The following is a 70770-nucleotide window of genomic DNA, read 5'->3' on the forward strand; positions in this document are numbered from 1 at the left end:
GGTGCAGTTTGGAGAAATCATAAAAGCCCAGGGCCTCAGGAGAAATTGGGTGACTGGATGCACCATGGACCTGGCAAAGGCATGTACCCAACTGCTTCAGACGTATCTTCCCAAGTCCCCAGCTCCTCATCTGCCATCCCTCCCTGTCCCCTGAGAGCCTAAGAGGAGGGTTACCCTTTGTCATGTAAGATGTATCTTGTTGGGGGATTTGCTCACAGCCTTGACAAAAGTTATGCAGTCCCTGGAGCAGGGTAGAGAATCACCTTTTGGTCTCTTTGCTGTTACTGGTCCATTCCTTACTGTGATATCACAAAAAGCCTTTGTGAGAAGTTATTGAAATCTTTTCCTATAAGGCCCTGCAGCCGACTGCGGTTTGTCTTGATGCTGCAGAGGAACTCTTGTTGGATAGAGAGCACCGGACTTATACACTTGACCTGATAAACTGGAATCTCCTAATGTCTTGGACCTTGACATTGGGAGATTTCCTCTTTGTTGGCTGGATTTTGTGTTCAGTTGTTCTTTTTGATACATACACTCAATGCTTTTCGTTGAGGCACAGATTTCTGCTTATGTGTTCATTTCATTTAATTGTTCCATTTAAATTTTTTGCCATGTTTTACTTTGGTTTCATTTTTCTTATTTTAAACGATATCTGTATGAAATAAAAAATCCTTTGTAACACTTCTATAGATATAAACAGTGACCTGGGATCATTTTCATCTCCTCTGTGACATTACAGCTGTCCCTTGTGTGTGCCCCAAAGTCCCCCATTTCAATTAAAGTTCGAGCTACTGATCCATAGCTCTAGTCACCATTTCTCTGGAACTGGGAGGGGGGAGGGCATTGCAGTGCGAAGCTCATGTCTATTTCTTCTTCAGAGAATGACAAAAGTTGATGTTTTGTGGCCAAGTGTGGACCTCTTCACTTGATCTCCTTACATGCTTGATAGTTTCCCCATAGAATTGTCATAGGATTCCCTGTTGAACTCTCTGTGAACAGGAAACATCCTAGCTGTCATGTATTGTTTGAACTTGTGTGAAGAAGCAAGGAATCTGATAACAGATGTACAAGTGGATATTCCTCAAGAACATCGGAGTATACTCAAGCCTGTGTGTGTGTGTGTGTCTTGTGGTTGTTGTTGTTATGGGCTAAGCCTCAGGGTTATACTGGTTTTCAAGACTGTTTGCAATGATCTTTCCTAGTATCTTTTTGAAGCTTCCTGACGAACACTGGTCTCCGCTATATGGAAAGACCCATCATGCACTCTGTTGGTCCTGGGATGTCCTTCATAGCAGAAGTTGTGTTTCTCTTTCCATATCATACCTAAATTGATTATATTGTATGTTTTGTAACATCCAGACTTGATCCTCATGCCCAGGGTGGAGTATCTGGAAGGCAGCAAGTGCTATGTAGATTTGATAACATCTTATCAATGTGAGTGTCTCTTTTATGACTCAAGAAATCTCTTGCTTACAGGGATATCAACTCTGCAGTCAGTTCCCATCACACACGCAGGGCTCCCTAGGTCCTGCTTGTCCTTTCATTCCTCATGTCTTGTCTCACATTTCAAGAATTTGAATCTTCTCTCTGGGTGATGCAGGTCAAGGGTTTCTCAGACTTCATCCTTTCAAATCACCAGATCTTTGCTTTGATCTTTGTTTCTTTGGCCTTTGATTCTGACTCTAAGAGACCACTTATTTCATCTCTGAGGTTTCTCATGCTTTCTCATAACTGCTTTGGGGTTTGGGTTGGCGTTTATTTTCTTTTTAACCTCTGACCCCAATATGTATCATAAGGAGGTTTGAGATAGCTAATTTTTTGATGATTTTCATGATGTAGACATTGAGAGCCATAAACTTCTCTTCTAGACCTGGTTTTGTCTTTTACCTTCTAGAATCTTGTGGTGGTCCCAGCCCCCACCTGTCAGGGTGGGGGCCATGGAGGAGGAGAAAACGGAAAACCTGCGGCATAAGAGCTGGCCGGGTTTTTCGGCCCCACAGATTTATTCTGAGGAGATGGAGAGTATGTCATCATACAAGACTGTCCTTGACAGTGAGTTAGAGGAGGACTACTTCTCCTGTGTAGAGGATTTAGACATGGAGGATGACAGCGAAGAGGCTGAGATCCAGGAGAAGGGCAGCATCACCATCCAGTCAGGCCTCCATCCGCTCTGTGCCCTGCACCAGAGGGAAGACCATCAAGAAACCATGGGCCCTAGCCCAAGCCAAAGCAAAGTAATTGAAGACACCATTGGTGCTCCCCTCAGCCAGGGATTAGTCCCTGAGGTCAGCATGGGCACTGGCCCCAGCAGGGATACTGACTCCAAGACAGGCCATGGCCTAGACATTGATGAAACCGGTTATTGTGCCCCTGAGAGCCAGACTACAGTGCCTAATGTCAGCACAGGCACTGGCCCCAGCACGGAGAGTGAGGGCACCATAGGCCATGGCCCAAGCCGAGGCCTAGACATTGATGAAACCGGTTATTGTGCCCCTGAGAGCCAGACTACAGTGCCTAATGTCAGCACAGGCACTGGCCCCAGCACGGAGAGTGAGGGCACCATAGGCCATGGCCCAAGCCGAGGCCTAGACATTGATGAAACCGGTTATTGTGCCCCTGAGAGCCAGACTACAGTGCCTAATGTCAGCACAGGCACTGGCCCCAGCAGGGAGAGTAAGGGCACCATAGGCCATGGCCCAAGCCGAGGCCTAGACATTGATGAAACCGGTTATTGTGCCCCTGAGAGCCAGACTACAGTGCCTAATGTCAGCACAGGCACTGGCCCCAGCACGGAGAGTGAGGGCACCATAGGCCATGGCCCAAGCCGAGGCCTAGACATTGATGAAACCGGTTATTGTGCCCCTGAGAGCCAGACTACAGTGCCTAATGTCAGCACAGGCACTGGCCCCAGCACGGAGAGTGAGGGCACCATAGGCCATGGCCCAAGCCGAGGCCTAGACATTGATGAAACCGGTTATTGTGCCCCTGAGAGCCAGACTACAGTGCCTAATGTCAGCACAGGCACTGGCCCCAGCAGGGAGAGTGAGGGCACCATAGGCCATGGCCCAAGCCGAGGCCTAGACATTGATGAAACCGGTTATTGTGCCCCTGAGAGCCAGACTACAGTGCCTAATGTCAGCACAGGCACTGGCCCCAGCACGGAGAGTGAGGGCACCATAGGCCATGGCCCAAGCCGAGGCCTAGACATTGATGAAACTGGTTATTGTGCCCCTGAGAGCCAGACTACAGTGCCTAATGTCAGCACAGGCACTGGCCCCAGCAGGGAGAGTGAGGGCACCATAGGCCATGGCCCAAGCCGAGGCCTAGACATTGATGAAACCGGTTATTGTGCCCCTGAGAGCCAGACTACAGTGCCTAATGTCAGCACAGGCACTGGCCCCAGCACGGAGAGTGAGGGCACCATAGGCCATGGCCCAAGCCGAGGCCTAGACATTGATGAAACCGGTTATTGTGCCCCTGAGAGCCAGACTACAGTGCCTAATGTCAGCACAGGCACTGGCCCCAGCACGGAGAGTGAGGGCACCATAGGCCATGGCCCAAGCCGAGGCCTAGACATTGATGAAACCGGTTATTGTGCCCCTGAGAGCCAGACTACAGTGCCTAATGTCAGCACAGGCACTGGCCCCAGCAGGGAGAGTGAGGGCACCATAGGCCATGGCCCAAGCCGAGGCCTAGACATTGATGAAACCGGTTATTGTGCCCCTGAGAGCCAGACTACAGTGCCTAATGTCAGCACAGGCACTGGCCCCAGCACGGAGAGTGAGGGCACCATAGGCCATGGCCCAAGCCGAGGCCTAGACATTGATGAAACCGGTTATTGTGCCCCTGAGAGCCAGACTACAGTGCCTAATGTCAGCACAGGCACTGGCCCCAGCAGGGAGAGTGAGGGCACCATAGGCCATGGCCCAAGCCGAGGCCTAGACATTGATGAAACCGGTTATTGTGCTCCCGAGAGCCAGACTACAGTGCCTAATGTCAGCACGGGCACTGGCCCCAGCAGGGAGAGTGAGGGCACTGTAGGTGATGGTCCAAGCCAGGACACAGAATTTAATATAAGCTTTGGTGGTCCTGTGCCTCCCTGTCTGTACCCTGAAGTCATCATTATCCCTGGCCCCCCCTGGGAGAGTGAGGAGTCCCTGAACACTCCCCTGAGCCACAGGGAAGAATGTGAAGATACTGAGGGCATTCTGCCCAGCCCAAATGAAGACAACTTGCATGGTGAGGAAAACCAGAACCCAGACAGGAGGAGGAGATGGCGCCTCAAAGGGGTGAGGAGGCAAATCCGCCGTCTCTGCTGCTGTTTCTTCTGTTGCCTCCTCACCCCAACGGAAGAAGCCCCAACCCCCAGGTGAGGGACTGGGAGAGGTGGGAAATGGAGTCCCAGTGAGACCGGGTAGACAAGCCCAGTGACTTCTTGTGTAATTTCATCTTTGCTTTTGCCGTGGGTACACGGCACCATTTAGAGGACAAGAACCCTAATGTCTGTGACCCTAGAAGGAGCTTTCCCATTCTGCCCCTTTATATGGATTCTGGGAAAGTTGAGCCTGAAGCAGACAAGCAGAGGATGCAACCAGGGGCAGTGGAGGGAAGGATAGGGGTTTGGGCTTGGGGAAGGGAGATCAGGTTAGGCAAGAGGAATCATGTAGAGTGCTGTGGGACAAGAGGCTAGCCCAGTGGTGAGTCCTGCCTGTGTCAGAGTCACTAACAGAGTCCTTTGCTTGTATCTTCTTTCAAGGTCTGAAGAACAGGCCTGGGGCCATGGTTCTTAAACCATGGGTGTCGTTCGGCCTGGTGTGGCCTACCAGCCACAAGAGGGGGCCAGGCCAGAACATTATAGAGCTTTGTACCCGAAATCATCACGCCCTGTGGCACATGCTGTGACACATGAGGACAAGCTCTGTACCCCTCCTCTCCCTGCAGTGGGAGCTATTAGCTCCCATAAGGTAAGCTGATACTTGTCGTCCCAGCACTATGGCTGGACAGAAAAGTCAGACACAGGGCCACCCCATTTTAAAGAGCCAGCCTTCCAACTTCTGCAATCCACGTTATGCAACTTCATGTTCCACACAACATGGGGTCTTCACCAAGTCGTCCCCTAATTTTTGAAGATCCTTATCGATGAGCAGCTGTAAAGAAGTCCATGTACAGGGCAGAGAGGAGGAGAGAGGTGTGTGGGACAAGGCAAGAGAGAAGAAAATCAGTAAGGCAGAGAGGGGGACAGGGCATGACACTAGGGAAGGAGAGGAGTCTGCCCATAGGAAATTCCAGTTCCAGCCAGGCAGCTGAGAAGAAAGAGATGAGAATGTAGGGCAGGGACAGGGACCTTGGGCGGGCTGATCGGGAGAAACTTCCTGAAGAAGAGACATATGAGATGCAGGGCATGGGTTCCCAGGAGCGGAAGACCATGCCTCCCCAGGGGGTTCAAACCAACCCCTTCCCAGGGTCCTCCTCCTCTTTCTGCTCTAACAACCTCAGGCTGATCTGGAAGAATCTGTGTCCTTTTCTTCACTGCCTCCTGCCACCAGGGTCCACGCTGCCCTTCCCATGTTCCGGAAGTTCAGAAACTGTGGTAGTATTTTTATCCCAGTGAATGATTCTTTCACTTTGACTAAAATTACAGGACTTTTCTGGCTACTGTGAAAAGGTAACTAGGACTTGAGAGGGCTGTGGAACATCACCGCTGGACAAGGCCAGCATCCTTAGATGGCTTTGTGTCCAGTGATGACATCCGGGGTCTAGATTGGGGCAACAGTCACTGTCATGGAGCTACAAGGTGTCAGCCAGTGTTATTGTGTACATTCTTGCTGAGTGAGGTGTCTGCAGAATTCTCATGGTCACCATGCAGGTTGTGAAGAGCTCTCTGGGTCAGCAAGATCTTCCCAGCTGACAGGGAATCCAGGGTTCTTCTGAGGGGATTATTTGGATCAGTGGTTCTCAATATTCCTAATGCTGCAACCTTTTAATACAATTCCTCATGTTGTGGAGACCCCCCAAGAAACAGTTACCTTTGCTCCTGTTTCTGATCTTAGATGAGCCTGTGAAAGGCTCATTCGATCCCCAAAGAGGTTGAGACCCACAAGTTGAGAAGCGCTGAAGTGATGAATTAGTTTGAGTTCTCTGAGTGTCTTTTTATGGAGGATGAGTTTCTGAAGCCTGGTCTTGATGGAATCCACCAATGAATCGGGTTTTCTTATGACTGCTGAGAATGCTGGCATTGGTCTTTCTGAATATGGGTGTTGTGTCAGCTTAGCAAATAGCAGTCTACTCCCTCAGCCACCGCTGAGCACAGCTTGCACACACAAGTCTCTGTGGCAGCCTACAGTGCCGAACTCTACTGGTGTTGATGGTGCAGTGGGTCAGCAGGTCATCCTGAGGAGGGCTTGACACTTGTCTCCCTGTGTCATGAATCATTTGCCAGATACCCTGGGGCCTTTGAGATAAGAACTTGGTGCAGACAGATACCTATTCTAGCATTCACTTACTGAATTTGCCCATTCCTGCTGTTTCTACTCTATCGCCACTTAAGCGAAAAAGCATGTTACTTAGGGGTCCACAGTTGCAGATGGGGACAGCACATGACCATCCTGATGGGAATCTAGCAATAGGCAGACAGTCATGGCATTGGAGCTGGAGGTGATAGCTGACGCTGATTCTCAAGCAACACAGAGAGAGAGATTAGAGAGAGGGATATATATGTATACACACATAAACACAGACATATATATATATATATAAAGAGAGAGAGAGATAGATTAGAGAGAGGGATATATATGTATACACACATAAACACAGACATATATATATATATATATATATATAAAGTGAGAGAGAGAGAGAGAGAGAGAGAGAGAGAGAGAGAGAGAGAGAGAGAGAGAGAATTATTTGGAACGTGTTTGGTTCTAGAATCCTTAAAGCTCTGTGACCCCTACTGAAACTTCCTTCTTCCAGGCCACACCTCCTGTTCCATATCCAAACATGTTCATCCATGGGGGCCATTCTCATTCAAACTAAGCCACATACTAACCAGGATGGGGACAGGACACTCTTGGGTAGCATCGCCCTGAGTTCTGACTGTTGATGTCCCCACTCTTCAGTTCTCCTTGCACTCTCAGAAAGCAGATGACACCACTGTCTCTCTTGAAAGTTGCAAACCTGCACTTCCATAAAGATGTCTGGAAGACAGAAGAGACCCTTACACTCAGTTTTATCCACAACAAAGTTTCTTTTGTGGAGCCCCTCACCTAGAGGAGCCCTTTTTGCCTCTCTGCACCCAATTGGATGTTTGTGACCACCTCACATGGTCAGAATGGGCTAGATAGTCTCAGAAAAAGAATAACAGGCACACCCCTCAATCCTCATTGGGAGACACAACATACAAAACCATCAGTGGTCTGCCTTATGTGACAATGGAAGCCTGATCACAGTGGCAGCCTGTCAACCAACCCATGCCACAGCCTCTCTGCCAACTTGCTGAAAGAGGTGGGGCATTCAGTGTTGGTGTCTTCCTGCCGCTGACTACCAGACACAGTAGTCAATGTGAACATAAGTCCTGGACCAGTGCAGGGCACCATGGAGTTTAGGGAGTGCCCTGCCAATCAGCTCCTTGTGTTGGGAAAGCCATCTATGCAAGCAAAGGGCGATTTTCTCAGTTTTCTCATGAGACTTTGGAAAGCAGGGGATTAGTAAACTCTGTGTGACTCTGACATCATGATCTGTCTCCTGTCATGGGGAAGCTGAATGGGAGGCAGGTGGGCAGGTGGCCAGAGAATTCAGGCTGAGCACCATGGAAGGTTAGAATGGGACACACATGTCTGATCAGCTCTCCTTAAGCAAAGGCTGTCTAGCCAGGGACAATGTGAAAGAAATCTGTCCCTGACAGACAAGGTTACAGAATCCATTAGGGACACCATCCAGTAAAGCCAGGCCACTTCCTTTCAAAGACTTGAAGGCAGGGGCTGGAGAGATGGCTCAGCGGTTAAGAGCATTGCCTGCTCTTTCAAAGGTCCTGAGTTCAATTCCCAGCAACCACATGGTGGTTCACAATCATCTGTAATGGGGTCTGGTGCCCTCTTCTGGCCTTCAAGCATACACACAGAAAGAATATTGCATACATAATAAATAAAAATAAATTTAAAAAAAAAGGTAGCCTTAGGAGCTGGAGAGATGGCTCAGAGGTTAAGAGCACTGACTGCACTTCCAAAGGACCCGAGTTCAATTCCCAGCAACCACATGGTGGCTCACAACCATCTGTAATGAAATATGCTGCCCTCTTCTGGCCTGCAGGGACATTTGCAGGCAGACCACTGTATACTTAATAAATAAATCTGTTTTTTAAAAAAAAAAAAAAAAAAAAAAAAGACTTGAAGGCACCAGCCTCATCTGCCCTTCGGTCGTACCTCAGGAAAGCGCGTGGTCACTTCTCTGCCCCTTTCAGACAGCAAATCCACACTGCTCATCTTCACACAAGTCAAGAAACCATGTGGTTTGTTTTGTTTTGATTTTGGCCAAACTTCTTGATCCCCAGGCTGCTCACCATGGCAGGAAATGGATAATAACCTTTGGTCTTCCTTACCTTGCAGGCACTCGTGAACATATTCAACCATAAGCTTTTCTTGCTTCCCATACAGAGCTCCAACAGGGGATTGACTACACACAGGGTCAATTATTCATTTGTTCTGTTGACATTAGGCTCCTGAGAGCTATCATAAGATGAGAATGTAGCCATGAAATTGCCCTCCTAGTGACAGGAATAACTCACTCCACCAAGTGCTTGGTCTTTAAATGTGAGGGCGTGGGCTCAGAACCAGCTGCCACATAAAAGCCTTGAAGGCCAGTGTGAGCGTTTCATCCTACCTCTATGGAGGCGGAAGGGAGAAGCCCCCTTTTCATCGTTGGACAGGTGGTCTAGAGTTACCGACAAGTCACAGGTTCAGGGAGAGTGTCTCAGGAAGCAAGGTAAGTGTGACACTTGAGAGCCTTCCTACTCACACAGGAGTGGACACAGGCAGTGCTCCAGAAGACACATATGAACCCAGACGCACATAAAAGTTGGGAGGCATGAAAAAAAGGGAATAGAAAGAAACATGGGTAAAGGCTTCATCTTTCATAAATGATTGTTCTTATGTGCGGGATCTATTTCTCAACCTGCGATAACTGATTTTTGTCCACAGCATTCTAGCGAAAGGCTCCTGCATAACTGTGGTTTCAACTTCATTTTTGTCTCCTCAGACGACTCTGCTGAAAATCATGGGTCGCTTGAACCTATAAAGAACAGCGGGGTAACCTGTTGTAAGCTGCCTCTGTTGGATAACAGAATGGCAGCTCATAGCTTTGTGTGGCAGCATTTCTCACGATGCCACACTGGTATGGAACCCACTGCTGCTTTTCACTTGATGTTGGCGCATCAGGACTATGTTCTACTCTTAAGAACATATCCCAGGCCTAAAAGAGAAATTTCTCTGTTTATTATTTCATTATTCAATAAATAAATTCCTGTTTATTATTTACTTTATTAAATGTTGACTTGATTTTTATCCTGACCCGTGGGGCAGTATTATACAGGCCCTACATTGTATGGCAGCCAAACTTACAGACCAGCTCATACCTGGCCACAGGGAAGGTGGTCACATGACTTCCAGACAGGATGTTGCCATCCTCAAAAGATTAGGATATGCTAATATTGTTCTGATTCTTTCTTTGCCATTATGGAGATCACCTGGGAAGTGTTAATCCAGGCTACCTGACAGAGCAACCATACTTGCAGCAACTCGTGTGTCAGGATACCTATGTCTTATTGGTAACTGTTTCTGACACCCACAGACATGTCAAGTCTACAGCATGGCCACAGGGACACCCTATGCCGTTTTTTTGTTTTTGTTGTTGTTGTTGTTTTGGGGGAGACAGTATTTCTCTGTACCTTTAGAAACTCGCTCTGTAGAGCAGGCTGGCCTGCCTCTGCCTCCTGAGTACTGGATTAAAGGCATGCGCCACCACCACCACTCAGCAAACTGATGCTTTGATTGCATTGACATGAGCAGTCCAGGAAGGAGCTAGGAAGGCCTTCTGGGCTCGGGGTCACATGGTCACAGGGCTCTCATTTGTGGGAGCAAAACAAACACTTTCTGTGATGGGCAAATAAAAAGGAGACATCAAGGGATGTAGAGCTGCCAACCACAGAGGAAAACATTTTTAGGTCAATTAAACTGAAAGAGGCAGAGAACGTGCCTCAATTCAGATGCCCCTGCTCAGCTGTCCAGCCATCAGCATAGGTCTGCCTTAGGAAATTCAGAGACACAAATGACATCAGAACAGCTAGGGAAAACATGAAAACCAAAGCTAAGGAAGCACACTCAGGAGGCAGAGGCAGGAGGATCTCTGTGAGTTCAAGATCAGCCATGTTCACAAAGGGAGTTCCAGGACATCAGAGCTGTTACATAGAGAACCCTTTTCTTGAAGAATCAGAACTCCCCTCTCCCCGCCCCCCCCCCGAAAAAGCAAAGGAAGCTTGAGTCTGTACACAGCTTGGTAGGCAAGCATGAGGCCTGACTTCCATGTCCCTCTGTGACAAACAGGAATGGTGACATGTGCTTGGAATCACACCACTGGCAAGGCAGCCATCTGTTGATTACTGGGTCTCACTGTCGAGTGACCCGGTATCAAAAGAAAAAAAAACAAAAACAAAAAAACAAACAGTGACTGTGCCTGAGGAACAAACACTGAGGTTCCCCTGTGGCTTCCACATGCACATACACCAAATGAATGTATGTGTGCACACACACAAGTGCATGCATGCATGCGTATATGTGTAAGAAGAAACACAGAAACAGGAGAGAGAGAGAGAGAGAGAGAGAGAGAGAGAGAGAGAGAGAGGAGAGAGAGAGAGAGAATAAAAGATCAATTAAACTTTTGTGGACTGATTGGTGTGTCTCAAAGTATTTTGATTTTTGATTCTTTGAGACAGGGCTAGCGGCTCATTCTGCAGTTCAGTGAAGGCCCTATGTATCTCTAATGGTGACCTCAAACATTTGCTTGTTCTGCTCTACTACCAACTGAAGACATTACAGGTATTGGCCTCGCTCTTCATATGTCCAGTGCTACAAATCTGTACCAGATACTGAAGCATGCTGGAGCAACCTCTGTGACTAAGGTGATCCTGAAACCATTTTACAAATTTCATGGAGGGCTTGGAAACAGAGGTTTCTCTGGACTGAACCGTCCAGCAGCGGCTTTGAAATAAATCCTCATTATATTGTTATATTGAGTAGAGAATTTTGGCTTATAGTTCAGACTTATTACTAAATATCTCTTACATTTAAATTAACCTGTTTCTATTTATGTATTGCCATGTGGCTGTGGCTTTACCGGTTCCCTGTTGTCTTGTTTCTCAGGCAGCTGGCTCCAGTCTTTGGACTCCGCCCTTTTTTAATCCCTGTATCTCTGTTTGGCTTCCCCAAACTTGTACCTTTATTCTGCCTTGCTGTAGGCCAAATCAGCTTTATTACCAACCAATGAGAAGAATACATATTCAGAGTGTACAGAATGGTTATTCCATGGAAAGACCTGGCATCAGGAAATGGAAGAAGGATCTCTGGACTCAGAATTAGTGTGGATGCTCTCAACTCATGTTGTGTAGCTTGGGTCCCTCTTAGCAGATATTCACACTGAGAAAGGTGTCAGAAACTAAAGAAATGATATCACAGGATGAGAAGTGTCAGTAGACACCATGGTCACTTCCCAAAGCTCAGAGAGACTAGGGACATAGCCCCTGAGGGCCTCAGAAGAGACAGTCCCTGGTAGAAATGAGAAGGCTAGGGGATGGGCTAACTCTACACAGCCAAACCTCTAGGACATGATGACAGTTCTGACCAACAGGCAGAAAACTTCTTAATGTTCATCATCTTGGGTCATCATCTTTTGTCAGGACACAGGCAAAAGTCACAACACAGATAAACAGACACCACATAAGCTTTGTCCTGGGGAATGGGATATTGGTTCCACATTCTGAGGAACATCCGGTTTGTGAGAGCCACACAGAGTGACACTCATGGTGAACATGGGGACTAAGAAGCCACCAGAACTAGGGACTGTGTTGGGGGGATTCCGTGGTTGGCAGAGTACTTGTCAGACAACAGTGGGGACCTACGTTTGTGTCCCAGCACCCGCATATAATGTCGGTGGCACTAGCACACAGTGGTAATCCCTACTCTTGAGAGTACCCAAACCACACAAAGACACAACTAAGAAAGATAATTACAGACCAATCTTCCTCGTGAACATTAAGTCAAAAATACTCAATAAAGTACTGGTAAACCAAATCCAAGAACACATCAGAAAAATCATCTACCATGACCAAGTAGGCTTCATCTCATAGATGCAGGGATGGTACAACATACAAAAATGTGTCAGTGTAATCCATCATGAAAACAAACTGAAAGAAAAAAACCACATGATTATCTCATTAGATGCTGAAAAAGCCTCCAACAAAATACAACATCCCTTCGTGATAAAGGTCTTGGAGAGAGCAGGACTACAAGGAACATGGCTAAACATAATAAAGGCAACATACAGCAAGTCAACACCCAACCTCAAACTAAATGGAGAGAAACTCCCAGTGATTCCACTGAAATCAGGAACAAGACAAGGTTGTCTACTCTATCCATATCTATTCAATATAATTCTTGAGGTCCTAGCTACAGCAATAAGACAACAAAAGGAGACCAAGGGGATACAAGTCAGAAAAGAAGAAGTCAAACTCTCACTATATGTTGATGATATGATAGTTTACATAAGCGGCCCCAAAAATTCTACCAAGGAACTTCTAAAACTCATAAACACTTCAGTAATGTAGCAGGATTACAACTCAAAAAATCAGTAGCCCTTCTGTACATAGATGATAAATGGGCTGAGAAAGAAATCAGAGAAACATCACCCTTCACAATAGCCACAAATAACATAAAATATCTTGGAGTAATTCTAAGCAAATGAGTAGAAGACCTGTATGACAGGAAATTTAAATCTTTGAAGAAAGAAATTGAAGAAGACACCAGAAAGTGGAAAGATCTCCCATGCTCTTGGGTAGATAGAATCAACATAGTAAAAATGGCAATCTTACCAAAATCAAATGTAATGCCCACCAAAATCCCAGCAAAATTCTTCACAGACCTTGAAAGAACAATACTCAATTTCATATGAAAAAGCAGAAAACCCAGGATAGTCAAAGCAATCCTGTACAATAACGAAGCTTCTAGACACATCACAATCCCTGACTTCAAACTCAACTACAGAGCTACAGTATTGAAAACAGCCTGCTACTGGCACAAAAACAGACAAGAGGACCAATGGAACCAAATCGAAGACCTAGATATCAATCCACACACCTATGAACACCTGATTTTTGACAAAGAAGCAAAAATATCAAATGGAAAAAGGAAAGTATATTCAACAAATGGTGTTGGCATAATTGAATATCAACATGTAGAAGAATGCAAATAGATCCATAGCTATGCACAAAACTCAATTCCAAATGGATCAAAGACCTCAGCATAAAACCAAGAACACTGAACCTCATAGAAAAGAAAGTGGGAAGTACGCTTGAACGCAATGGCTCAAGAAATCACTTTCTAAATACAACTCCAGCAGCACAGACACTCAGCAAAACATTAAGTGGAACTTCCTGAAACTGGGAAAGTTCTGTAAAGCAGAGGACACAGCCAACATGACAAAATAGCAGCCTACTGAATAGGAAAAGATCTTCACTAACCCCACATCGGACAGAGGGTTGATCTCCAAAATATACAAAGAACTCAAAAAATTGGTCATCAAAAGAACAAATAATCCAATAAAAAAAATGGAGTACAGACCTAGACAAAGAACTCTCTACAGAGAAATAAAATGACTGAAAGACACTTAAGGAAATGCCCAACATCCTTAGCCATCAGAGAAATGCAAATCAAAACAACTCTGAGATTCCAATTTACATCTGTAAGAATGGCCAGGATCAAAACCACTGATGAGAACTTATGCTGGAGAGGATGTGGGGTAAAGGGAACACTCCTTCGTTGCTGGTGGGAGTGCAAACTGGTACAGTCTCTTTGAATATCAGTATGGCGATTTCTCAGAAAATCAGGAAACAATCTACATCAAGACCCAGCAATACCACAAGGACATGTGCTCAACATGTTCATAGCAGCATTGCCATAGCCAGAACCTGGAAACAACCTAAATACCCCTTGACTGAAGAATGGATAAGGAGAATGTGGTACATTTACGTAATGGAGCACTGCACAGCAGAAAAAATCATGACATCTCTAAATTTTCAGGCAAATTGATGGAGCTAGAAAACATCATACTGAGTGAGGTAACCCAGACCCAGAAAGAGAAATAACATATGTACTCACTTATTAATGGCTTTTAGACATAAAGCAAAGAAAACCAGCCTACAATTCACAATCTCAGGGAACCTAGACAACTTTGAAGACCCTAAGAGAGACATACATGGATTTAACCTACATGGGAATTAAAAAAAGACTAGATCTACTGAGTAAATTGGGAGCATGGGGACCACGGGAGAGGGTAGAAGGGAAGGGGAGAGGAAGGGGAGCAGAGAAAAAATATATCACTCAATAAAAACAATTTAAAAAAAGAAAAAAGAAAAGGCAGACAGGTTTGCCTTGCGAACAGGCTTCACAGTAAAGCCTAAACAGGCTGCAGGTGCAGCTTCCCACTAAAGAAACATGCTCTGCACTGACTGTTCCCAGTAATAACTACTCATGTCTCTGCTAAATCATTAGAGGGAAAGAGTGTGTTCTAAGATAAGGGAAGGTCTGACGACATGAAAACTTAACTTAAAACTTGTAACTTCAAATTGGAGCTGTTCTGGGAAACAGCACATAGTTCACCATCATCTTAATGAAGTGCAGCCAGGTGGGAAGTCACTGTTTTGAGTAGGGATGGAAGAGAGGAATGTCATGTAACTTTACCAGCATTTTGATTAGAGGTGACCACCTAGGAGGAGTGGGGCCTACCTAGGAGGTAACAATAGATTTCCAGGATTTTTTGGATTAGGATGGGTTTTTGTATAATTCCTGTCTGTCCTGGAAACATGGTTTATGAAGAGAAAGGGTAATCCACTTGGTGTTGATTTTAGAGACAATGAATTGTTTACACTGTTGAAAATTGGTTTTGCCTTCTACAAACTGTGGTTGTGCCTTGTTATCATTCTTGTAATAAAAAGGTACTTTAGTTGCATATTAGCAGAACACACAGTTGAGAGATCTTAAACTTCTTAACAAGAAACTTTTAAAGTTTTACAGAAAGTTTAAATAAACTGGATATTTTTAAGAAACAGTTTTTCAATTGTTTTTATTGAGCTATATATTTTTCTCCACTCCTCTCCCCGCCCCTCTCCTCCCCTTCTACCCTCTCCCATGGTCCCCCCAAAAAACAGTTTTTTAAAAGCTTAAATTTTTAAAGCTATGGGACATTTTAAAATTTATAAGATCTTTTATTATGATACCTTTGTTAATACATGACCTTAATAAATATATAAATAAAAAACTAAAACTTAGGACCACAGCTAAACACAGGGACTGTGTTCCTAGCTTATGATGCAGTAAGATGCTGACCTAAGCAGTCTGGCAAACGTTCTCTCCTTAACTATTCAGCTTACAGAGATGGATTTAGGAATATAGTCTAACATCCCCGCTTTTACTAACATTGTTAAGCTGTAGCTAATTTGGTAAACTAAGTCATAGAGAAAACTGTTGTGTTCTATAATGGTTTACTATAAAAGGATCAGGAAACTTTCAGTTTTCTTTGTAGACAGTGTTTATGAGTTACAAGACTTATCTTGAGCGCACACCTTTAATCCCAGCACTCGGGAGGCAGAGGCAGGCAGTTCTTTGTGAGTTCAAGACCAACCTGGTCTACAAGGGCTAACCAACTAGAGAAATGTTGGTTTCTAGTTATTTGTTTTAGGCTTAATTTTGAAAACATACAAATCTGAACATATAAAAAATGATCCTTTCTGAGGTATCTGGCTATTAACTTGTTTGTCTTTTAAGACTGAGATATAGGCCTTATCCCAGCTAGGTTTAGCTTTTAAAAAATAGCAATTTCTAAAGTGAAGGTCTTTTAATACCAAGATAAGTCTTTTTTTGCTTTGTTTTTGTTTGTTTGTTTTGGTTTTTTGAGACAGGATTTCTCTGTAACTTTGGAGCCTGTCCTGGAACTTGCTCTAGCTCTTGCTGGGATTAAAGGTGTGCGCCACCACTGCTCAGCCCCTGTCATTTTTAATAAATTCGGAAACTGCTTGGTCCAGGCTTCTGTTTACTCAGGTAACATTTATCCTTCTCTGACTAGAAGAATGTCTCAGCGGTTAAGAACACTGCCTGCTCTTCCAGAGGTTTTGAGTTCAATCTCCAGCAACCACGCTGAGCCTCACAAGCATCTGTGATGAGATCTGGCACCCTCTTCTGGCCTACAGGCATGCATGCAGACAGAACACTGTATACATAATAAATAAATAAATCCTTTTTAAAATGTATCCTTCTCAGATTTGATGGTGTTTGACAACTAGGCTAGCCTTTTGCTCTGAAACCAAGGTGTAACTCTGTTCAGCTGTTTCACAGACACCTGCACGTTCCTAGGGAAAGCTTGCTGCCCTATATCAATGGATCTGGCCTACGGGAAACTGATATTGAGCCATTCCACAAATTACCTGAAGAACTTTGTCACTATAATCAGGACACATCTCCATTCCATTCTTTCTGGCAGTCTTCACTCTTCCCGTGGCCACTGTCATTCAAAGGGCTGGTGCTAACAACTCCAGCCCTGAGCCTGCTCCATCCCTGCAGGAAAGGAATAGAGAGGTCTCCAGGGTGACAGACCTCCTGCTGAGCACAAGACCACTGGCTCTCCTCCTCGCCATCCCATGCCAACAGGTGTAGCACAAATAATAAAAAACCAGAGACAGAAATTGGGGTTCAGCCTGAAAACCAGCCACTGAGAAGTTCTACCACTACCGAGGCTGGGTGACCGCAAACTAAGCAGACTAAGCAAACTAAGCAAAACATGAGTTTTGAAATCTCAAAGCCCACCCCCAGGCCTCCTCATCTTTCCCAGAAGCATGCAAATATACGAGTCTATGGGGCGTTTTCATCAAACCCCACAGTGAATTAGTGCCTTTGTGAACTTTCTCATGCGAGGTTTGTGTGAACATATGTTTTCAATTCTTTTAGATACTATCTAGGAACTGAGTGCCTAGGTCACGGGTCACTTCTGCATTAAGGTGTTAAAGTACCGAGAAATAGTTTTCAAAGAGCCCGTACTATCTATATTCCAACTACCAATATTGTAAGGGCTCTATTTCTTCATGTCTGGTCAACATTTGCAATTTGCTTATTTTGTGTACAGGTATCCTGGTGGAATAAAGTACTATCTTATTGTAGATTTAAGATTTATTTTTACATTTTGTTTATCTATATGCATGTCTATGTGAACACTCGCATATTCAGGTCGGAGGACAATTTATGAGACTCAGTTCTCTCTTTCCACCATGTGGGTCCCGGTGACCAAATCCAGACCACCAACCTTGGCCATATGTCCCTTTACCTGCCGAATCACCATGCCCTCCCTCATAGCGCCTGGGTGTTAGTTCCTAATTCTCTAATGAGCAATTGTGCCAGGAATTATTGACTATTTGACTGTCTTCTCTACTGGACAAAGGTTTATTCAGACCTTTATTATTTTTTTTGAAATAACTGATAAAGCGTTGCTGTGTTCTTCAGAATGGCCCTGAGCCTGTGACCCCCTTGCTTTGGGGAGTTGAACACCTGGGACTCTAGGCTTGTCACCTTGCATGATCTGTGCTCTTGTGGAACTGGGAGTCGAACCCCAAACAGGTTACAAAGCAGACGCTTTGCATCCCAAGCCCCCTTTGCCTGTTTTCAATTGGTTGTCTTTTATTAGTAAATCGCGAGCGTTTTCACTAGTCAGTTTTCTGTTACTGTAGCAGAATACTGGAGGCAGCCAACTTCATAAGGAATGGAGGTTTATCCAGCTCATAGCTTTGAAGGTTCAAGGACATGGTATGCTTTCATAATTAAGAAAAGATTAATTGAAAGTGGTTTCATATCAATAACTAATGTGTAGACCATTCAGTGCCATTTCAAGCAACAGGGCTGTGGTAGACTGAATAAGAATGGCCCATAGGCTCAGGTATTTGAATGCTTAGTCAACAGAGAGTGGCACTATTTAAAAGGATTAGGAGGCGTGGCCTTGCTGGAGGAAATGTGTCACTGGGAGTGGGCTTTGAGGGTTCAAAAGCCCAAGCCAAGCCCAGCCTCTTCTCTTCTGCTCCCTGTGAGTTCACATGGAGAACTCTCAGCCACTTCTCGAGCACCATGTCTGCTTTCATTCTGCCAGGCTCCCGGCCATGATGATAATAGACTAAACCTCTGAACTTTAAGAAGTCCCAGCTAAACGCTTTCTTTTCTAAGAGCTACCGTGGTCATGGTGTGTCTTCACAGCAACAGGGCACCAGCTATGACAAGGACTAAGGGGTTACTGATTGTGACACAGACTCGGAGGTTATCTCACCAACCTCCCTGCTGAAGGAAATAGGAGAAAAGAGGAATTTATGTTTAATTGGTATATCAGAACTCCATTTCTTGCCCCCAAGATGTTCAGAATCAGGAATGTGTTTGGTGACATTGGCAGATGGAAGTGATGGGAATTCCCGATGTGACAGGGAAGGATATGATTTTCATTATCATAGCCTCTTGTAAGTTGCTGATGCTGTGATAACTAACCCAGGCCACGCTAACAGCAAACCACCCCAATCAAACTCATTGTATCATATAAATAAATAAATAAAGACATCAAAGTGGGAGCAGTTAAAAAGAAAACAATTCAGTGGAAATAGGAGGGGGACAGGAAGAGGTAACAAGGATTAAAATACATTATCTGCATTTATGAAATTGTCAAGAATTAATTAAAAGTATTTCCAAATGAATCTTTGTAGCTAATGGAAACATAAAGAGAAATGCCTTCAGCAGAGGTAGAAACATGCATGCACACCGTATATAAATAAACCTTTGTGATACTCCATTCTTGGCTATTGTGGAATTCTTTTGCACACCAATAGCCATTTGAGAGCAATGCTTTGTCCTTTGGTGTTATGTGATAGATATTATATGACATCAGAAATTTTTCCTGTGTATTCAGATATATTGTCAATTTATCTTCAGTAATAATATGGGCATTCAGACAGTAATTGAGTAAAATAATAAAAATAATATAAACATATGATTAGAATTGTGAACTCGGCGGTGGTGACGCACGCCTTTAACCCCAGCACTTGGCAGGCATATTCTGAGTTTTATTCCAGCCTGATCTATAAGGAGAGTTCTAAGACAGCCAGGGTTACACAGAGAAACCCTTTCTCAAAAAGAAAAAAGACACACTGATGGTTTGATAATACATCCTATCCCATTCTCCTCTAAAGTAAAATATTATCAAGTATGAGAAGTAATTTATCTGGTAACTTTTGTTCAAGATCAGCCTCAGACTCTGCGTGTAGCACAGTATTTTATGTGTAGTTTAAGTTTTGTCGCCTAGGGTATCAGAACAATGTGCACTAAAGACGCAGACAATAGAGGCAGCAACTTCTGTGCTTCTTTAGTGGCATCTGGAATGCTGTCCTGCCTTTATTCCCCTGCAGGTGTGTGCGGGTGACGAGCACAGCTCACAGCCGCCTGGATTCACGCTAGCGCACCAGTGCAGATGTGAATCAGTGAAGACGTCAAATACTGCCCAATCTTGTAATTAAGATGGTGTTGACCTCAGCCTCTGAGATGCTTTCTAGGGACTTTCAGAGGTTGAAGGACCACAGGTGAGAACTGACGCCTGGAACGTGAGCTCTCGGAGAACGGTGCTTTCGCTTTGTCCATCGATGAACACCACTGTTGCTCCTCTCACAGTCTGTGCTAGGTAGATCCAGGGCCGTGGGGACTCAATCTCATGCCATTGGCAAATAAGGCCTGGGACAGCACTGTACAGTAACAAGGATGGAGCCAGAGACTAGGAACGACCCAGCAGAGAAGAATGAGGCTGGGACTCTTGCCAGGATCCAGCCCAAGTCACTGGCATTTTTTATGGAAGTGTTCTGCATACAGGAGGCTGTTACACCCCTGCGCTCCAATGCAAGGCCCTGCCATTTGACAACTGAAAATGTCTTGCATATTTCTCAGTGTCCACCAGAGGGCGCGTATTACCGCATCTCACACACGTTTGCTAACAAGCACCTTCTGAGAAGTAGTGGAATTCAATACAGAGATCAGGATTGTAGAGTTTATGATTAGACTCCCCTATCGAATATAGGATAATTGAACCGGCTGGCTCTGGATAAGGGTGGTAAGCCAAGAACAGATAACTGCATTTCTCAGGGAAACGCTATACTTGGAGCTGGCAAAGGGGCTCCGTGGACAAAGGGCATTCGCTACCATCCATGACGGCCTGATTTCCATACCTGGGACCGACTGGTGAAGGAGAGAACCAGCTCCTACCCCTTCTTGTCTCTGACCTCCACATCTGTGCACTGGCACACTCCACCCCCACAAATAAATAAACGAATAAATAAATGTTAACTCAAAAGTGAAACTGAGGGCTTTTTACATAAGGGCCACATTTGGTTTTTTTGGCTTTATTTTGCTTTGAGAGAGATAACAGAGAGGTTCTTGTTTTGTTTTGTCCAGAGCAATTACAGCACAAACCTAAGGCATGCTATCAACCAAAGGAAATAAAGGTTCAACCTACTGCAATGAGGAAGAAAATCCAAGGTCATGTGGTTAGAACTTGGGAGCCCAAGAAAGGGTAGTGCCCTGTCTGCTCTCCTGAGTCAAATGAAGAGACAGTCAGTTCACTGCGGACAGGGAAGATGCTACCAAATAACCGAGCCCGTCTCCCACCCTCAGGACATTCCATTCCAAAGTTCCCTGTGTCTGACGAAGGAATGGGAAGACAGAGGCATGGGTGGAGCCTATGGCCAGGGAGAGACTAGGTGCAGACTTGACTCCAGGAAAGGGGCTGACCTCAGAGACTTCAGGGAATTGCCCTGCAGTCCATCACTTCTTGTAGAGACAATAAGCTCGCAGCCGCCCCTCCTTAGTTGAGTCCATTACAGTTTAGGAGGTGCCCAGTGCTGACGGCAGGCAGTTCAGTATGGAGTTAATTATTCGTGCGGTTTTGTCCACGTGTTGACGAACGAGTGCCCGTTGTTTCAGTTTGTTTTTTTTTTGTGTTGAGACAGGGTCTCTACAGCCTTGGCTATCCTGGAACTTCTTGTGTAGACCAGTCTGGCCTTGAACTCAAGGAGATCTGCCTGCCTCTGCCTCCAGTGTTCTGGAATTAAGGTGGGCAGCCCCATGCCCAGCTCCAGCTCCAACAGCTTTAATGCTGTGCAATCAGAAATACTCTGAAGTCATAGGACTGGCTGAAGATTTCCCTTAGCAAAGAGTAAAACACTTCAGGATATATCAATCTGTCCATGTTTCTTTTTACAAATATTTTACTTTTATTTATTTGATTATATTATTAAGTGTGTGCATGCACTTAAGTGTATGCGTGTGTTTAAGTGTGTGCATGTCTTTAAGTGTATGTTTAAGTGTATGCGTGTGTTTAAGTGTGTGCATGTCTTTAAGTGTATGTTTAAGTGTGTGCATGTCTTTAAGGGTGTGTTTAAGTGTGTGCATGTGTTTAAGCGTGTGCATGTGTATGTGTGTAGGTGTTTAAGTATGCTAGTGTGTGTATGTGAGAGAGAGAGAGAGAGAGAGAGAGAGAGAGAGAGAGAGAGAGCTGTAGTGTACATTTGGCATGAGGCGTCACCTTAGCTTGACTGAATATTAGTCAAATATTCACTGAGACAGGATTTCCCTGGCTCGATCTGTAGACCAGGCTGGCTTCCAACTCAAAGATCTGCCTGCCTCTGTCTCCTGTGTGCTGGGATTAAAGGCATATGCCATCACCATTCAGTTATTCATACTCTTTTTTTAAAAAAATATTTTATTTAGTTATTATAAACCAGATGGTGGTGGTGCATGACTTTAATCCCAACACACAGAGGGGATCTCTGATTTCGAGATCAACCTGGTCAACAAGAGCTAGTTTTAGGACAGGCTCCAAAGCTACAGAGAAATCCTGTCTCAAAACAACAACAATAAAATAAATAAGATTTCATTTATTTATTATGTATACACTGTTCTGCCTGCAGGCCAGAAGAGGACACCGGATCTCATTACACATGGTCTGAGTCACCATGTGGTTGCTGGAAATTAAAGCCAGCACCTCTGGAAGAACAGCCAGTGCTCTTAACCTCTGAGCCATTTCTCCAGTCTAGCTAGTCATACTCGTAATAAAGGCGTTTTTGTTTGTTTGAACTTGGATGTCATTTATTTGATAAACATACACATGTCTTTGGAAATGAACTCATTTAATTCAGATGAGAATCTCTTTTGTTTTTGGTTTTTTGATACAGAGTTTTCCACGATAGCCCTGGCTGTCCTGGAACTTGCTCTGTAGATCAGTTTGGCCTCAAACTCACAGAGATCTACTTGCCTCTGCCTCCCCAGTGCTAGGACTAAAGGCATCAACAAGTCTGACTGAGAATCTCTTTTATGACAGACTGGTGGGGTGGGGGAGGGTGTGGTTATGGAGTCTGGGTGGCCTTACTCTCCTAAATCTTTGGTATTGGTTTTTAGGTTGGTAATCTCTTCTTTCTTCTTCTGTTCCCAGAAAGCATTAGGGCTGTGTCCCCACCCCCAATCCTGTTCTCAAAGGACACCAAAACAGTCTGAAAACCAACAAAGCAAAAGCGTGGGGGACACACACACAGGAGGCTCTTGAGCTGTCATAGCACACAGGCATGCTGTCCCATCTGTTCTAAGGACGGTTTTTAGTAAATTATATTTAATGTTACAAACGGGCGAAGTGGCTGTGTTCTAACACTGCTAGTGTTGCAACCAAAGTCCTGTAACTCTCCTGTTCCCCTTATCAAGTGTGCGGCTTTTAACCTGCTTGCCTTATGTCAAAGCCTGGTGGTGGGAACAGAGGCCTGTGCTGAGCCTGGTCTGTGTTACTGTCACCCGCAGTCTTCAGCGGTTCACTTTTGACACTCGACTCCTGTAAAACAAAGAAGACCTACAAGCTTGTTTCCCAGGGGACGGCAAACAGGTTTGTGGTTTATTCTGTTCTTTGATAACTTTGCATTTTGTTGCTTGTTTAGGTCTTCAGAAAACATGGATTGGTAGCTCAGAAAATGCCTGTGCTTTCAAGAACAAGGAAGACAGCTGGACTCTGGAGGTGCACACCTTTACTCTGAGCACTGGGGAGGCAGAGGCAGGCAGATACTGTGTTCAGGGCCAGCCTGGTCCACAGAGTGAGTTACAGGATAGCTAGGGCTACCCAGAGAAAAACCCTGTCTGAAAAAGGGAGGGGAAATAGGGAAGGGAAAAGAAGAACAAAGAAGACTTTCTTGACTTTGAGGTTTTGGGGGGGTTGGGAGCAAGAGGTCTCCCCTTGTTTCTCAGGCTGTCTTTAAACTCTTAGGTTCAAAGCGAGCCTCTTTCCCCAGCTTCAGCAGTAGTATATGCCCCCATTCTGGCTCTTTCTCAGACTTCTTAATCATACTAGTGTGTTCTTTGTATAAGACTCAAATAGAAAAACAAACTAAAAAGGGCTGAGGACTTAAATTTTATCTTCATCATTTGATTGACTTACTTGGTAACTCACAAGAAATACATAAGTTGTAAAATTCCAAGAACTAACTTTGGAACTCAACCCTCAGAGTCCAAGGAAAATGTGAGATAAGACCGATTTAAGCATAGCAAATCATTTATATCTTCCTCTTGTGATGCTCTCGCGAGCAGGTCAGCACCAATAAGAAGCTCCTGGGGAACCTTTATCAGTCACTCCAAAACCAGCTCAGCTCATCATGTGGACCTGGCCAAGACTAAAGGGGCGAGACTCCTAAAAGCATCAGGAGAATTCTTCTCCCATTTGCCAAGTATGCTAAGTAAGGATAATTCATTAACAAGGAATCCAGTAAGATACAGTGTCTAATCACATGAATACTCTGTGACTCATTTGTACCCCACAAAAGAGGTCATTGCTTAAGCTGTCACTGTAGAACATTGTAGCAAGTGCACATTAGAATTTGCAACTGTGCTTTGAACATGCTGCTAGCGGGTAGCCTGGCTCTCCTAGGGGGCTCAGCCTTGAGTTATGTTACTTGTGTGTGATTCCTACCTGGCAGCTGTGGGAGCACATTCTGCTCCTTCAGCCAATAGCATTTAAGATACCAGCCCACTTGGGCATGGTCTCTTATACTATAAATGTAGCTGTAAAGCCTGTGCTTACTCTCTTGCTTCCGGCTCTCACTTCTGGGAGCTAGACTCTGTTCCTGTTCCCCATTCGTGCAGAGGACTGTTATCTAGGACAGTGATCTGTAAGTCTCCCCTAAATAAATAACCCTTTATTATTCATAATTCTGAACTAGTGTGGAATTATTTTGTGACTTCTGCAATCAAAGGGACAGGTGGAGTCAGGGAAGAGAAACTGAGGAACACTCAGTGTGTTGAACTTCAGCCAATCAGGATGGGATAGACAGGGCAGATGACAGGAGAGAATTGTAAGAGTTGGCCAGCGGCAACAGCTGAAAGGCTGGTGTTGTGGCCACCTGGAAGTGGGTGACAGAGGAAGTGAGGAAACAGAACTGGGAATCCATCTGAGAGAGGGAGAACAACTTAACACCCGGGCCTGCTGATAGCCGAATTAATTAAGGTGGCACACATTAATAATGAAATAGTGTCCAGCCTTAAACAGGAAGGAGATTCCACCAGCTGTGTGAACAAGACTGAGCTTGGAAGTCGTCAGGTTGAGTGAAATACATCAGACACAGAAGGGGAACAGAAGGAACCTACTTGCTTACAGAGGGAACCTACGAATGCCAAGCTTGCTGGAACAGGGAACAGAAATGCATGTTAATGGAGGCTGGCAGCCGAGAAGGTCAGGGGAGATGCTAGTTAAAAGATAAAAAATAATAAGTAAGTAACGGATAAATAAATTCAGGAGGAAGATCGTGCTGACTGTAGCTCATAACAACAGACTCCAAATTACCAAGCGGGTGGGTTTTAAGTGTTCTCATCATAAAACACTCTAAGGGCCTGAAGTTTTTAACGTATTTATGTAATATTCTTATTTGTATATAATAGTTAGAGTGTGCCTGAGCAGATAAATAAAGGGGGGGGTCCAGAAAGTCTCCCTTTTCTCAGCCCATTTCACAATGCATAGAAGAATGTGGCTGGCTGTATCCAGGCTCTCCAAAGTAGCTGCCCGGACCAGAGAATACAGGATTTGGCATGCACCATCACTGTCGTCCAGACTTCCAAAAGCCAAGGAGCAGGCTTGCCCTCTGTCTTTGTTTCCTTCACTGTGCCTCAGCCCTGTGAAAGGCAGCAAGCAGCACCCCAGTCCTCCCCTGGCCCTGCACCTTGTACCTTTGCTCTCATAGCTGGTATAGCAGGCCTCCCCTGCAGCCCACTGGCAGTCTGTATTAACTGACCCGCTGGCTGCATATCAGAAAGATGCATTTTGAATCTGAGTATTCAGGGAGAAAGTAGAGAAGAAGCTTGGCTGTGTGAAAGGGCAGGTGATGTCAAGGATTCATGCTTCGTTCCCATGCCAATCACAGTCAGTGACACCCATGGCTTGCTGCAGTCATTCTGGCTTCTCACAGTGACTGTGCTACAGGGACTTAGACAGAAAACCACCACACAAACACAAGAGCATAAGGGCACGCACACACATGCATACACACACAAGCATGCACTCACACACACACGGGCATGTACACACATGCATGCATATGCACACACACATGCACACACAATGCACACACACACATGCTCACACAGATGCACACACATACACACATGCACGCAGACACACACATGCACTCACACACACAGGCGGCACACACATGCACGAACACGCACGTAGACACACACGCACAAACACACACTTGCGGGCTTGTGGATCTGGAGAGCTCCAGCAATTCACAGTTCAGCGACGTTTCTTTTCTCTGAGATGTTGGATGAGTGGACAATTCTGGTTCCCTTCTCACATATTAAATTCAGCAAATGTCGTCCTTAATTAAAGCTAAACATTTCTGACACAGGTCTTAAAGCTCTTTCTAGGTCATTTTTCAGAAATAATAAAAACTATTTGAGGTGCTGGAGAGATGGCTCAGAGGTTAAGAGCATTGCCTGCTCTTCCAAAGGTCCTGAGTTCAATTCCCAGCAACCACATGGTGGCTCACAACCATCTGTAGAGGGGTCTGGTGCCCTCTTCTGGCCTGCAGGCATACACACAGACAGAATATTGTATACATAATAAATAAATGAATATTTAAAAAAAACTATTTGATAAAGTAGAGAAGAAATGAACAAAAGACTGTTAACAATATCATAGATTTAGCAACAACTTTGAGGTCTTGTTTCCTGAACTAGGAAATGAACACTTTATTAGAGGGGCATTTCATTTGTATTTTAATAAAGCTCACCTGGAGATCAGAGAATAAAGCAGCCCCACGCGTCAGCCTTACAGACCAGGCAGTGGTGATACACAACTTTAATCCCAGTAGCCACAAAGGTTTGCCATAGAAACCGGGTGGTAGTGGGCACGCCTTTAATCCCAGCACTAGAGAGGAATATAAGATGGGAGGAGACAGCTGTCAGGCAGTCTCATTCTGAGATTACTGGAGGCAGGATCGCCATTTCAGACTGAGGTTGAGGTAAGAGCCAGTGCCTGGCTGTTTTACTGTTCAGATCTTCAGGTTGAACCCCAATATCTGTCTCTGGGTTTTTATTATTCATGCCACATTTTATACTTTTGTTTGTTGATTTATGTTTTTAAAAGTCCACCTAATGTAACCATGGAAACCTTGGCTATCATTTCATTTCAAAGGAAGATGAAAATCTGCTCTGAATTAAAAACTGACATTTTGTAGCTATATATTTTTCAAACCTTATCCAACAAGTATGTTTTACCATCCTAATAAAGATAATAAAGGTTATATTTTCTACTACCACAGTCACGGAGCTGTCCCAGCATTTGTCCACATCTTCCTCACCTGTGTCGTCTGCTAGAGAAATGCTGGAGAACATGCTATCTTCCTCCTCTGGGCTCAACTCATTCATCTTGTTCCCAAGCAGCGCCTCCAAGGAGTGGCAGCTGCCCCATATGCTCACCCTTGTTGAAACATTGATAAGCATCCAGCAGGTGTTTTCTCCGCCCTCGTCTCCACTCCACTTGAGCTTTGTATCCTCAGCTGGAAACCAGACCCAAGTTGAAGTGCACCACCACCTGACGTTGACAGGCGCTGCCGCCGCCGCCGCCGCTGCTAAAGCCTGGCTCCAGGGGGCGCCATGCCTTCAGTCCCCAGCTACTATTTCTGTGGACTGATTACAGAAATTATCCAGAAAGCATCAGGATGAAATTGAAAGGAAGAGACTGAGCTTATATGACTGACATCTTATATGATTGACACCTATTATAAACTTCTCAAGGACCTGATTGAGAACTTGGCTGACCTGGAGAAAAATCACTCAATCTGCATGTAACTCGAGGCTAAGTCTATTGAAAGAAATGGATTAAGAACATTGGAGTCTGACTAATTGAAGATTTTTTTTTTTGGCACGCTCAAATGTTGGAAGATGTCATGACTTTCGGGAAACTGTGGATATCATTGCTTAGGTAGCATTCAAGATGTACTTGGGCATCACTCCAAATATCACAAATTGGAGCCCAGCTGGCGATGAATTCTCCCTCATGCTGGAAAATAACCCACTGGCGGAGTTCATAGAACTTCCCGATAGCCACTCATCCCTTATTTACTTGAACCTCCTGTGTTGGGTGCTGCGGGGAGCCTTGGAGATGGTCCAGATGACTGTGGAGGCCAAGTGTGTCCAGGACACTCTGAAGGGAGATGGTGTGGCAGAAATCAGGATGAGGTTTATCAGGCGGACTGAAGACGATCTCCCGGCTGGAGAAGAATAAGCAGCTCTAGGATTTTGGGGCAGCCAGGAGCAGCACCTGCAGGGATGAGCAAGATGGGCGCTCCCTCTGCCCTGGAACTTAGTGACTTTGAAGTCGAAGTTACATATTATTCTAACCTTATTTCCACTCTCCATGCTAATAAAGACCCTACAAGAAGGCTCTTCAGAAGGGGGATTCTCTGCTCGCTTCCCTTCAGAGGGGCAGGCGATACTTGCCCTTGACTGGACTAAGAGAGTTCAAACCATTTTACCTTCCTGTGAATTTTCCAAAGCAAAACCCACTTTGACCCCATGAAGAGCCGAGCCCGACACATCTAACGCTGAACAGTCACGACCCCCATTGGCAAATGGCTGCCGGGAGTCTTGGACTGTAGGGGGAGGGAGAACGCTGGGAAGGGGTGGGTAGGAACTGTTGGCTGTAGTGACACACTGTAGTCTTGCCAGGCCACGGAAGCCAGTCACACCGGAAGCACTGGCTTCTCGGAAGCCCCCCAGGTCTCATTCCTCCCTGCTGTTTGGAGGCAACATCTCTTTTTACGGAGGGTCCATTCTTTTTTCTTACCAATTCGTCAATAAAGACGCATTCTTGAGTGGAAAAAGAAAGAAAGAAAAATGGTCTCATCCACAGTCTTGTAGAATACCACTTGTCAGGGTCTGTTCTCTGTCTCCACTTCCTGGGGACTCCACAGAACTATTGGGGACCCAGCCTTTCTCCCTCACTCCCTACCCAGATCACACGGACCCTTCTGGCATGGAAATCAGGTAGGTGATCTTCATTCTGCTTCCTGTCTTCCATTTCCTAGTCTCAACGCTAGCCCTGCATCAGACTACTTTTACGGACCTATCCTCCGTCTCTGATTCGGCTCCTGGGGCACTCAAGTGAACCTCGTGGCAGACCCTGTGAACCATTTCAGTTACCCCCTTCCAAACCAGACCCCAGTACCAAAAACAAGTTCTACCACAGTGTCTACATCTCTCTGGGACTCTGAAGTACTCCCTGCTAGACAACTCACAGCCACCACACTTTTCTAAGATCCTGAAAGGCCAAGTAAAAGAGGTAATGAAATGCCCATCCAACCAAGACAAGCCCATATAGGAACACCTAGAATCACAATCATCCTAAACTGTGCTTAAACACCAGCACAAAAATACAGCCATTAATAGCTAAGACAGCCTGTCTCCACCAGACCCAGCAGCCCCGTTAGAGTAGGTCTGAGAATGCAGTATAGCCAAAGAACAAGACAAGGATTTCAAAGTAGATATTATGAAGAGCTGGGTGTTGGTGGCACACACCTTTAATCTCAGCACTTGGGAGGCAGAGGCAGGTGGAGCTCTGATCTTGAGGCCATCCTGGTCTACATAGCAAGTTCCAGGACAGGCTCCAAAGCTACACAGAGAAACCCCATCTGAAAAAAAAAAAAAAAAAAAAAAGAAAAGGGAAAAAAAAGAATATGCTCAAGGACCTCAAAGAGAACATGAATAAACAATGAAGCCTGTGGAAACACAAATAAACTGTGAGATAAAATGGTGAAAACAATTTGAAACATGAAAGTAGACCTAGAAAGAAAACTTGGACTATATAAGGCTGAAAATTAAAAATTTAGGAACTCAAACAAAAACCTCAGAGGTAAGCCTTACCAAGACAGTACAAGAAAGACATGGAAGAGAGAAACTCAAGCATTGAAGAAAAAATAGAAAAAGTAATATCTTGGTACAAGAAAATGTTAAGTCTAAAAAAATTTCAAGCACAAAACATCCAGAAAAAAATCTGTGACTCTATGAAAAGACAAAAATCTATGAATAATAGGAATAGAAGAAATCCAGATTAAGGTCACAGAAAATATTTTCAACAAAATGAAAGAAAAAATTCCTAGCCTTAAGAACGAGATGCCTGTAAAGGTACAAGAAACATACAGAATACCACATAGACTGGACCAGAAAAGAAATTCCCCTCAGGACATAATAATCAAAAGACTAAACATGCAGAGCAAAGAAAGAATATTAAAACCTGCAGGGGAAAAAGACCAAGTAACTTATAAAGGCAGGCACATTAGAATAGCACCTGACTTCTCAGTGGCCATTCTAAAAGTCACAAGGGCCTGGAGAGGTGTTCTACAAACTTTGAGGCCACAAATGCCAGCCCAGACTACTATACCCAGCAAAACTATCAATAACAGTTGAGAAAGAAAGAACAATATTCCACAATAAAAGCATCTATATACAAATCCAGAATTACAGAAGGCTACAAAAGGAAAATTTACAGCCATACAGAGGTTAACCATGCCCCAAAACACAAGAAATTAACCCAGACCATAAAATCAAAAGGGGGGGACCCCTTGCCATATCAACAAAATGATAGGTATCAGCAAACACTGCTCATTGATAAATCTCAACATCAGTGGTCTCAATTCTCCCAATAAGACACCGGCTAACAGACTGGGACAGAAAACAAGATCCATTCTTCTTCTGCATTCAAGAAACACACCTTAATATCAAGGATAGACATCACTTCAGGGAAAAGGGATGAAAGAAATTATTTCAAGCAAATGAATACAAGAAGTAAACCAGTGTAGTCATTTTAATATCTGACAAGATAGATTTCAAACCAAAACTAATCAGAAGAGAGAGGACAGTCTATACTTCTCAAAGGAAAGCTTTACCAAGAGGACATTTCAGTTCTTATCACATATGCATCAAACACAAAGGTACCCAAGTTTGTAAAAGAAACATGACTACAGCTAAAACTACATATTGACCTTCACGCACTGAAAGCATGTGACAGCAGGAGACTTTAATACCCCACTCTTGTCAATAGACAGGTAATCCAGACAAAAACTAAACAAAAAAATTCTGCCGATTTTTTCTAATATTTATTTATTATGTAGAGTGTTCTGCCTGTGTGTACAGCTGCACACCAGAAGAGGGCGCCAGATCTCACTATAGATGGTTCTGAGCCACCATGTGGTTGCTGGGAATTGAACTCAGGACGTCTGCAAGAGCAGCCAGTGCTCTTCACCTCTGAGCCGTCTCTCTAGCACAAAGAAATTCTGGAGTTAAATAGCATAATAAATCAAAATGGCCTAGCAGATATCTACAGAACATTTTACCCAACACAAAAGAATATACTTTCTTCTCAGCAGATCATGGAACTTTCTCCGAAATCTATGACATACTTGGACACAAAGAAAATCTCAATAGACACAAGAAAATTGAAATTGCACTCTGCATCCTATCTGACAACCATAAATTAAAGAAGGATATCAATAACAACAGAAAGCTTACAAACTTATAGAACTCAATTCCAAATTTAAATTGGTCCAAAAAAGAAATTAAAATCCAGATATACGAATGCATGCCTTTAATCCAAGCCCTCAGAAGGCAGAGACAGGTGGATCTCTGTGACTTTGAAGTCAGCCTAGTCTACAGAGCAAATTCCAGGACAAATTCCAGGACATCCAGAGCCACATATTGAGACCTTGTCTCAAAACAAACAAATCAACAAAAAGAAACAGAATTACAGACCAGTTTTCCTTATAAACATAAATTCAAAAATATTCAATAAAATACTTACAAACCAAATTTAAGAACACATTAAAAACATTATCCATAATAATCAAGTAGGCTTCATCCCAGATTCATAAAACAATAACTGTAATCATTCCAGATTTATAAAACAATAACTGTAATCCACCATATAAACTGTGGTAGTTTGAATGTAATTGGCCTTCATAAGCTCATGGGAGTGGCACTATTAGGAAGTATTACTTTGTTGGAGTAAGTATGGCCTTGTTGGAGGAAGTGTGTCACTGTGGGGATCGATTTTGAGATTTCATATATATGTAAGCCATGTCCAGTGTCTCAAATCACTTCCTGTTGCCTGTAGGTCAAGATGTAGGGATCTCAGCACCATGTCTGCCTGTATGCCACCATGCTTCCCACCATAATGATATTGGACTAAACTGAAAATATAAGCCACTCCAATTAAATGTTTTTCCTATATAAGAGTTGCTGTGATCATGTTGTCTCTTCACAGCAATAGAAATTCTAACTAAGACAGAAGTTGGTACCAGGGACCAGAGTATCGCTGTGATAGGTCTGACTATGCTTTTGTTGGAAGATATATGGACCATGGGGCCTGTGGATTAGAAAAGCAGTTGAGCACTTTAAGTCCTGCTTAATGAGCCATCCTAGAAGGAGCAAGGAAGACTGTGAAACTGAGTGTGATTTGATGAACTGTGGGAACCTAGATTAAGGGGTTTTAGAGGAGAAGAAGTTTAGTATTTTGCCTAGAAATCATTCTTATGATGTTTTGGTGAAGAATGTGGCTGCTTTTTGTCCTTGTCTGAAAGGTCTGCCTGAGGCTAAAGTGAAGCATTTTGGATTAATTACATTTGCAGAGAAAATCTCAAAACAGGCTAGTATAGCCTTTGTCATGTGGTTGCTAGTGTTCATGCTTATAAAGATTTATAATAAAAGCTGAGCAAGAAAAAATACAAAATGGACAATTTGAGGAGAAAAAGAACACCAGGAAGTAGATGAAGCTAGGTCCTGTGTTCAGGGGATAAACAGATTTAAAAATAAAATGAAGGGAGTGGTGGTCTCAGGACAAGATCCCACCTAGGCAAGAAGAATTCAAAGTATCTTTATTTACAGATAATATTATTTTATACATAAATGATCACAAAATCTCCACTAGGAAACTCCTACAGATTCTATCAGGAAACTCCTGATAAACACTTTCAGCGAAGTAGCTCAATACAAAATTAAGACACGAAAATAAGTAGCCTTCCTATATACAAATGACAAATGGACTGAGAAAGAAATCAGGAAAATTTCTTTCACAATAGCCTTTAAAAATACAATAAAATAGTTTATGATAACTCTAACCAAGTCTTGTGGTTTGAATAAGAATGCCTTGACTAAGAATGGTCCTTCATAGACTCACATAATTGAATGATTGGTCGGTCACCAGGGAGTAGAACTATTTGAAAGGCTTAGAAGGATTAGTAGGTGTGCCCTTGTTAGAGGAATTGTGTTATTTGGGGTGGACTCTGATGTTTTAAAAGCCCATACCAGGCAGGTGTCTTTTTCTGCCTGCCACAAATATCATATGTACTCACTCATAAGTGGCTTTTAGATATAAAGCAAAGAAAACCAGCCTACAATTCATAATCCCAGAGAACCTAGACAACAAAGAGGACCCTAAGGGAGACATACATGGATCTAATCTACATGTGAAGTAGAAAAAGACAATATCTCCTGAGTAAATTGGGAGCATGAGGACCTTGGAAGAAGGTAGAAGGGAAGAAGAGAGGAAGGGAGGGGAGTGGAGATAATATATAGCTCAATAAAAACAATTTTAAAAAGAGACTCATCAATCAAAGAAAACATTAAAGACAACAAAGTCATAACACAAAATATCTAGGAAATTTGGGACACCATGAAAAGATCAAACCTAAAAATAATAGAAGAATACCAGTTCAATGACACAGAAAATATATTCAACAAAATCATAGAAGAAAACTTTCTCAAGCTAAAGAAGGAAATGCATATGAAGATACAAAAAACCATATAGAACGCCAAATAGACTGTAACAAAAAAAACTTCCCTTGCCACATAATCAAAACGCTAAACATACAGAATAAAGAATATTAAGAGTGAAGGAAACGGACCAAGTAACATATAAAAGCAGACCCATCAGAATATCACCTGACTTCTAAATAGACTCTGAAAGCCAGAGGCCTTGGAAAGATGTTATGCAGACACTAAGGGATCATGGACACAAGTCCAGATTGCTATACCCACCAAAACTTTCAGTTACCATAGATGGAGGAAACAAGATATTCCATGACCATATTTTTAATAATACCTATTCAGAAAGCCAGTCATACAAAAAGTACTAGAAGGAAAATTCCAACCCAAGGAAGTTAACTACACCCACAAAAAACACAGGTAATAGATAATCCCACATCAGCAAATCCCAAAGAACAGAAACTACACACACAATAACAAAACTAAAACATAACAGAAATTAACCATCACTGGTCATTAGTATCCCTTAACATCAATGAACTCAATTTGCCTATAAAAAGACACAGGCTAACAGGAGCCAACCTTCTGCTGCATATAAGAAACATACCTCAACCTCAAAGACAGACATTATCAATTAAATGGACCTAATAAGTAAGCTGGTGTAGCTATTCTAATAGCTATTGACTTTGAACTAAAATTAATAAAAAGAGATGGAGAAGGCTATTTCATATTCATCACAAAAAAAATACATCAGAATGAAGTCTCAATTCTGAACTTTTATACACCAAATATAAAAGTATGCATGTATATAAAAGAAGATTTACTAAAGCTTGAATCACACATCACGCCCCCCACACTAATACTAGGAGAGTTCAACACTCCACTCTCACCACTGGACAGGTCTGTAAGACAGAAACTTAACAGAGAAATAAGGGAACTAACTGATGTTATGAATCAAATGGACTAAACAGACATCTATACAACAGTCCACCCAAACACAAATGAATATACCTTCTCCTCAGCACCTTAGGGAACCTTCTCTAAAATTGACTACATACTCATTCACAAAGGAAATCTCTACAGATACAAAAAATGGAATAAAGCTCTGTATCTTATCAAATCATCATGGATTAAAGTTAGAATTCAACCATAACACTAATCGAAGAAAGCCAACAAACACATGGAAACTGAACAATGCTCAACTGAATTACCCCTGGGTCAAGGAAAAGAATGAAGAAAGAAATTAAATACTTCCTAGAAATCAACAAAAATGAATACACAACATACCCAAACTTGTGTGTTAGGGGAGACTGCTCCTTCATTCCCAGCTGCCCTGACCCGAAATAGTCACACAGAAACTGTATTAATTACATCACTGCTTGGCCAATCACTTAAGCATCTTTCTAGCTAACTTTTATATCTTAAACTAACCCATCTCCATTAATCTGTGTATCACCATGTGGCTATGACTTACCAGGTAGAGTTCTGTCCACCATCTAGCATGGTTTCTCTTGACTCTGCCTTTTTTCTTTCAGCATTCAGTTTGGTTTTCCCCCACCTAGGTCTACTCTGCTCTATCATAAGCCAAGGCAGCTTCTTTATTCATTAATCAATAAAAGCAACACATATACAGAACTTCCCACACCACCCGTGAGACACTATGAAAGCAGAGCTATGAACGTTCTATGAACTTTCCAAAAATACAAAAAGAACTCAAGAAACTAAGCACCAAAATACCAAATAATCTCATTTAAAATAGGGGTAAAGATCTAAACAGAAAATTCTCAACAGAAGAAACTCAAATGGCCGAAAGACATTTAAGGTTCAACATCCTTAGTCATCAGGGCAATGCAAATCAAAATGAGTCTTACACTTGTTAGAATGGCTAAGATCAAAAACACTGATGACAGCTTATTTTGAAGGGGTGTGGAGTAAGGGGAACACTTCTCCACTGCTGGTGGGAGTGTAAATTTGTACAGTCACTTTGGAAATCAGTATGGTCATCTATCAGAAAATTGAGAATCAATCGACCTCAAAACCCAGCAATACCACTCTTGGGTATATTCCCAAAGAATATACAATCATACTACAAGGACATTTGCACAACTCTATTCATAGAAACATTATTTGCAATAGCCAGAACCTTGAAACAACCTAGGTGCCTCTCAACTGAAGAATGGATAAAGAAAATGTTATACATTTACACAATGGAGTATTACTCAGCTGTAAAAGGAATGGAATCTTGAAAGTTGCAGGCCAAGGATGGAACTAGAAAAAATCATCCTGATTTAGGTAAGCCAGACTCAGATAGGCAAACATGGTATGTACTCACTCATAAGCAGATACTAGCTATAAAGCAAAGGATAACCAGACTACAGTCCATAGCTCCAGAGAAGGGAGAGATAACTGTTGTTGAAATGTAAAATGAAATTTAAAAAATAAGTAAAAGAAAACAAGTAACACAATTTAAAAATGGTGCACAAATTTTAAAAGTTCTCAAAAGAGGAAATACAAATGACCAAGAAACAAAGAAATGTTCAACATTATTTGTCATCAGAGAAATGCAAATCAAAACTGCTTTGAAATTTTATCTTATACCCATCAGAATGGCTAAGATCACTATAACAAGTGATAGCTCATGCTGTTGAAGATATGGAACAAAAGAAATATTCATCCACTGCTCATGGGAGCACAAGCTTGTACAATCACCTCAGGAAAGTGGGAATAAATCTACTTCAAGATACAGCTATGTCACTCTTGAGCATATATCCAAAGAGCTCCACACCCTACTACAGAGACACTTGTTCAACCGTGTTCATTGCTGTTGTATTCATAATATGAAATTGGAAACAACCTAGATGACTATTGGTTGATGAAAGAATAAAGGAAATGTGGTACACTTACACAATTAAATATCAATCAACTGTTTAAAATATGAAATAATGAAATTTGCAGATATATGTATTGAGCTGAAAAAAAATCATTCTAAGTGATGTAACCTAGATCTAAAAGATAAACATACTATGCATTCGCTTATATGAGGATGTTAGTTATTAAGTCTTCCATTAGCAGGCTATGATCTGTGTAACCATAGGGGTTAGATAAAGAGTAAGGACTAGAAAGGAGGAAAGGCTCTTTCTAAAAAGGTGAAATAGAGTAGATAGTTATGACTTCGGGGCGGGGGTGGGACTGGAACAAGAAGTCCAAAGAGGAATGGGTAGGTAAGAGAACAATAAGGGATAGAAGACAGAGATGGGCAGTTAAAATTAAGAGCGTTAGGGGGTCATACGGAAAACTAATACCATACAAACTTCCTAAAATACAAACATATATGAAGGTGATATAAATGAAATCACCAAATAACAGGGGAGACAGAGTCCCAGCTCAACAAGCTCCAAATACAAAGAATGTAATCAAGTTGTTATGGGAACCCACAAACAACCCATGCTATTGCCAAGGTTTATTGGTTGCTCCATACACACTGATGGGAATGCCCTATTGCTGAAGACAATACCTGCGTAAGTCATTGAATATGCAGAAGTTGAGCTAGTGCTGGAGCCTTCATTCTTACTGACCAGTGTTCACGGTACTAGAAGGTACTCTGCCCACTACTAGAGGAGAAAGGTAAACAAACCCTTTGATGAATAATTGTGACCTGCCTTCATGATATACTGGTTCAATAGTGGCACAATGTTGTAGAAGTAACCAACCACTATATGATCAAACTTAAGGCCCACTCTATGATGTAAAACCCATGTCTGGCATTGCTCAGGTATCCAAGAACCTGAGATGGTATTGACCATTGACCTGAGAGAAAACCAAATATTACTGATCTGCTAAAAGAATATAACAATAAAAGGATTCCTAATGGCATTCCTTACACTCATAGTTCTGTGTCTTACTCAGCCATCATCAGAGAAGCTTCCTCTTACAATCGATGGGAACGGACACAGAAACCACAACTGGACAATGTGCAGAGAGTGAAAGACCCTGGAACACTCAGTTCTTTCTTTCTTTTTTTTTTTTTTTTTTTTTTGCTTTTTCGAGACAGGGTTTTTCTGTAGCTTTTTGGTTCCTGTCCTGGAACTAGCTCTTGTAGACCAGGCTGGCCTCGAACTCACAGAGATCCACCTGCCTCTGCCTCCCGAGTGCTGGGATTAAAGGCGTGTGCCACCACCACCCGGCCCAGCAGCTTGTCTTAAGGTGACAAGCAGTAGCCAATATATTTATTTGTTTATCTACAGATATTTACTTTAATTCTGTCTTACTTGAAGGACTCTCTGATAGATTCCAGGGAGCCATAAATGAAATAGGTAGAAACGAAAGGGCGCTCCTGACGCTTGTGTCTAGTGAGACAGCAACATACAGTGAGCTAAATCTGCACATAGTGAGACCAGTGACATAGTGTGTTAGATCTGCACATAATGAGACTACAGCAAGTGAGCTAGATCTGCACATAGTGAGACTACAGTGACATAGTGTGTTAGATCTCCACATAGTGTGACTACAGCAACATACAATGTGCTAGCTCTGCACATAGTGAGACCAGTGACATAGTGTGTTAGATCTCCACACAGTGTGACTACAGCAACATACAGTGAGCTAGCTCTGCACATAGTGAGACTAGTGACATAGTATGTTAGATCTGCACATAGTGAGACTACAGCAACATACAGTGAGCTAGATCTGCACATAGTGAGACCAGTGACATAGTGTGTTAGATCTCCACATAGTGAGACTACAGCAACATACAGTGAGCTAGATCTGCACATAGTGAGACTACAGTGACATAGTGTGTTAGATCTCCACATAGTGTGACTACAGCAACATACAGTGTGCTAGCTCTGCACATAGTGAGACTAGTGACATCGTATGTTATATCTGCACATAGTGAGACTACAGTGACATACAGTGTGTTAGACCTGCACATAGTGAGACTACAGCAACATACAGTGCTAGATCTGCACACAGTGAGACTATCCTGACATACAGTGTGTTAGATCTGCACATAGTGAGACTACAGCAGCATACACTGTGCTAGATCTGTACATAGTGAGACTACCCCAACATACAGTGTGTTAGATCTTCACAAATGCAAGAAAAGGCAGAAAGTTGATTGGTGAGAAAGGACTCGTAGGGCTTGGCTGATGTTAAAGCCAGGCTGGTCTGACAGGACCTCTCTGAAGAGCGACATTTGAATGTAAGTGTTAAAGAGGCAGCTGCCTGGTGCAGGGAAGGGGAATGGGGCAGAAGGAGCAGAGAAGTATGGCTGTCCAGAGGTCTGGCATTAGGGGTAACAAACAAGTTAAAATGAGTGCAGTGAGGATTTGAAGGTAAGATCAAAGGTCAAGAGTGACCAAATGGCCTCTGAGTGGCTGCTTCCCTTCATAAGATGGGCACACTCTAGAGCAAACAGTCACTACCAGGTGATGTTTGGTTCCCTCATTAAGTCAGGATCTCATCAGATAGCCCAGGTTGACTTCAACTTGTAACCCACCTGTCAGTCTCCCAAGAGCTGGGGCTTAGATGATATGTCCATGCCTAGCGACACACTTTTAACAGGTCTCCAATACACACTGTTTTTAATTTCCTACCGGTCTTTTCTCATTAAGTTCCTCACAGGGAGGGGAGGGTGGGCAACAAGGGAAAAGAACAGGGGACTAAGCCGGCGGGAGAGTTCTTCAGTGGAGAAAACCTCTCCAGATGGAGAGAGAGGAAACACAGCACGCATCATTCCGCACTGGCATATGGCTAGAAACTCCGCAGAAAAAAACATGGCCAGTCTATAGATAGGTGTGCGACTTCAGAGCACATATATGAGACACAGCATGGCATCATTGGTGGGAAATCCCATGAACAAGATCTGATTCTCCCATCTTCTTCCTGCTATGGTGCCAGAGTCTGCCCTCATGATTCCTGGAGCCCTCCTGTCTTCTTCCACTGTGTCCAGTTTTCAAATGAAGACTCCAATCCAAGTTTCCTCTCCCTCTGGATAATAATTCCTCCTGCTGGCTTGTTAGCGTCAGTATTTAGATTGACACTCGCCTGAGTAAATCAGCATCTCTCAAGTGTGGTGCACCCAAGTCTAGTCGCGTGTATTTCTTCCCCAGGCTCCTCAAGGTACCCTCACCAGCCCTCACATTTGTCTGTCCACCAGATATCCATTCCACATCATCCAGAAAGTCCTCCAGGCCACCATCCCACCGTCCCCACCATGCCCAGGAGCTTCCTCCCCATTCCCATTCCCGCTGAAACGGCATCTGCTGGGCACCTTCCTAACAGGCTGTTATCTGAGCAGACTGTGCTTTAAAATCTATACTTTTAAAACCACTTGATGGAGCTGTATAATTAATCTGGACACCAGAGAGGATTGAGTTTTCATTTAAGGGAAAGAGGTCTTTTGTAGGAAGCTCATCTGTAAGTAGATTCCTCCCCTGCTCCACAGACGAGTTCACCTCCTGAGACAGAAAGCTTGCTACTGCTGTCATTGTTCTTCAGCTTGAAGACTTAGCTTCTTCAATCCTTAGCTTTTCTTTGGAAAAACAACTAAGAGTTTGGAGTCCTTGGAAATAGAAAGGAAAGAGAGACAAAGAGAGAGAGAGACAGAGACAGAGACAGAGACAGACAGAGAGAGAGAGAGAGAGAGAGAGAGAGAGAGAGAGAGAGAGAGAGAGAGAGATTCTACAAAACCTGCCACCAAAGCATGAAGTACAGCAATGGTTTGGTCGTAGCTGTGACAGGGGCTCTAATAGGACAGCGACTGAGGGGTCCTACAATGACTTTCAAAATATGGGATGTCACCCACTAGCCAACCGTAGAAACAGGGAGAGGGGCATTGCAATAACTGCTGTAACGTCAGGCAGATCTCATAGAGTTTGGTTTATCATTCAATTTCTTTAATGACAAAGCAGGTATGGTGGCAGATGCTTACACCATCAACATTCAGGAGGCTGGGCAGAAAGACCAAAGTTCAAAGTCAGTCAAGACATAGCAAGTCCCATATCAATAAACTAAAAAATAAAGAGAACAGAGATGACAATTCCAAACAGACAGGAGTTTTATTTCATGTCCCCCTGATGAGGCTGTAGGCTCTGTGGGTAGGAACTATGTTCCTGGTCACTCTATTTCCAGATTGATTCTTTGCCATGGTTTGAATGCCACCTTCAAAACTCGCGCTGAAATTAACCATCATTATGAAGTTATTAAAAGGGAAACTTTGAAGAGGCAGTTAAGTCAAAGGGTCTTTACCCTTGTGATGGAGGTGGGTCTTGTATTAATCTGTTGCTTTCATTGGTTAATTAATAAAGAAACTGCCTAGGCCCATTTGATAGGCCAACCCTTAGGTGGGTGGAGTAAACAGAACAGAATGCTGGGAGAAAGAAGCTGAGTCAGGGAGTCACCATGATTCTCCCACTCCAGACAGACGCAGGTTAAGATCTTTCCTGGTAAGCCAGCTCGTGGTACTACACAGAATATTAGAAATGGGTTAGATCAATATGTAAGAGCTAGCCAATAAGAGGCCGGAACTAATGGGCCAGGCAGTGATTAAAAGAATACAGTTTCCGTGTAATTATTTCAGGTAAAGCCATGCGGGCGGCCGGGTGCTGGGGACACAGCCCTGCGCTCACACTACAACACCCTTGTCAATGGACAAGGAAGCATGAGGTCGTGCACAGTGCAATGAGCCTGTGTGTTCAAACCAAGCTACAGTGATGGTGAGCAAGGCCATACGAGCAAGAGCTGTCTGTGGCCCGGGCTCATTACCCATTTTATTTGAATTAAAGTTTGCTTGTTATACATTCAGAAGCCTTTCAGTGCTGTCGAGTTTCTCATTCAGTTATGTGAGCCACAGAGTCAAGACCCACACTTGAAGAAACTGTGAAAAGACAGCAAGTCTCCCAAGAGTAGCATAATGGCTTACCATCCGAGTGTGATTCTGAGCAGTGACATCATGGGAACAGAGCGAAATAAACTCACAGAGGATTGGTGAGTCATGCACAGAGTGCTCTGGTTTTCACTAATTTACTAAGATTTTAGGAAACCTCGCTTTGACTGTTACAGAACTCATGATATTTATTCTCTGCACTGCAAAGATTGGGTGTCCATTTGAAATATCGACAACTGTCAGCAGGCCTGGTAGTTAAAATCCTCTTCCTGGCTTGTACAGGCTTATGAGAAATTCCCATGGGTTCGTCTGTGAGAGATGATGATGTCCTTTGAGGTGGGACCTAGTGAGAAGCCTTTAGGTCATTTCAGGTGTCTCCTGAAGGGGCCAATGAACCGGTACCACTTTCCTCCTCCTCTCTTTTGTTTCTTGGCCATGAAGTTGATGGCTACACTCTGTCACGGACTTCCCACCATGCTGTGCCGCCTCACCACAGCACAAAAGCAAAACAACCAATTGATCATGGATAAGGCTTTGAAAACTGTGAGCCAAAATAATCATTTTAAGAAATTGCTACACAGCCAGGCAGTGGTAGCACGTCTTTAATCCCAGCACCCGGGAGGCAGAGACAGGCAACGTCTCTGAGTTCAAGGCCAGTCTGGTCTACAAAGGAAAGGCCCCAAAGATACATAGAGAAACCCTGTCATGAAACCACCCCCCACACACAAAAATAGATAGATAGATAAATAAATAAATAAAGAAAGAAAGAAAGAAAGAAAGAAAGAAAGAAAGAAAGAAAGAAAAGAAATTGTTCCACAGAACGCTGACACTATATGGAAAGGAACCGACCACATTAATTTGGCCGCCTTCAGGAGTCCACCTCCCTGCTCCTGTCCTAGCCTCCTGTCTCTCAGCATACATTGGGTTCTCTTCCCATGCATCAGCCTTCCCCACAAGCTTCTTACCCAGACTCCCATTGCTTCGGCCCTACTGAAAAGTTCCTACTGGTTCTCCCCACCCCATCGTTCACAAAACCTTCTCAAAAAACAGTCCTGATTGGTTAAACTTGTTTGAAAGGTTAATTCTTAAAGTAAAGAGCAAAAGTTTTGTTTTAGAAGTTTAACCATTATAATTTTTGCATTCAAGTCTAGCTCACACATACAAGGGAGGCTAAGGTTGATATCTATTGTTTTTGATTATATATATGTATATATATATATATATATATACATACATACATACATGTATATCTGTCCATGGCGTTTTACAGAGATACAATGAAGTTCACTGGAGGAAAGCTTTTCTGTTTATCTCATTATATTTTAAATATTTATCATGAAAGATTTGGTTTTATAATTTAAGATATTTTACAATTATAAACACTATTTACCCAAAGCACTAAAGTAAGAAAACTGTGAGCGTACAATTTGCATTTTAATTTTTCACGTTCACTAAAGTAGAAGTGCTGAAGATTGACATGTTCACCCTTACAGGAGTACTTGGAATACACAGATATGTGCGTGTATCAGTTTTTAAAGCAAAACACTTGTAACACACACGCCTATTGAATTTTATTCATAGATTGAAAATGTGTTGTAGTTTTACAGACCTATCCTGTTGATAACCAAAGGTAAATTCTTCAGGGCAAAATATGAATGTCTAGTCTGTTTGGACTTGCGGTGGTTGATCTCCAATGTCAATCCATTGCTATCACAATAGAAATGTGAAAACATGCCACTGGGTACGTCTTGGTGGGGAAAAAGCATTTACAGAGAAGTTTAACTGAAGAAAGAAGAACTAACTTGAACTTGGGTGGCACCATGCCATGCATTGAGGACCCAGAGTGGACAAAAAGAAATAAATAAGCATACATATTTGTTTCTTGATGACAGGCAGAATGTAACCTGCCACATCACACTGTCCCTACCAGGCCTTCTGCACCCAAATAAACCCTCCTTTTCTTAGTGTCTTTGAAGGGCATTTTGTCACAGCAATAAAAAATTAATAAATAGTGCAGAGATATTATAACAAAATACCAGAGATTGTGTGGCATATATACAGCAGAAACTTAAGTTTCATGAGTCTAGGGATCAGAAGTCCCAGGTCATGATGTTCTGCAAATCTAGGACCTAATGAAAGTCGATCAGCACACAGCTGTACATGGCATTGAATGTGTGTATGCTGGATCAACACACAGCTGTGTAGGGTACTGAGTGTTTGCATGGTGCTTCAGTTTGTCTAGATTTGTAACAAGGTCATGCTATATGACCCCTGAAGGTTTGGAACATGTTATCCTCCTTTCTCATCCTCTTGAATTCTGAGATTATATGTGTGTTCAATTTATAATTGCCTTATAAATAATGGACATATTATTTAATTTATATGCTTGGGAGCTGGAGAGATGGCTCAGAGGTTAAGAGCACTGACTGCTCTTCCAGAGGTCCTGAGTTCAATTCCCAGCAACTACATGGTGGTTCAGTCATCTATAATGAGATTTGGGGCCCTCTTCTGGTGTGTAGGCATACATAGAAGGAATGTTGTATACATAATAAATAAATAAATCTTTAAAAAAATTACATGCTATATAAACTTTAATTTTTAAATATCCCTTTTGCCAGCAGGTGAGGCTAAACAGCTAATGAGATGTACACATCACTGTTCTATGTCATTTCTGATCACAGCCCTCTACACGCTGTAGATCTGGGCTCATAAACACTTTGAAAATTTGGAGCTGAAGGCATAACTTTTGACAGAGGGAGTCCTCAGTGACTATTGGATTTTAAAATTACTGATGCACTATTTTCATGAAGATAATGATGTTTTGGCAAAAGAAGTTAACTTTATTTCAATTTATTTAAAACTAAAATTCCTCTGATCCTTTAGAACCATAATTTTTGACTGGTTCTATAATCTACTGATCCCTTTCTCTTTTTTTTGTTTTGTTTTGTTTTTTTGTTTGTTTGTTTTTCGAGACAGGGTTTCTCTGTGGTTTTGGAGCCTGTCCTGGAACTAGCTCTTGTAGTTGGTCTCGAACTCACAGAGATCCGCCTGCCTCTGCCTCCCGAGTGCTGGGATTAAAGGCGTGCGCCACCACCGCCCGGCAACTGATCCCTTTCTTTTATCCTTAATACGACAACAAATTTACCATGCACTCAGCACTTCCCTGTGTATGTGAGCATCTTAGAAGCTATAACAGTGTCTTGTGACTCTATGTATTCAAAGCTATGTGATAATAAGTAGTTGTATGTCAGTGAGATCTTTTCAGACATCAAATCTTTGGCTGTTGCTGCATGTGAGGTACTGTCATCTTAGCTGGTTACCATATTGAGTAGTCTTCAGCATCTCCCATCTACCTAAAGCATGGCTGTGCCCATCACCCTGCAGAGATGTTTGGAGACTCAGGGTGGTTCCTGTGACAAGGTCTGAATACTGAGTTGACCTAATTCATCCTTGATCATTCTAAATTTAGGAATTAATCTCTGGAGGATTTATGACACTGAATTCTATCGTCAAAGAAAAAGAAAAGTACTGACTGGTGAACAATGTGACCAAATTTATGCTTTAAAACATCCATTTTCAAATACAGAGTGAATAGTACTTATATGCCTTTGAAGAGGAAGTTTCAGAAACTGCGGGAACCTATTGATGATAGCCTGGACCACACTGGCAGCAGAGATGGAATTTAATGCTTTCAGAGGTGGAATCAGCAACTGATGGCCAATGGTACGTAGTTAAACATAAAGGAAAACACAAATCTATATATAAAGATGACACTTGGGCTCCAGAGTAGATGGTGGGAACTTTCAGACTAATAACTCAAAAAGACAAGCAGGTGTGGAGGAGGAGTTTCCTGAATTTGTGGGAGCTTTGGGGCAACCATGAAACTGAAACAAAAAATATGGACTCAAAATATTTGTCTCTGGGCTTTAGAATAAAAATGTAACTGTAACTGAAGCCATTGTAATTCAATAAAAAGATGAATAACTCAGTTTAAAACTAGATAAACTCAGAGACATTTCTCCAAAGATGAAGTGCAAATTATCAGAAAGGATGTAGAAAGATGTTCAATATTATCAGCCATCAGGGAACTGAAAATCAAAATAGCAGTGAAATAACATATCATACTCACTAGAATAACTATAATCAAGACAGAGAAAAGGCGTTGGCAAAAATATTTTTTAAACAAATGCTACAGAAATGGGAGCAAGAATGTAAAATCTTGCTTCCTCTTGGAAAATCAGTTCAGAAATGATTGAGTTGGCATGTTACCTAGAAACCCTTAGATACATACTCAAGGGAAACTAAAAAAAAAAAATAGCCATATGAAAGCGTTCATTATCATAGCTAACCTTTGCTCCATTAATTGATGACTAAATTACCAACTGTAATACATTAACACAATAAAGTATTAGTCCTAAATAAAAAGTAGGAAGAGGCTGGGGCAATGGCTCAGTGAGTAAGAGCACTTGCTGGGTAAGCTTGAGGGTGCAGTTCAAATTCTTATGTAGAAGATCGACTTGGTCATTGGAGCACCTGTGACCCCCAGTGCTGCTGCAGGGAGACCACACGCAGAGGCTGGAAGACACCTAGCCAGCCTGGTACACAGTGGAGAAGAACAAAGAGATGCCATCTCAAAGCAGAAAGAGGTGACTGGCACCACATCTGTCCTCTGATCTCACACACACTCCATGGCCTGTGTTTGTGTGTGCAAATGAAAGAGCCAGTAAGATAAAATTCGATTTTAAAAAAGAATGAAATACTACTACATGTTATTTCATGAGTTGACATTGGAAACATTTTACAAAGTAAATAAAGGTATATATAAAAACTACAGGTTATTTGATTCACTGATACAAAATGTCCAGTATATGCAACTATAGAGAGACAGAAAGAATGACAGCTGGGTCTGGGAAAGGAAGGGAAGGAAATGGAAATGGCTATAGCTGAGCATATAGTTTCCTTGTGAATAAAGAGAAAATAGTAAAAGGAAATTTCTGTCCCACCTGGTCCTGCAGCCATTCAGTCCCAAAGAAACACAGGCTAATATTAAAATATAAACAGTTTGGCCTATTAGCTCAAGCTTATTATTAACTAGCTCTTACAGCTTAAATTAACCCATAATTCTTATCTATGTTTAGCCATGTATCTTGGTACCTTTTCTCAGTAAGACATTCTCATCCTGCTTCCTCTGTGACTGGGTTCCGACTGCATCTCTGCCTTTCCTCTTCCCAGAATTCTCTTAGTCTGGTTGCCCCACCTATACTCCCTACCCGGCTACTGTCCAATCAACATTTTATTAAACCAATATAAGTGACAAATCTTTACTGTGTACAAAAGCATTAGCCCACAGCAGAACATTGTAAAACTCATTATGGTGACCATTGAAGCATTCTGTGAACATATAAAAACATTGAATTATGCAAAGCAAGTGACTATATTGTAGGGCAGAGGTCTGTGTTGCTCTCATCTTTGGCCAGAGAAGTTAGGTTCATGCAGAGACATGTAACTGTGCTATGACTAAGTAACCCTGAGGGCTGAACTATAGATAGGTCAGCTATACCAACCTCACACATTCAAGGTTTTTTAAATGCTCACAGAAATGTCAAACTGTTCGCTCTTGTGCCTTCGGTGACTCCTCACCCCTGCTCTGTGGTTCAAGTTCTAGATTATCTCCATTTTAACATAAGGAAACAAGATCCCAAGGAAGGTTGTGACTTACTCAAGGTCACACAGATTGTAATGACAGTACCAAGACTCAAAGCCAGACAATCTGGCTCCAACAACTTGAAAGAAAAGGACAGAGCAGGAATGACAGGGATGAAAGGCTTCCAGAAAAGGAGTGTGGGATGTGGCAAATGATGTTGAGGGGTCAAACACTAAATGCTCAAGTGTATGGTGGTTTTAGCAAATCATGAGTCATCTAGGCCCTCAGGGAGAACCTCTCCAGGGGCCAACACTGCTACCTGTTTTTATTAAAGGAGAAAAGCTAAAGACATCTGTGCTGCTTCCTGAATTGTTTCTGTAATGAATTATTAAAAATTGCTGCAGATCCCTGGTGGTGGCAGGCAGCAGGTCCTGAGAGCAGCCAGTCCCCAGCAGGGACAGCACAGGAAACCATGTGGGAGGCATCCCCTGTGGCGAGCCATGTGGTGGTAGGCGAGAGACAGACAGACAGGCCCACCATACAGAGTGAGGTTGGATATTTATTTAGTGGTTATGGAAGGGAAGGGAAAAAGGGAGAAGAACAGAGAGAGAGACAGAGAGACAGAGAGACAGAGAGGAGAGAGAGACTGAAGCTGCCTCTCCGAGAGGAAGATAGAAAAGAAAGAGAGAGTCAGGCTGAAAGCTGAAAATCAGCTTGCCTCAGCAGATGGGGGAGGGAGTGGGCGTGGCTTGTCTCTTAAAGAGACAGATCATTACAGCTTCCCTCAGTGAACACAGCAATTTTCCCCAATTAAAGTAATTGCGTAGTTAAATCTCAGAAGACTGGAGAAATGGCCCAACAGTTAAGAGAACTGGCTGTTCTCCCAGAGGTTTGGTTCCAAGAACCCACATGATAGTTTACAACCATCTGTAAGTCCAGTTACAATGCCCTCTTCTGGCTTCCACAGTACTTCATGCATGTGGTACATAGACCCACATGCAGGTAAAACACCCATAAAATAAAAATACAAAAATGTGGGTTTTTTCCTTTATTGTTTGAGGAGATAGGGTTTTGTTGTTGTTTGGTTTCGTTTGGTTTGCTTTGGTTTTCAAAACAAGGTTTCTCTGCTCAGCACTATATTTTCCTGGAACTCACTCTATAGACCAGGCTGGCCCTAACTCAGAGATCTGCCTATCTCTGTCGCCCCAGAGCTGGGATTAAAGGTATGTGCCACGTGTCCCATAAATAAATCTTAGGAAAAAAAGAAGGAAAGACGGAGAGAGGGAGGGAGGGACGGAGGGACGGAGGGACGGAGGGACAGAGGGACTGAGGGAGGAGGCTCAATGGAGAGACCACCACTACTGGGGAAGAAACTGGAGCATAGATTTTTTAAAAGCTGTCTACAAGCCTTCAGTGTTCATAAGCAATGTACTTAAGCTTAAAAACTGACCTGTATTAATGACATAGCCAAGCAATTTAAAACACAGATTTGAAACAACAATTATTATGTATCAAAAGGGGAATAAGTCATCATGTTTACAGAAGGAGATTTTTGTTCATTGTCTTTGAGGAAGACATAAATTAATAAACATTTTTATTTTTCCCCTTCATAAAGAAAAATATATGAACTAAAGATATAATAGATACTCAAATATTTGCCTGATCCCTTGTGAAATGTTCTTATTTTCAGAACAAGTTATGATGTATATGTGCTAATAACTGCCATTTAAAGAAACATAATGTGCATTGAAATGTATAAAATTAATGTATTTGATATATGCATGTATATACACATATGTACAAATACATGAAGAGATAATGGTGAAATAAACAATGGATCTTAGAGGCAAGGCAGTCAGGACTTTGATATGACCTGCGAGGCAAACCTAAGTCCTTCAGGAGCCTTCATATTTCTCACTTTCTCGGGTGTCTAACGACACCAATTTTGAAAATACACACAAAGAGGAACTAATTTGAGGTGTCAAAAATAAAGTGTCTATAAATTTGTAGTCAAAGTTTACAGAAACCCATACATCCTGAACTTTTCATTTAATCCACATGATACTGCTCATGTTTTTCCAGGCTTCTGTGCAATGGGAGCTGACCAGTTTCAACTGCATCCATGAACCTCTTCTGCTCTGGATCCAGCTGTGTGAAGCCACTGAGAGGCATAGACATTGTGTTGGTTTGTATAAGAACAGCCTCCATAAGGAGCATATTGAACTCTTATTCCCTAATTAGTGGAACTCTTTGGGTGTGACCCAGGTTTCTGTCCTGCCCAGTTCTCACAATCATTAAGTCCCAAAGAAATACACAGAGGTCTACATTAATCATAAACTGATTGGCCCATTAGCTCAGGCTTCTTATTAACTCTTATTACTTATATTAACCCATAATACTTGTCTGTGTTAGCCATGTGGCTTGGTACCTTTTTCGGTGAGGCAGTCACATCTTGTTTGCTTTGCGTCTGGCTTCCTCTCTATCTAGGTGACAACTGCAGACTGACTCTTTCCTGTTCCCAGAATTCTCATTGCCCCACCTCCACTTCCTGCCTGGCCGCCCCATCTATACTTCCTGTCTGGCTACTGGCCAATCAGTGTTTGTTTAAAATACAAGCGACAGGGTACAGACCATTGTCCCACAGCATTTGAGAATGATTAGAACATGTGGCCTTGTAGAAGGTATAGTCTTGTTGAAGGATGTATGGCCTTGGAGGAAGTGTGGCCTTGTTGGAGGAGGTGTATCCCTGGGGGAGAGCTTTGATGCTTAAGAAGCCCATGCCATTTCCACTTAACTTTCTATCTGCCTCCTGCTTATGGATCAGGTGTAAGCTCTTGGTGTTTATTCCAATGCTATTCCTGCCTATACACTACCGTATTCCCTGCCGTGAGGGTAATGGATTCAGCCTCTGATATTGTAAAGCCAATGAACTCTTTCTCCTTTAAGTTGCCTTGACCATGGTGTGTTATCACAGCAATAAAAATATAACTGACATAATCAGGGGGTTGTTGGTAGGACAGAAAGGAAATGGTCAGAGTTCATCATCTCAGTCCCTGGGTCTCCAAAGGTTGTCTGCTTCTTGGTGAGCCTTGATTCTTGGGGTTTTCAGAGAGGCCTCACACTCTAGAAGGCTTCTCTCACCTGCGTCACTTCCCTTCATATATTGGTTACTAGCTCTTGGGTTTCACATCACTCTTTGTTAATGGTCAAAATCCTGCCCACATCATTAGAATTTACTGAAAACTAGAGCCAATCAAGATTCCCTTCAACAGATGAATGGCTAAACACACTACAGCACATTCAATCCAGGGACCATTAGGCAGCAAAAACAATAAGTGAAGGTGTATGTTCAGTTCCAGCTCCCATACGAGGTTGTTTACAACTGCATATGACTCTAGTTTCAGAGGATCTGATGTCCTCGTCTGGCTTCTGTCGTCATGTATGTGGTATACATACATACATACAGGCACTCACACAAACACAAAAAAGCAAGTTTTATGTTGTATATGGTGAAAGAACCCTTCAATCCCAGTCATGTTTTCTCTCTTTTTTCTTTTCTTTTTTTCTTTATTTTTATTTTTTTAATTGAAAAAATTTCTGCCTCCTCCCTGCCTCCCATTTCCCTCCCCCTCCCCACACTCCTCTCCCCCTCCCTCTCCAGTCCAAAGAGCAGTCAGGGTTCCCTGCCCTGTGGGAAGTCCAAGGTCCTCCCCCCTCCATCCAGGTCTAGGAAGGTGAGCATCCAAACCGGCTAGGCTCCCACAAAGCCAGTACATGCAGTAGGATCAAAACCCAGTGCCATTGTCCTTGGCTTCTCAGCAGCCCTCGTTGTCCGCCATGTTCAGAGAGTCCGGTTTTATCTCATGCTTTTTCAGACCCAGTCCAGCTGGCCTTGGTGAGCTCCCATTAGATCAGCCCCACTGTCTCAGTGGGTGGGTGCACCCCTCGCGGTCCTGACTTTCTTGCTCATGTTCTCCCTCCTTCTGCTCCTCATTTGGACCTTGGGAGCTCAGTCCAGTGCTCCAATGTGGGTCTCTGTCTCTATTTCCATCCATCTCCAGATGAAGGTTCTATGGTGATATGCAAGATATTCATCAGTATGGCTATAGGATAGGGCCATTTTAGGTTCCCTCTCCTCTGCTGCCCAAGGAACTAGCTGGGGACATCTCCCTGGACACCTGGGAACCCCTCTAGAGTCAAGTCTCTTGCCAACCCTAAAATGGCTTCCTTAATTAAGATATATACTTCCCTGCTCCCATATCCACCCTTCCTCCATCCCAACCGTCCCATTCCCCCAAGCTCTCCCCATCCCCCTTCTCACTTTTCTCTCCCCATTTCCCCTTATCCCCATCCCACCCCACCCCCAAGATCCCAATTTTTGCCCGGCAATCTTGTCTACTTCCAATATCCAGGAGGATAACTATATGGTTTTTTGGGGGTTCACCTTCTTATTTAGCTTCTCTAGGATCACAAATTATAGGCTCAATGTCCTTTATTTATGGTTAGAAACCACTTATGAGTGAGTACATCCCATGTTCATCTTTTTAGATCTGGGTTACCTCACTCAGGATGTGTTTTCTATTTCCATCCATTTGCATGCAAAATTCAAGATGTCATTGTTTTTTACCGCTGAGTAGTACTCTAATATGTATATATTCCACACTTTCTTCATCCATTCTTCCATTGAAGGGCATCGATCAGGGAAATGCAAATCAAAACAACTTTGAGATACCGTCTTACACCTGTCAGAATGGCTAAAATCAAAAACACCAATGATAGCCTTTGCTGGAGAGGTTGTGGAGTAAGGGTATACTCATCCATTGCTGGTGGGAATGCAAACTTGTGCAACCACTTTGGAAATCAGTGTGGCAGTTTCTCAGGAAATTCGGATCAATCTACCCCAGGACCCAGCAATACCATCTTGGCAATATACCCAAGAGATACCCCCATCATATTACAAAAGCATTTGTTCAACTATGTCCATAGCAGCATTGTTTGTAATAGCCAGAACCTGGAAACAACCCAGTCATATTTTCCCTTCCCTGTCCTATTACAAAAATTTGGCCGGGCGGTGGTGGCGCACGCCTTTAATCCCAGCACTCGGGAGGCAGAGGCAGGCGGATCTCTGTGAGTTCGAGTCCAGCTTGGTCTACAAGAGCTAGTTCCAGGACAGGAACCAAAAGCTACAGAGAAACCCTGTCTCGAAAAATCCAAAAAAAAAAAAATTTGTCTACAAGGAAATGATCAAAATGTTGGCAAAAACAGAGCTCACACATCAAAGGAAATAAAAAATAGTTTATTCTGAAGCCAAGTATGAGTGGAGATGGTCCAGGAACACAAATTTAGATTTCCCTGAACACTGTATTCAATGTGGCAACAGTTTCATGAAGTAACACAGCAAAGCAAATCATAAACCAAGACACTTTAGATAGTGCATGTGGTGGAGATACCAGGTAGGCAGGCTGTAGTGAAGCAGGGAACCCTGCTGTAGGTCTCGGGTCTTGTCTGATACTCTTAGCCTGTGTGTGGGTGAAATCAGGTCTGTCTGTACATTTTAAAACTAGTTCTCAACCTTCCTAATGCTATGGCCCTTTAATACAGTTCCTCATGTTGTGGTGACCCCCAACCATGAGATTATTTTCATTGCTACTTCACAACTGTAATTTTGTTACTGTTATGGATCATAATGTATATACTTGTGTTTTCCAATGATCTTAGGTGACACAAAGGGGTTGTGACCCACAGCTTGAGAACCGCTGTTCTAAAAGGATGAGGCTAATAATAGCAAAGATTATACTTAGACAACCAGTGGCTATTTAGAGGGCCAAAGAAAGCCCAAGATCATTTTGGCTCCCGACCTACAACATTCCAGCTCTCCACAATCAAACAGCCTTATAGGGTGTTTAACATGGGTATAGCCTCTTTCTGAAAACTTCAGGAGCGCCTTGGTTTAAAGGCAGAACTAGTCAATGTTCCTGGCTACACAATGGGACAGCATAGGAACCAGAAGCACAGCTTCCCAGTGTGTATGTCACTGTCAGCCTTTATTTACTTAGACTCTTCTGTGCTCACTCACTGGACTATGAGTGCTTCTTAGGCTGTGGTCTTAACCAACTAATGCAAAATTTTCTTAATATTGTAAAATCTCATTCTTTGCATAATGAACCTAATCCAAAGTGTGTGTGTGTGAGAGAGAGAGAGACAGACAGACAGACAGACAGACAGACAGACCCATGAATACAAGAGATACGATAAATAATAGCTTTTGGTTCAGCCTAGGAGTATCTCAGTTGGTCTCTTGGAATAGACTGTCCATTATGGAGCTATTAAAAAAATAAAGAGAATAAAAATAATATTTTAATTGCAGCCATTTCTATTTTGCTAAACTAAAAGGCTTATTTTAATTTAAAACCATATGTTAATAAATCTTCTAGATTGAAGGCAGAGAAAGCCTTCCTAAGGTTCCGGTTAAAAGCTCTAAAGCCTGCACTCTTAGGGTTACACACACACTCCTCTTCTGAAACCACACCCAAGGCTTTCACACCACGCTAGGAATTTCTTGTTTGGGGAAACAAATACACATGATATGTAGCAGTTTCATTTTCTGCTGTAAACTGCCCTCATATGCTATAGATTTAAAATTTGGAAGAGCAGTCAGTGCTCTTAATTGCTGAGCCATCTCTCCGGTCCTCCTTTAGTACTTTGAAGGATTTTGTTGTTGGAGCAGGGTATTCTGTTTCCATTTATGTCATTGTTCAGGCCTTTGATGGTTTTCCTTGATTTATTTTAGCACAGAAAAGCCAGGATAGTTGGTTTTGTTAGAATGTAATATGAAGCACCTCAGAGTGCCTCACTGGCCAAGCACTGGGAACAGAAGTTGCAAAGACTCCCCTAGATAGAAGCCTCCAATCCACAGCATCCCCAATTGTGGTAATATCTTCCTCATACTCTAACAAATAAAGCTTGCCTGAAGATCAGAGTGCAGACCTAAACCACTAAGAAACCTGGCAGTGATGGAACACCCCTTTAATCGCAGGAGTCAGGAGACAGAGGCAGAACAATCTCTCTTAGTTCAAGGCCACCCTGGGCTACACAAGATTGAATCTGTCTAAAAGAGAAATAGAGCTCACACAGAGGTAATCCCAGCACTTGGGATCACACACCTTTAATCCCAGCCCAGGGAAGTGGAGACAGGAGGGATATGGCTGGGCAGAGAGAGGAATATAAGGCATGAGGAGACAAGGGCTCAGGGCAGTCTGAGGATCGCCCCTTGCAGTCTGAGGTTTGGTGGAGACAGTTGCAGTCTGAGGACAGGGCACTCCTTTTGGTTTGAGCATCAGTAGAGATAAAAGGTCTCTCTGGTGGCTCTGCTTCTCTGATCCTTCAGCTTTCACCCCCTAATATCTGACTCCAAGTTTTATTTATTAAGATCAATTAGAATTTGTACTACACTCAGTCTACCCTCCTCCCTACTCACTTCCCCTCCTGTCTCCAATCACAGTCCTTCCTCTCCAACCTAAATTGTTACTAAAAAAAATTTGAACTTTTTATTTATGTAAATGGCAATATTCTGTGTTCTTGAAAGTGCTATAGGAGAGGTCACATTTTCAATAACTCCCTGTCGACTATGTGGAGACGTTCTACAGTCTTTGATCTGGTCTGCCTAAACCATGGACTATTACAACTATTTGACCATTTTTCACAGTTTTGACTCTAAACCTGTGCTGTTGTCAGTGCTTTCTTTTCTTTATTGTCTGTGCATTTTGTGGCATGCAGGATCATACCTTGCCCACTGACTACATCTTCATCCCTTCATTTTCTTTTTTTTTTAATTAATTTATTTATTTATTAAAGATTTCTGCCTCCTTCCTGCCACCTCCTCCCATTTCCCTCCCCCTCCCCCAATCAAGTCCCCCTCCCTCATCAGCCCTAAGAGCAGTCAGGGTTCCCTGCCCTGTGGGAAGTCCAAGGACCCCCCACCTCCTTCTAGGTCTAGTAGGGTGAGCATCCAAACTGCCTAGGCTCCCACAAAGCCAGTACGTGCAGTAGGATCAAAAACCCATTGCCATTGTTCTTGACTTCTCAGTAGTCCTCATTGTCTGCTATGTTCAGCGAGTCCGGTTTTATCCCATGCTTTTTCAGACCCAGGCCAGTCCCTTCATTTTCTTAAGGTCTTATTGTGACACTCAGGCTGGCCTTGAAAATTTGATTTGGTTTGAGTGTGTGTGTGTGTGTGTGTGTGTGTGTATGTGTGTGTGAGACAGTAGCACATGCACACCATGGCACAGGAGTAGAGATCAGAGGGCAACTGTGGGAGCTGGTTCTTTTACTGTGTGGGTCCCAGTTTGAACTCACATCACCAAGCTTGGTGATGAGTCTTATACCCACTGAATTATCTCTCCTGCCCTGTCCTACTCCTGAGTGCTGCCATGACAGGTGTGTGCCACCAAATTTGGTGGTGTTGCTGACTTTTACTGTGGTTGTCTTCTGGAAATATGGGGAATTGAACCCAGTGCCTTCTGTATCATAGGCAAACATGCTACCACTGAGGTACAGTCTCAGCCCTTTGTGTTGTTATTTTTAACACTATCAAAAAATTAACTGATTCCTAGAAATTCTACTTTAGCTCAGAGAACTAAACATAGATACCAACTGAAAAACCAGCATTGGAGTATTCAGAGAAGCACTAATTTAGAATAGCTAAGGACGTCTAGAGGAATGTCCCATTCCCTTCTGGCTGCTGAGTGAAGAAAGAGTGATAAAGCCGGACAGTAGAGAGCATTAAAATTCTGAACGCTGAAGTCTTTGCAGCCTAGGAAGGCTGGAATGCCAGCCAAAGGCCAGGAGGAGAAGGAGATCAGATAATGATAGGGGACATTTGTCAAAAGCAGTCCCATTGGCTGGAGCAGTTTATAACAAATCCAGGGCTGACTGGTTCTGCAGGACCACCTGCAGCTGTGTTGGACCTAGAGTCCAAACACCAAGGAGGAGTTTCCCCCCAGAGACTGTCTCTCACCACAGCTGATGTAAAAGCATGAGGATTTTATTAATTCTATCATGAAAGGGTCTTCCAGCATTCAGGAGGCCAGGAAAGACCCCGAATGACTGGTATAGGCTATTTTTAAAGGGAAAAACCACAGAAGGAAGACGTGTGTCGGGGGGTTGTTCTTTAAGTATTATGATTGGCTTATTCAAAAGGGCTATTACCAATAATTGGCTGGAGAGCAGTTGCCAGATCAGATGAGGTAAGGGAAAACATCTGAGGGTCTATTTTGCCCCTTTCCCAGGGCCTAAGTCAAAACAGCAGTCACTGAGTCAACACCTAAGGGTTATATTGCCCCTATTCAATAACTGAGTTCTATTTGGAGAACATTCACAAGGACCCAGGGAGATGATGGAAAGTTCCCAACAATTCAGTACATGTGTGGGCAATTGTTAGGTCCTTGGTTCCCTGTAGATGGGAGCTGCGTGTTGCTTCCTGCCGCCCAGCTCCTGCACAGCTAGCTTTACCCAAAATAATTACACGGAAACTGTATTCTTTTAAACACTGCTTGGCCCATTAGCTCTAGCCTCTTACTGGCTAACTCTCACATCTTGATTAACCCATATCTAATAATCTGTGTAGCACCATGAAGTGGTGGTTTACCGGTAAGATCTTAACCTGCATCCACCTTGGAGAGGAGAGCTATGGTGACTGCCTGAATCTGCTTCTTTCTCCCAGCATTCTGTTCTGTCTACTCTGCCTACCTAATTTTCTGTCTGATCAGGGCCAAGGCAGTTTCTTTATTAACCAATGAAAGCAACAGATAGACAAATGACCCTCCTCCATCAGTTCCCAGAGGGGAAGGAGGGAGCATTACTGCTGAGACTGAGAGGGCTCAGAATTGTCATAAATGGCTTCAGAATTGTCTTAAAGTTTTATAGCTGGTGCATTGCAAGCTGTCTTGGAGCAGCGTGCAGGTCACAGTTAATTAATTCCTGGATGGCGTCTCTCTGCTGAATAGAAAACTGCTGGGATGGACATTAACTAGGACAGAAAGTAAAGTCTAGGAGCTGGGGAAATTCTTTATCCTGAGTGCATGCTTAAAACTTTCAGACCTGCGGTCTGGCCTTTGGGGAGCGTGGAAAGGAGCCCCATAGCGAGGAGAAGGAAAGAGCCCACCCTCTAGGGTAGGCAGTAGGTGGAAAAGCTTAGGCTGTTGACTGTGACATTGAAGACAAGTCAGGACTCCCCGAAACTTACATACATTTTTAAAAGTTAGCAAAAGAGATAAAGTTTTATATATATTAGCATGACCACTGTCTATAATAAGCACTGAAACCATCCCTGTACAAAAGCTGTTAACAAGCATCTGTAAACAGCTGGAGGAGATGCACACCTTGGGGCCACAGCAAAAAGGAAGCCTGAGAAGTTGTCTACACGATAGAAGTATGTCTGGGTGTGTATGGATTGGGCAGAGGTGTTAGCATGTCTGGGTATGTATGGGCAGATGTGTAAGCATTCTGGGTATGAATGGACAAATGTGTAAGCATGTCTGGGTATGTATGGATTGGGCAGAGGCTTAAACATGTCTGGATATGTATGGATTGGACAGAGGTGTTAGCATGTCTGGGTATGTATGGACAGATGTGTAAGCATGTCTGAGTATGTATGGACAGATGTGTAAGCATGTCTGGGTATGAATGGACAGATGTGTAAGCATGTCTGGGTATGAATGGATTGGGCAGAGGTGTAAACATGTCTGGATATGTATGGACAGATGTGTAAGCATGTCTGAGTATGTATGGACAAATGTGTAAGCATGTCTGGGTATGAATGGATTTGGCAGAAGTGTTAGCATGTCTGGATATGTATTGACTGGACAGAGGTGTTAGCATGTCTGGGTATGTATGGACAGATATGTAAGCATGTCTGGGTATGTATGGACAGATGTGTAAGCATGTCTGAGTATGTATGGACAAATGTGTAAGCATGTCTGTGTATGTATGGATTGGGCAGAAGTGTAAACATGTCTGGATATGTATGGATTGGGCAGAGGTGTTTTCAACACAGTGAGCAACACTCTTAAGTCTATATTTAGAAAATAACCAAAGAAAATTTAAATTTATGATCCTGTTACTATGATAACAGTAACCAGTGCTTTACCACGGCCAAAATAATGGTTTATCAGAACTCCGTTGATTAATGTTAAAACTCTGAAACCTTAACATCATTTATCATCTTTAAGTCAGTTTTCACATATTTAGGCCCTCCAATTTACATAGATTTAAATCCTCTACTTGGGCGGTGGTGGCGCACGCCTTTAATCCCAGCACTCGGGGGCAGAGACAGGTGGATCTCTATGAGTTCAAGGCCAGCCTGGTTTACAGAGTGAGTCCAAGACAGGCTCCAAAAAGCTACACAGAGGAACCCTGTCTTGAAAAACAACAACAAAAAAAAAACAAAAGGGAAAAAAAGGATAGTAAAAGGTAAGTTTTTAGTTAATAAGAGCAGCGTGATAGCTTGAATTTGGTTTTATATTAAGACTTGTTTTGTGAGCTTTTCTTTTTCCGCATGAAGTTCATTAGCCAGGTCTGTCTGAGTCTGCCTTTCTCAGCAGGCCACCTGCTAGCTCTGGGAAAACAAGGCCTAGATTTGTATATGCTATGGACTGACCATGTAGCAGCAGAGTTAGAGGGAGGAGCTTGCTAAGGTCTGTTTGCTGCTGCTAAACCGATAGAGCCACAGCTCCCCATCAGCACCACCACAGACATCTGAGACCCATACATTTGAGTGGGAAGTATAATCCAAATGGCCTCTGTATCATTCAGAGCGACAGAGACTTACTCATTACCTGGACAACCGGCCTGGGAGCTTCCATGGCGACCTCGATGGCTTTGTTGTGGGCAGAGATTGTCACCCTTTGGCTGCCACACAGCTGTTGCCATGTAGGACAGCACCAGTCCCCGGCCACCAGACCCAGAAAGTCTGAGAAATTTTCCTGTAGGGAGGAACTTGGGAAAACTGTCCTATCTTGGAGAGGCAGAGCGAAACAGCTAACCTAACAGTGTCCATAGTTTGATGGGCAAGGCATGAGACAGTTCTTTGTCCAGTGGTCAATGTCACTACACTTGAAGAGAGCTCTGTGGAGTTCATTGCTGCCCATCTTTGAAGACAGCTACCAGAAGCTGGTGTTTCTGTTTCTCAGGGAAGATGTTTTTATTAAACGCCTTAAATACCATATTCATCAGATCTCTCTGAGAGGTTTGAGGGCCATGATCTAACCTGTAAATTATACCTAATTTTAGACAAACTTTATTTCTAGTTACTTGCTTCAGGCTTCACATTAACAACATATACAAAAGGTTTAATCTTGCCACAGTAATTAATTACATTCGTACTTACCTGACTACAAACATAGTTCTGAGAACATTGGACCATTACCTTGTATGTCTTAATTATCATTAACAGTTACAATAACTTAGCAGCTGTCATAAGATTAGAATTTTACAATTTTATCCCTCTTAAATTTGAGCCTTAAAAATTTGAAAAGATGGTTTAATTTAACCCTTAAGTATCAAAATAAAACTGGAAACTCTGAACACAGTCTGCAGACAGACTGGGAGCCTCTGTTTTCTGATTCTTCAACAGTGTGTATTTTTGTGTATTTATAGAATATCACAGTTTTTGTATGACTCAGCTTATCTCAAAGAACTAAAGCTTAACAAAGTTTTAGCAAAGACGAAGAAGCTAGACATACATCTTCAAGTCAGTGTTTGCTAACTGAATGGACCTTAGTAATTTATGAACTTTATCAAATCTACTTATTCATCAAGCATATGCCATCCCTATCTAAAAGTTTCTAGAAGCCTCAGGTTGAACACAGTTAGAAGAGATATAAGCGGTTAGACAAACATCTCTCTACAGTCTCTGTTAGCATAGAAGACCTTAATCATCAAACATAGCTTGTTTTGAAGCCATGTTTTCCATAAACCTTGTTCATGGTTTTGTTCTCATTTGTTTTTGTTTTACTTTCAGGACAAGAGTCATCATATAAAAACCCATGAACTGACAAATCCTGGGATACAGAAAGTTTGCACAATGGTCATCAGAGAGAGCGATGTCCCAGGTCACAGCGAGGCATCCATTTCCGTGCAATGGGTACCCAGGAGGCTGAGAGAAGCTGCTGGGTGCATCAGTGTGATGGTTTTAGCATAGCAGGCTCCAGGAGCTGACAAAGGCAAAGCAGGCAGCTCCTAGGTGGCATCTACCCAAGTGCCAGGGAAGAGCAGGTGCAGGGAAGAAGTGGCTGAAAAGGTAGACTCCAAAATTTGGAGTCAAATGTGATAAGTGGCAGAATCCAGCAGAAACAGATGGCCCATACCTTGGGAGAGTCACAGCAGCAGCTTGGTTCGGTTAGGATAGGTTAAGCATCTTGGGAAGGGGTCCATTTATGCATCTCCTGCATTTCTGCACCAGATATATAAACTAACAACATGACCACTTCATCGTATGGTTAAGGGGAAGGTTGTTTTTTGTTTTATTTTTGTTTGTTTGTTTTAAAGGAGATATGGGAGAGAGAACCTTTGTTTATGTTGGAAATAATAAAGTTACATCCATAAGTCATAGATGCCACTCAGACAATAGGAAGATGCCAATTGGATTCCAAGACTTTGTTTCATTTGGATATATATCCACTAGTGGGTTGATAAATTATATGATAGATAGATGATAGATAGATAGATAGATAGGTAATAGGTAGATAATAGATATAGATGATAGATAGATAGATAGATAGATAGATAGATGATAGATAGATAGATGAGATAGATAGATGATAGATAGATAGATAGATAGATAGATAGATAGATAGATAGATAGATATTTTTTGGTTTTTTAAGACAGGGTTCCTCTGTGTAGCTCTGGCTGTCCTGGAACTTGGTCTGTAGACCAGATTGGCTTCAAACTCAGAGATTTGCCTGCTTCTGCCTCCCAAGTGTTGGGATTAAAGGCATGTGTCACCACCACCCAGCTAATAAATTACATTTTTGTTTTATTCTTTTTAATTTTTTAGGTTCACACTAACAATTCCGTGCAGGTGTGAGGTGTTTTTTCCCTTTTCACCTCCTGCTGCCCTCCCTTATCCCCTCCATCTCCCTTCATAATTCTCCACTTCGAGTGAGTTTAGGGCTTGCTTGAGTGTGCATGAGTGTGGGGTTATTTATTGGATTGAGGGGAACTATTAAGTGGCTACATTCCTGAAGAAAAATGACTCCCAACTGCCAGTAACTGCTCAGCTAGGTGTGGTTTGTGCCTCATGTGCCCCTCCACCATCCATACGATCACTGGATTTTTCATGTGCAGGTAGGGCCCAGCCATGACAAACTCAGTACAGGCCTGAGTCTCAGTTTACTGTAAGGTTCCAGGTAAGACCACAAACTGAGACCACCCAGGAACGGACCATCCAAGGGAAAACTACCTAACGGTCCAAAGGAAATTCCTAACATTTCAACCATTATAAAACCATTGTAGACAGGATCACCTGAGGCTCCTTAGCACAGCACACACCCATCCCCTTTCACCAGGACACCCCTAGACAAATGTCAGTCAATCAGGGGTCCTGAACCTTAGAAATCCCTCGACCCAATCTCTGCTATGATGAAAACCCACCCCAACTGAGCTCGAGGCTCTCTGATCACACATAGAGAGTCCGAGTTTGAACTTAAATAAAGGCTCTTTGCTTTTACATACGGGATTCAGTCTCTGTGGTGTTTTTGGAGGGTCCCTGTGATATAGGAATAGCAGTAAGCACAGATGTCATAAGCTCATGAATGCAATGGTCAGGTCAAGTTCAGAAGAGCGCTTCATATCACTCCTCCCCACCCTCCAGCTCTACGGTCTTTTATATGTATATGCGCATCTTGACTGCATGTTTGCCTGGGCATTGAGCATAGCACGAATGTCTGGCATCTTTAGAGGCCAGCAGAGGGCACCAGAGCCCCTGGAACTGGAGTTACAGACAGCTCTGAGGCACCAACAGAGTGATTGCTGGGAATTGAACCCATATCCTCAGGAAAAGCAGCCTGTGCCTGATGTCTAAGCCATTTCTCCAGGTCCTCCCTTCTATGAGTTAGGGCTGGGGAAGGAAGGGTATGTTTTTGTACAGTCCAGAGGATGCTCTTTGAAGGTCATTTTCCCATTTGTGTATGAATGGGGTTATTAAGTATACCACAAGCCAAAGGAAAAGAAGAAATAACAAATGATAAACAGACAGACTAAAGCAAAACACCATCAAATTGGATACTCAAACACCCAGCATCTACACTGTAGCTGGTTCTGATGCCAGCTAAGTAATGCAGCGCAACAACGTGATGAACTTGGCTGTAAGTACCAGGGTAAGCAGGCAAAAGCAAAATTTCTTCCATGTCCTTTTGTGTGGGCTGCTGCTGTCTTCCTGCTTCTGATAATCCGATCAGGAAAATTCACAGGCTGCCCAGGGGCTTGCTTCAGTTCATTCCAGATGTAGTTATTCTGACAACCAAGAATAACTATGATAATATCAACACCAAATATACAAAAAACAAAATCAAGTAGTGTTTTGTATGTGTGTGCACATGCAAGATCTGTGTGTCAAGGCACAGGAGTCTCCACACATGTGAAAGTCAGAGGGTGACGTTTTGGAGTCAGTTCTATCCCTCCACTTCTATGTGAGATTCAGGGATCAAACTCAGGCACCAGGCTTGCACATCGAGCATTTTTATCCATTGGACCAACTCACCCATCTACCTTTCTGTCTTTAATTTCAGAGAGGTTCATGGTTAGGTGGAAGCCCTATTGACGTCCATATATACCCCAAAAGGTTGGAATGTTTGGGATCTCCAGCTTGGGGCCCATCACATGCTCAGCTCTCACTTCTCCCATTCCAAACCCCATCCTCAGTGCACCAAGCAGCAGCCCCTCCCCTGGAGCTTCAAAATCCACCCCTGAGAAAGCCTGCCAAGAGTCAACCCCTCCTTGGGGCTGCTCAAGTCCACGCCTATAGGCTACTTAAGACCTGGTAGCCATATTTGCCACATGATTCCTCTCCTGCTCTCCTAAGGGCCACCCAGGAGTTACTTTGCTCTGTTCATTAAACCCGGATTTAATAATTCGGTTTGACTGGCTTATTACATTGGCAGTGACGGATTTCCATAAACCAGGGATTCAAAACTTATCAGTTCATTTCTTGTTCTAAATATGTCAGTGAAATGAAGAACTGAATCTAAGTTTGGTTCACTGGACTCTTTGACTTCTAATTTGTAGGAGATATTTAAATTCCTTTTGGTAATTCCTTCTGCCACTTTGGGGTTGGGACAGACTAGAACTGATGGTTCTTGGGGGTAGTGATTCATGAGCCTAAACAAGAGAAACACAGAGAATGACTCAGATCAAGTACGCTACAGACCCAGCAAATATGTGTGTCTACTCCGAAGGTAATATTCATTTTTCATATCCATTTAAAATGCATGATTGGATTGTCGTCATCAGAGAGGTTCATCCAGCAGCTGGTGGGAGCAGATGCAGAGACCCACAGCCAAACATTAGGCGGAGTTTGGGAATTCCAGAGGAGAGGAAGAAGGCAAGGAAGGATTGTAGGAGCCCAGGAGCCCGAGGGATCAAGGATACCACAAGAAAACAGCCCACAGAATCAACTAAGCAGGGCTCATAGAGGCTTATAGAGACTGAATCCACAGTCGTGGGCCCTGTATGGGTCTGAGTCAGGTCCTCTGGATATGTGTTATGGTTGTATAGCTTAGTGTTCTGAGTGCAGATGTCTCTGTCTCTTTTGCCTGCTTTTTTTTTTATTATTTTACTTTTTGGTTTTTCGAGACAGGGTTTCTCTGTGGCTTTTGAGCCTGTCCTAGAACTAGCTCTGTAGACCAGGCTGGTCTCGAACTCACAGAGATCCGCCTGCCTCTGCCTCCCGAGTGCTGGAATTAAAGGCGTGCGCCACCATCGCCCGGCTCTTTTGCCTGCTTTTGGATCTGTTTTCCTCCTGCTGGACTGCCCTTAATATGAGGGGAGGCGTTTAATCTTATTACAACTTGATATGCCATGTTCGCTTGACATCTCTGGGAGGCCCGCCCTTTTCTGAAGGGAAAGGAGAAATGAATCCACAGGAAAAGGGAGGTTTGGTGGGGGGGAGGGGGGAGTAACGCAGGGAGGACTGGGAAGAGAGGAGGGAGGGGAAACTGCAGCTAGAATGTAGCAGATGGGAGAAGAATAAAGAAAAAAGACGCATGATGGCAATTGTCTCTCTACGCTCACTCCGTGCCCAGTATTTGCCAGAGGTTGCGCTGCGTGGTTGCTATATTCTTTCCAGTCCTCACAATGACCCTGAAGACAGCTGTGAACATCTGTATCTGCAGTTGAAGACACTGAGCCCCCAGGAGTTTGGACAATGTATGCCATGAAGCAATGACTGCAGATGTGACCCACGTGTGTGGGACACAAAACCCTCTTTCTCTTCCTCCCCTGCCTCGGTGGTTCTCACAGCAGTTGTATATTTTCTATTAATGCCATCGTTGATTCGATGCCTCTCAAACACCTTTGAGACCATCTCCAGCTTGCAGTAGGGTTTCAGATGCCACGAGACTTTTTCCTCAAGCACTGAGAGGAAGTTGCCGGGTAATTTGGAACCGCCACTCTAAACACTCCAAATGGAATTCCTCCAGATGCATTCCCTCACATAACTTCAACACAGACGTCAAACCAGGAAACAAACGTACACATTTCTCTAACCTAATCCTCAGGCTGAGCTCCACTGGGGCTCCTCCACCCCCAACTAAGCCAAATTTCACCTGTATTTATCTGTCAGACCTGCTTTAATTTCTTTATTGGTTTGCGTATAGGTGTTCTGATTGCATGTAACCATGTGCAGGCTTGGTGCCAGGAAAGGGCATCAGATCCCGGGGACTGGAGATGAAGATGAGTGTGAACAGGCACATGGGTGCTAGGAATGGAACCCAGGGCTCCTGGGAGAGCAGTCAGTGTTCTCAGCTGCTGAGCCATCAGCTCTCCAACCCCTCAATTTGTTTGTTTTGTTGGTTGGTTTTTGTCTGTTTGGTTTGGTTGGTTTTTTTTTTGTTTGTTTGTTTGTTTTGTTTTTTTTGAGATAGGGCCTCTCTAAGACCGTCCAGAAACTCACTTCGTGGACCAGGCTGACCTTGAACTCACAGAAATCCACCTACCTCTGCCTCCTGAGTGCTGGGAAACAGGAAACAGCTCCTTCTTTATCCCACACCCCTCTTCTCTCCAAGCCCAGAGGCTGGTTATTAGGTGTTGCTATGCAATACTTAGTTTCTGTTATCAACTTAACAGACTGTGGGAGCACCTGGGAAGGGTTTCCGTGAGGCATTTTCTTCATTTATTATTCACTGACAGGACACACAGCCTAAAAATGCACACCATTCCCTAGACTGGGTCTTGGGTTGTGTAAAAACAGGGGAAACCAACACACCACCGGCTTCCCTTTCTGCCCTTGCCTGTGGCTGTCTAACTTTAGGTTCCTTGACCTCTCTGGGAGGAGGGTTTGTGAGCAGAACTGGGAGCTAAAAGAAAACCTTTCGGGCCTAAGGCATTTGGTGTACTGCATCACAGCTGGAGAAGGGTGTGAAAGTCTCTCTCACCAACTTCCCACTCAACTCCCTGGCCGCCTGGGGCAAGCACTGGGCTCACCGAGCCAGCTGCCTAGCATCTACACCCCACCCCCACACCTTTCTCCTTTCTAACCCTTGTTAACTTGGTGTTTTGAAAGATGATGAATGTCTCAACTTGGATTTACCTGGTTTCCTCATGGTTAGACTTCAGCAGGAGTATCACAGGGATGGTGCTGTTCTCAGGGCATTCTGTCTGATTCTGGGGATCTCTCATCACCTGCTCCACTGGTGTCTGCTAAGGTTCCTCCACTACAAAGTTAGCTTATTTTCTTTGTGATTATCAGCTATTTTCTGGAGAGATCCCCTGAGACAATATAAATATTCTGCTCCTCGAAGTATTTATATACTTACGTCTAGGGTTTCTGTCTATTCCATTGTTATCGCTCTGTCTTGAGGTTTCATCTCTTAGAATAAATAACAACCAAGAATCTAAATGGTCAGGTGTGCCGGTCTGCAATAAAAGGGCTGATAAAACAAGCCAGTGAATGGCAGGAACTCCATGGCTGAGTAAAACTGAATTGAGATGTTGTGAGACTGAACCGAGACGTGGAACCTCATCAAATAAAACCTGTAACAGTTGTCTTCAAGATGCAAGTATAAAGGGCAAATTCTTTATTTCCAGATGAAGCCACCTTCTACTATGTAACAAGTGGAGTTTCTGTGGAAGGCAGCAGAAGGTGACGCGATTGGTCTGACAAGGGTGGCCCGTGGGCACGTGATGAGGAGCTGCACACTTGTTAGAATGTCGAGATTTCTCCTCCCTTCTGGGAATCCACTGCAATCATGATTCTGGTCATGCTGAGTACAGAGAGCACTGCGGAGTGCACGGTGCCCTTATCGTTTACATGGTGAACCCCACAGTCTCACTGCTGCCTTTTCTCTCCTCCACACCCCAGCTGGAGTAGACCTGCACTTTAGCTCAGGAGTGAGCCTGCAGACACTCCGGGTGACAGTCCTTGGTGACCTGCAGCAGCCTGCCTTTGAGGGTTCAGAGAAGTTTGAATTACTTCTCCAGATGCCTACAGGTGCTGTGCTTGGAGAACCAAACAAAACCACCATTATCATCAACGACAGCACGGCCAACTGCCAAGCAGAGTGCTTGTACTTCTTAAAGGGGCAAACAGTAGCCTAGCTGTATCCCAGAAGGAAGATGTACCATTCCAGAGCTTACCAACTCTGGAATAACAACGGTATTGTACTGTCACTGTGCCTGTGCAAATAGTTTATGCGACTGTACGGAGACAGAAATACATATACAAGAAAAGGATTGAGTCAATAAAAATGTTGTTACTTTTTCTGTTTCATTGTTTCTAAGGCCAGTAAAGCCTCATCAATTAAATGAGCTCTCTCTTTACCAGTTGATATTGGGTGTCAAGGTACACACATATGTACACACACACACACACACACACAGGTCATTTTATGTGTTCCCTAATTCCCTAACTGAAATCTGCAAATAATCCCCAAGTCCTTTTGCCAACTGTTCAATGTCTATCCACAAGCCTTCACCAAAACTATTAGCTATCTTCTATTTTTCATTCATCTGTGCAAGGATAATAAATAGTAACATGGTAAAAGTCCGAGTATCAAAAGAGACAAGAAAGAAAACTTGAAAGCCGGGCGGTGGTGGCGCACGCCTTTAATCCCAGCACTCGGGAGGCAGAGGCAGGCGGATCTCTGTGAGTTCGAGACCAGCCTGGTCTACAAGAGCTAGTTCCAGGACAGGCTCCAAAACCACAGAGAAACCCTGTCTCGAAAAACCAAAAAAAAAAAAAAAAAAAAGGAAAAAAAAAATTATAAAAAAGAAAGAAAACTTGAAGATTTGCAAAGCTCCCAGACTACCTATTTAAACTAATTTTAAATTGACAATATTTATAGCTACATAAATCAAAATTCTCAAATTATTATTATTTTTGTCTGTTTGAGACAGGGTCTCTCTCTATAGCCCTGGCTGTTCTGGAACCCTCTGTCTCACAGAGATCCTCCTGCCTCTGCCATCTGAATGCAGGGATTAAAGGTGTGCATTGATTGCTATGCCAAGTTATTTTTAAACCACATCTTTGTGCCCCATGATTACCTTTAGGTGTTTCTTGTGCAACCTTTTGTTAGTTTCAGAGAGCTGGGTGTGGTGGCACACACCTTTAATCCCAGCTCTTGAGGGGGCAGAAGCAGGTGGGACTCTGTAAATTAGAAAGTCAGCCTGGTCTATAGAATTCCAGGACAACCAGGACTATTGCCCAGAGAAACTATCAAAAACAAAAACAAAAAAGAATTATTTCATACGCTTCTTAACCTATTTGCAAGCCTACATGGGAGCTAAATTCATGACTTTGGACACAGAATAAGGCTCGTATGAGGTGATCTGCACAGATGATGGCATGTCTTCTTTCAGCGGATGTTTTGCAGCAGTGCCCGAGTGTAACATGAGGGTCTGCTTGTTGGGGTTTCTATCTGTCCTGCCCAGTTCCCACAGCCGGTAAGCCCCAAAGAAATTACACATACGTCTATATTAATGATAAACTGATTGGCCCATTAGCTCAGGCTTTCTTATTAACTCTTGTAACTTATATTAACCCATTATTATCTATGTTAGCCACATGGCTTGGTACCTTTTTTGGTGGGGCAGGTCACATCCTGCTTCTTTGGTGTCTGGGCAGGACTTCAGAAAGAGCTTCCTTCTTCCCAGAATACTCCTATTCTGATTGCCCAGCCTCTACTTCCTGTCTGGTTGTCCTGCCTATACTTCCTGCCTGGCTACTGGCCAATCCACATTTATTTAAAACCTAATTGACAAAATACAGAATTGTCCCGCACCACCTGAGTTCAGGTTTTGCAGTCCAGGGTTAAGAGGTTTCTACATGAAGGATGTGCAGCAGTTTCTAAATAAGACCTTTTCCAGTTGATCCTACCAGAAAATCACAGCCTTCCTCCACTGCTGTCTCATTTCCCACCTCAAAAATCTTTATTTATTTGTCATAAGTATCTGAGTGTTTTGTCTGCATGTAAGTCTGTGTACCACATGCATGTAGTGCTCATGAGGCCAGAAGAGGGCTTTGGATTCCCTGGGACTGAAGTTACAGATGGTTGTGGCCCACCAAATGGGTACTGGGAACAGAACCCCGGGTCCTCTGGAAGAGCAGCCAAGTGTTCAGCCATCTTTCCATCCCACAATCTTTTAAAAATCAATGAATATTGATTTAATCTTCTATAGGTCAGAGAGACACACACTCTCCCCAGATATTAGCAAGGGTATTGGGACCACCTCCATGTGAGCAGGGTACCTCTCAATTAGATATGCCAGGACCCATGTAGGCTTTGACTCTGCCCATAATGGATTTCATTCTGACAATATGTGCCTCCAAATTCACTAGACACTGTAGGGAAAGCCAGAGCATTAGTCTGAATCCCATCCTCTCAGTGATTTGCAGAAGCTCCTTCTCTGTGCCTCTTTATCTCTAGTTGAGGAATTTCTCTCAAATGAATGAGACATGTCTTCCACGCAGCTTCCTATGAAATTACTGTTTTTTTTTTTTTACTGGTTCCTAATAATAGTTACTCCCAAAGTGTCAGTAGGTGGTTTTGTGAAGTGTTTATAACCCTCCTGCATTAACTAGGAAACTCTCTTCATGAGACATATGCACATTAAGCACTCAGAGCAAATGTGACTTAGAGGCTAAGGGGTTGTTAGTTCACCTTAAAATCCCAGGTTACAGTTCAGTCCGTCACTGTGAGGAGTCAGTGCGGGAGCTTCCCACAGCTCACCACACCACACCAGTCAGGAGCTGAGAGAAATGAACGCACCCGTGCTGCCTGCTTCCTTGATTTCTTCACCGTCCTGGACTGTCAATTAACAATCAAAACAATCCTCTAACCTCCTTAATGACACATCCACAGGCCAACCTCATCTAGAAAATTCCTACAGCTCTTTCCCAAGTTCATGCCTGGCAATCTGAGTTTCAACCTCAAGACCCACATGATAAAAGAACTGATTCCAACAAGCTTTCTTTCTTCCACACATGGATTGTAGCATGTATGCACGTGAGCTTGTGTGCTCTCTCTCTCACACACAACTAAGGTAACTTAAGACTCTCTTCCTAGGTTACTCTAAGCTAGGTAAAAGTGACACAAACTAGCTAGCGTTATCAGTCATCATTTAATTATCCAGAATCACTCAAATGTTCAGTACCCTTCCTTTACTGATACATTTGACAGATTTATAATTTTGAGCAGGAAAAAAATCAATTCTTGAAAGTTCTGTTATATCCATCCCATTTAAATGGAATAGTAATCATGGATATAAGAAGCCTTCTAAACAATGGCATCTCAACCTTAACATGCCTGTAGCCCATGAACTTCTGAACACGATTTACATTTAGGACCATTGGAGAGTGTGCATGAGTCTACAACTTGTCTAATGAGTCTACATTTTTCTGCCTTGCCATTGACAACTCTACTAAAGAAACACATCGCCGGGCAGTGGTAGGTAGCACACGCCTTTAATCCCAGCACTCGGGAGGCAGAGGCAGGTGGATCTCTGTGAGTTTGAGACCAGCCTGGTCTACAAGAGCTAGTTCCAGGACAGGAACCAAAAACCACAGAGAAACCCTGTCTTGAAAAAACCAAAAAAAAAAAAAAAAAAAACCCACATCTATAAAGAAGTCGGGTTCTTATGACTAAAATGCCAACATGTAACAATTTAAAGGCCAGGTATATTGGAGCATGCCCATAATCTCAGCTCTTGGTATGTACAAGAGTTAAAAAGACAGCCTGAACTATATAAATAGGGGGAAAAAATCATTGTTTGAAAAATATAATCTTCCTCTCTTCAATCTAGGTGTTCATATACTGGTTTGTACCTGGGATCACAGCTAGAGGCTAAAGCAGAGGTTCAAGACCAGCCT

At 43.2% G+C, this 70770-nt stretch overlaps 1 pseudogene; it reads left to right on the forward strand.

The window, feature by feature from the left end:
- The first annotated feature begins 1937 nt into the window (after nt 1–1937).
- Nucleotides 1938–28131, forward strand: LOC130863386 (trafficking protein particle complex subunit 3-like; annotated as a pseudogene).
- Nucleotides 28132–70770: the final 42639 nt, after the last annotated feature.

Source organism: Chionomys nivalis, chromosome 21 (genome assembly GCF_950005125.1).
Source record: "Chionomys nivalis chromosome 21, mChiNiv1.1, whole genome shotgun sequence".
NCBI classification, from domain to species: Eukaryota; Metazoa; Chordata; class Mammalia; order Rodentia; family Cricetidae; genus Chionomys; species Chionomys nivalis.